Source organism: Equus caballus, chromosome 9, assembly GCF_041296265.1.
Source record: "Equus caballus isolate H_3958 breed thoroughbred chromosome 9, TB-T2T, whole genome shotgun sequence".
Lineage (NCBI taxonomy): Eukaryota > Metazoa > Chordata > Mammalia > Perissodactyla > Equidae > Equus > Equus caballus.
In genome coordinates, this window is record NC_091692.1 from 8,266,469 (window position 1) to 8,338,557 (window position 72,089).

At 36.6% G+C, this 72,089-nt stretch overlaps 1 long non-coding RNA gene across 1 annotated transcript; it reads right to left on the minus strand.

Moving 5' to 3' along the window:
- Positions 1 to 13,289: 13,289 nt before the first annotated feature.
- LOC111775078 (uncharacterized) lies at positions 13,290 to 37,379 on the minus strand. Its single transcript, XR_002810576.2, has 3 exons — positions 37,229 to 37,379; positions 34,886 to 34,961; positions 13,290 to 17,389 (listed from the first exon to the last, which is right to left on the minus strand). It is a non-coding gene; the product is annotated as an uncharacterized lncRNA (long non-coding RNA).
- Positions 37,380 to 72,089: the final 34,710 nt, after the last annotated feature.

Below are 72,089 nucleotides of genomic sequence, written 5' to 3' on the forward strand. Positions count from 1 at the left end.
GATTCTTAACCTATCTTTTCAAAATAATATAGGTTTCACTGTATATATATATACATATATATATGTATACAAATACACACACATACATATACATGTATGCATATGTGTACTATGGATATGTATACACATATTTGTGTGTATGTATATTTATATACAAACACACAAATATAGATATATCAAAGAACACAGGAACAACAGCTTACATCTTTTTCGCTCTTGTTCTGTGCCAGGCAACATTCCAGGAACTTTAGATACATTAACTTACTTAACCTCCCCCACACCCCTACTAATTAGGTGCTATGATTTTCATTCTTAGCTTAAAGCCAGGACAATTGAGGCTCACAGTAGTTTCACACCCAGCGTCTACAATAGTCGAGCTTTGTTTTAAACAGAAGCAGTCTAGCTCCAGCGTCCAATCGTCTAACCACTAGCTACACTACAGTTCCTATTTCCTACAATATTTCTAATTAATGATTGACCAGGAAGCATCTGAAAAGCTATAAGTGGATTCCTCAAATTCAATTTCTCCAACCTGTGTAATTCATATAGTTTTTCAATTGTGAGCTTTAATATTGACTATGACTGCTATGTTAGTGTTTATAAATGAAAACACTAACATAATAATAAAGCTTATTGTATCAGAACAGCTACTCCTCCCTACAGAAATTCTCGTCTTGCTGAGAACTGCAGATACATTTAAAGCAAGATTGGACTGCCTTAAGCGTCTGCTCTCGCAGATCAATATAAAGATCCATAAAAAGAGAATATCTTCGCCAATAACTAGAATGGTTGCTAAGCATTATTTTTTTTTAACCAAGGAGAAAGTTACCTCTGCTATTGCATCTGGCATTTTAATTTAGCTTCTTTCAATAACTATGTTTGAAAGCAAACATTTTTTCCTCCATTAGCTACATTTTACTCCAGCTTCCATAGCATGTTTTTAAGTACTCCTTCTGACTAATTCTACAAGCTCAAGTGATTTCAGCTTGCCTGTCACTGCTCATGGGAATCCTGCACTTTGGGGTCAATACAGGAGGAATTTCATCACATCCTCAAATGCATTGGCCTGTGGGTTCCACTGACAGCCAAGATTTATTACTTGGTGAATATAGTTCTCTTCCTTACGAGTAAGTACAATGGTCATATTTTCTGAACCCCCAAAATTGAGGATGCATCATTCAGCATATGTTCTGACAATAAGACAGAATATATAGTATTAGCCCCGTTGAGGAAATTTAGGGGACATTGTCAGCCTTTGTGTGAGGGCAGTGTGGGCAGTCGGAAATTCCAAAGGACAATTCATGATTTTCTTGTTTGCTTTCTATGACGGGAAAGAAGAATACAAGGGAATAAATGACTACTCTCCTTATAAGATTTGAGCTTTGTGTTGATCCCATTCTCTCTTCCCTCACCTCTGTCCCCTATCCTCCTTCTCTTTTTTCTTGTACTTAAGGACCACGTTTTATGAGGCAGAAACTTTCTTAAGCACTGATGGAATAGGGATGAATAATATACTACCTCTATATAACAGGAATTCATAGTGTATTTGGGGAACAAGATATGGAGTATGCCATTTAAATATGGTATTCCATGAGGAACATAAGAAAGGGAATACAAGGAGAAATATAGGTTAAATTGGCTTAAGTTGATGGAGAGGGAGAACTCATATAAGCTCCAGGGATAGATCAGCAGCTTCAGGCAAGGCTGGATCCAAGAACACTGGACGATGTCATCCAAACTTGGTGTTTCCTTTCATCTCTCGGTTATTTCTTTCCTCTTTACTGGCTTCGTCCTCAAATAGCTTCCTCTTTCTAGAGACAACTTCAGGTGTACATCTTACCTATTTAATAAGCCTACCAGAGATGGGGATTTTCTGACTCCTATTTCCAGAAAAAGTCCCAGGCTTTATGTCAATTGCCCTAATTGGGTTACGTGCCCAGTCATATCAATCAACACGGGGCGGGGGTGTAAAAAGTTCTGATTGGCCAAATCTGGTTCATGTGACAACTTCTGGAACCTGAGGAAGGGATCAGTCTCAATAGAACCACAGGCATTGTGGATGAGAACAAATGGTGACCCAAAGGAAAATCAGATGCTATTACTGGTAGAAGGTAGAATGGATTTTCACTGGGCAAAAATAAAAGCTGCCATCCTTGAGTCTTTACAGAAAGGAGAGTGTTTTAAGCTGAAGAGATCTACTAAAAGACAGTGGTGGAAGGATATACACAGAAGCAACCCAGCAAAGAAACACCAAGAAAGTATGTCTAGGGAATATTATGAAGTCTAACTACATAACATGGTCTTCTTTAAAGCCATATGGATTCTAGACTCTTCTAGACAGAATGTCCCTTATGTATAATGAACCATCAACAGTTTTGTTACAGTGATGATCTTAAGTTCAGGTAAGTTCCAGTTTTTAGTTACAACAATCCATGATGATCCTAGAAAAAGATACGAGGGAGGAAGAACTGGTTGCTTCCTTCCATAGGACAATGTGGTATTTGCATGCTTTTGGTCTTGAAGGAGAATTTCAAACCAAAAGCAACCCAAAGAGTACAAACGAAGGAAGGAGGATGATGCTAATGCCTTTCTTCATTTTATCATATTCTGAAATATGGAAGGCAAGGACAAATGTGATATAATGGAAAGAATTTAGGAGTTGGAAGCAGAAAACGTAGTTGGAATACTGCTTATGCTGTTAAGTAGATAGGTGTATGATGTCAGGAGATTTATTTACACTCTCTGGAACTCAGTTTTCTCATCTTTAAAATGTTAATTATTATGTTCTACTAAGATTATTTGAAAATTAAATAAAATATAGATAAAAGTTCTTTGCAAGCACTAAGGTAGTATTATTACGACCTCATCTATGTGAGCTTGCAGATTATATTTAATTACATATATTCCTTCTATTAACAGTGAACATGATATATAGTTTTGGCTGTTCATGATTTTCTCTAAAATTAGAATTGAATGTAATGGTATAGCTCATGTAAAATATTATCAAATATACGTATACTTGTGTTCACTTCTGTTCAGGACCTCCAATTGCATGCACAATATTTAGGATTCCATTAAAAAACACATTAATATGAGAAGATTCAACTTGAAAAAAATATAATGTACAAAACAGATAATAGGAGAAACCCACAGGAGATGTAGTACATAGAGTAACCTAATATAGAGTTAAAAATATGATTAATATGTTCAAGGAATTAATGACATGATGGAGAATTTTGTCAAAGAATTAGATTCTATAACCAAATAAGTAAATGGAAATTCTAGAATTAAAAAGAGCCCGAGTAATCGAAATTAACTGCTCAATGGATAAGTTTAATAGGAGATATGCACAGACAACGAGAGAATTAGTAACTGACGGAAAATTCAGGAAAGAACTTAAGAGACATGTACGATACATAAAAAGATCCACTTGGAGGTCCAAAAGGAGGAGAGGAAGAGAATCACAGAGTGTTAATATTTGAAGGGATAACGTCTGAGACTTTTTCCAAAACTACTGAAAGACTACTAAAAGAAATTAAGATTTAAGAAGCTATAAGGATAAACACAGCTAAAGTTATTAGAGTATAGGAAGTAGAGTTGCTAGATTTAGCAAATAAAAATATAGGATGCCCATTTAAATCTGAATTTCAGATAAGTAACAAATAATTTTTTAGTATAAATATATGCCATGCAATATTTGAGATATACTTCCATCAAAAAAGTGTTATTTATCTGAAATTCAAATTTAATTGGATATCTTGTATTCTATTTGGTGGCTGTAGTTGGAAACCAAAGGCAACCAAAACAAAAATCTTAAAAAAAGCCAAAAAGAAAAACGTGATCACTACAAAAAAGCAATAATAAACTGACAGATGATGTTTCCACAGAAGCTATGAAAACCAGAAACAAGGCAGTGCTATATTCAAAGTGCTCAAAGAAAAGAACAAACGAATTCCGCACTCAACAAAAATATCCATCCAAAACCGAAAATAAAAACATTTTCAGACAAAAAGAAAAACTAGGCAAAGCACTCACCAGTAGACTCGAACTAAATTAAATAATAAGGGGTGTTTTAAAGAAGATGATTGCATATGGAAGCTTGAAGTTGCAGAAGAAAGAAGTGCTATGGAAAAATTATTCTTTGTATAAAATTAATCAAAAGAGTGTATGTCTGACAGGAGTGGTGAGGATTGATCATTGGGAAGAGCCGTGATGGCAATTTCCGGGGTGATGGTAATGGTTTATATCTTGATAGAGGTTCGAGTTACAGGATAAATGCAATGACCAAAAAAAAATTGAATGATGCAGTCTAGATTTGTGCATTTTAGTGTATGTAAAGACAGAAAATACAAGCAAAAATTGAATTTTAGTAATTGATATACACGCTGAGGTGATTAGCAGTAAGATACTGATATCTCCAACTTACTTTGAAATGCATACAATATAGGTGGATTAATGAATTGATAGAGGTATGAATATATGCATAGGTTTATCATAAAGCAAATATACAAAAGAATTAACTTTAGAATCTAAATGGTGGGTATGTGGGTGTTCATGGTGCAATCATTCAATTTTTCTTTATTTTTGAAATTTTCATGGTAAAATATAAGAAAATATATATGAATTAAAATACGTAACAATAATAGCTCATAACTCAAAAGAGTAAATAGTTCTAGGCCCTTTGAATTATCCAGAGAATTTTTTTTTTTGAGGAAGATTAGCCCTAAGCTAACTGCCGCCAATTCTCCTCTTTTTGCCGAGGAAGGCTGGCCCTGAGCTAACATCCGTGCCCATCTTCCTCTACTTTATATGTGGGATGCCTACCACAGCATGGCATGCCAAACGGTGCCATGTGGGCACCCAGGATCTGAACCAGCGAACCCTGGGCCGCCTAAGCACAACGTGCGAACTTAACTGCTGCACCACCAGGCCAGCCCCTATCCAGAGAATTTTTAATGTACTAATTTTTATTATTAAGTAAAAGTTAAGGATGCATAATCTCTAAGTTATAATCTCTAAGTTAAATACTAAAAGAAGAGTGTATTAAAGGAATATATAACTAGCAAACTAATCAATTAAAAATTGATTAAAAATAATAGATTGGAAAAGTAGTAATAAAAATATTTAATTCAAGAGAAGGCAAGAATACAAACAGAAGTGAACGTAGGAAAAGTAAGACAATAGAAAGATAGATCTAAATCCATATGTAATAATAATTTTATTAAATATAAATGTATTAGGTACTATAGGCTAACCACAGCATCTAGAAACATAGTTTTTTCTTATAGACTTAAGACGCTATTGATGATACTATATATATACATTTGCATTTCCAGACTTTAAGGAAAACCTGTATTAATGAAATACAAAAATCATTAAACTAGTAAAAATGACTATATGCTGATTATAAGTGATGCATTTAACCATCAAGATAATGGAAAGTTTGAGCATAAAAGAGAGAAAAAAGATATACCTTCTAAAGACTAACCAAAAGAAAATTGGTGTAAGTATTATAATACTCGTCAAAATAGAGTTGAGGTAAAAAGATTGCTGGAGATAAAGAAGGATATCAATTATAAGGATCGACTCATCCTTATAAGAGAAACACAAGTTCTGAGTCTCTACGCACCAGTTATATAACCCCAAAGATTATGAAGCAAAAATTCACAGACTTGAAAGGACAAATATTTACATCCATATTCGTAGTAGGAAAGTTTACTGTTGCTCTTTCAGTAATAGACTAAATGGCTAACATTAGTAAAGATATGGAAGATTTGAATAATATGATTAATAAATTTAACTAATAAACTATATCCAATAATTGTATGAAACATATCCTTTGATACTGCACATGTATTTCACTAAAATTGACAATTAATTTTGTGCTTAGCCATTAAGCGTGCTTCAACAAATTTCAAAGGAATGATATCCTAACAAATATAAAAAGATAATTAGAAAATTCCCGTTTAATGGAAATTAAGCAATATATGTTTAATAACTCATCAAATAATTTAGAATTACATTGGAAATTAGAAATATTTTGAACTGAATGATACTATGAATATAATACATATCAAAGCTCCAGAGAAAGAACAAGTGCAACATTTAGAAGGAACTGTATAGTCTTTAATGTACATATTAGAAATCTGAAAATACATGATCTAAGCATCTGTCTTAAAGTTCAGACAAAAAAAGCTAAATCCAAAGAAAGAAAAAGATAACAGGAATTAATATAATAGAAAAAATGTATAATAGAATAACAGAATCTAAAGTTTTTTGATTTAAAGACTGACAAAGCTGATAACCCTTGATGAAACATATATTATTCATAATATTTAAAATAACTATAAGAGGTAAGTCTTTTGGAAGCTTTGGCCATTTAATGAACAGAACCTAATCCGAATGGATTTTTCCGACAATATCAGTAATAAGATACTCAGTTAAGTTTTAAGTCTTTGCTTTCAGTGTCAACCACACGGACATTTATTCAGGGAGCTTACGAGGCAGGACTGTATTCTCTCCCAGACTTAAGGCCAATCTACACCAGCACAGATGCGATCAGCATCAGTATAAGAGGCCAGTTTAAAACTTCCTTCAGAAAACAAGCTCCACATATTGTTAAACACTCGTTCAAGACTGGTTTGAGGTATCCCATTTCTGTGACACATAGTTCTGCCTAACAAGTATAATTAATCTTGTAAACTTTTAGACCAGATATTACTAAGTACAGTCTGTTTAAAATGATTCCTGATCCATCTAATTTTAAGAATTACATCTTGAATCCATCCCTTATCCCTCGATACACCTGTTAATAGCTGAATGGTTTGATGGAGACTTGTCTCATTTCAAGACTTATAATATGGAATAAACCAATTTCATTTCCAAGAAAGGATTTAACAATCACTTGGTGAATATGTGAGAAGGAATTATACAAAAACTCACTTCATCTTGCTTTGTTTTCTTCCTAATTCTTTTTCTAGTTTATATTCCCTTTCTTAATTAGTATAAAAGTTCTATGAAGACCAGGGTACGGTCTATCTTTTTGCACTGCTATGTCTCTAGCATCTTGAACAGTGCGTGGCACACAGTAGGTATGTAACAAATATTTCAAATTAGTGAATCTATGGTTTTTAGAGTCTATAAGTCAGAGATTTTGTGACTCAAGGAATATATTCCCTTAGAAAGTAAGTCTCACAATTAATAAAATGAAAACCGGTATGGTGGTGAAAAAGGTTTTTCAACAGAATTCTCATTGTATAATTTAATGGTTAAATATACACTGAAAATCTTTGCCCCTCTACTGTGCAAGCTATGCTTACAGAGTTCTTTGTAAAAGAATTGTTGAATATATTGAGAATAAATTGTTAAATTTAGGTTAATAATAATGCTACTGGCAACTGTTTTCTCCAAAGTTACCTTGATGTATATAATTGATCAAATAATTTAGAAGGGATTTTGTCACTACTTCTAAGACGGGAAAGCTTGGCATAGAGCTCTGTGATTTAGCGAATAAACTTATCTGGCCACAGACGATTTGCCCCTTCAAAATCCCTTTTGAGGGAACGAGTTATTGAAATAATTATTTGTGCTTAATTTTTTTGTTGTCATTAACAGATTTCCATGTGTGATATTGACTTGAAGCCTTTACTAGAGCTGTTTTCTTTTTTTTTTTTTCCACTAACTTCTGGCAAAAATTTAAAAAAAAGGAAGGCCTGTTTTTTATTTTCCCATTTCAAATCAAAAAGAGTGGTTCAACCATTTAATTGTTTACTGGGATATAAATAATGGAGCTACTTCTCCCAAAGGAACATGGATGCAATGCTATCAGGTTCTTGCAGCTCTGGAGATTAGTCATGAAATGAGAGAGACCCTCATTTCCGAGCTGACCTCCTTGCTTCCACGGTCAAACAGTTCTAAATGCAGGAGAATAAAAAACTGTAAAGGGGAAGTGTTACATCTTGGGAAAAGATGTCTGTCTCTAGGGCAACAGCAAATGCAAAACTAAATGGTCAAAAACATTGGCCTCTTAGTACCAATGTGGAATATCACTTAGACGTTTCTCAGGGGCCGGAACCAGATAAGACCATTGCTGGGGTAAATCAGTGTGACCTGGGCAAATATTTCTAGAAAACTAGCTCACCATGACGACTTCTTATCCAACTAAAGTTACCAGAAATGACACATTAACAAAACCATTAACAATCATGTTTCCTCAAATTATCAGCTGACTGAAACTTAACAAATACAATTTTTAATCAAATTATGTGTTCCCAATATCTAATGGGTAGGATAAGCATAAAACAAAGTCAAGAGGAGACAAAGGTACTAGAGGTACGTGATCTGAAAGGACAAAGCAATCATCAAAACGAGACTCAGATATGACACAGATATTGGATTTATCATCAGGGAATTTAAAATAAGTACAACAAATATATTGAGGGCACTAATGGAAAAAGTGGAGAATGTGCTAGAACAGATGGGTAATGCAAGCAGAGATATGAAAATGCTAATAAAGAATCAAATAGAAAATGCTAGAAATAAAAGCATGCTAACAGAAATGAAGAATGCCTTGGATGGGCTAGCTCCTCAGTAGACTTGACATGGCCAAGGAAAGAATCAGTGAGCTTGAAGATGGGGCAAGAAAAACTTCCCACCTGAAAGGCAAAGAGAAAAAAGAATGGAAAAATCAGAACAGGACGTTTAAGAATTTTGGGATAACATCAAAAGGTATAATGTATATGCAATTAAAATAACAGATGGAGATGACAGAAGGGAGCAGAAGAAATATTTAAATAATAATGACAGAACTTTCCAAAAGTAATGACAGACATTAGGCCACAGGTTGAGGAAGCTCGAAGAACACCTAGCAGGATAAGTAACAATAGCAAAAACAAAACTCCTGGGCTTGCCATATTCAAACTGCAACCAAAGATAAAGAGAAGATCTGGAAAAAAGCCAGAAAAAAAACCCCACCTTACCAAAAAGGAACAAAGATAAGAGCCATATCAGACTTCTCATCAAAAGAACATGCAGGTTAGGGGCCAGCCTGGTGGTGCAATGGTTAAGTTTGCACATTCTGCTTCAGCAGCCTGGGATTCGCTGGTTTGGATCCCGGGTGTGGACATACGTACCGCTTGGCAAGCCATGCTGTGGCAGGTGTCCCACATAGAAAGTAGAGGAAGATGGGCATGGATGTTAGCTCAGGGCCAGCCTTCCTCAGCAAAAAGAGGAGGCTTGGCAGCAGATGTTAGCTCAGGGTTAATCTTCCTCAAAAAAAAAACAAAAACAAAAACATTGCAAGCAGGAAGATAGTGGAGTGAAGTATTAAAAATATTGTAAAAACTCCACTACCCTAGAATTCTATGCCCAGTGAGATTATTTTTCAGAAGTGAAGGAGAAATAAGGACTTTCTCAGACAAACAAAAGTGAGAACATTTATCAGCAGCACACCAGCCCTGAAAGAAATGTTAAAAGAAGTTCTTCAGGCAGAAGGAAAATGATATACATCAGAACTTGGATCTCCATGAAGAATGAAAGAATATCAGAGAAGCAATAAATGAAGGTAAATAAAACATTTTATTTTAGTGATACTAATACTTAAAGCAATAACAGTAATAATGTATTGGGCGATTATAGCACTACATGGCTAAGCAAAATGAATGATAGAAATGTCACAATGGACATGCAGGAGGAACTGAGAATACCCTATTATAAAATACATATGTATATCTACACATGCAGTTCTCCAAACAGCCCTAAACAGGCACTATTACTATCCTCATTTAACTGATGAGGACGTCAAAGCACAGAGATTAAGTAACTTGCCCAAGGTCACACAGCTATGAAGAGCCAGAATCTGAAGCCAGGCATTCTGACATCAGATTTTACTCTTAACCATTGCATACCACACTACCTCTCAAGTTATTTAATCTTTCAGTTTCTTCATCTAAAAGGAGGAATAATAATAAAAATAATAATGTCTGCAGTGTAGTGTGGTTTTGAAAATTAAATGAGATAATTAAGTTACCAGCCGTAAGCTGAAATATTAGTCCCAGAGAAATGATTTTTACTTATGATTTTTTTTTCCCAGCTGATAGTGTAGCTTCATCTTCTATTTGCCTTGTAATCTGGACCCCAACCTTAACCATGGTTCTTATTAAATAAATATATACATTTTCTCTTGATGCTATTTCAGCCATTGGCGTGTGCTAAACTCATCAAACTAATGTACTTTACCATCTCTCGTAGGTTCTCTCTAGAGGTAACCTTAACGCTTTTGTCCTTGTGTGTCTTTCTTTCTTTGTCTTTATAATTTTCACGCATAACTTTTCACACTTAAAAATAATACTTCCATAGCAGTCCTGAAATGGAGGCTGAGTCATTAAAAAAAATCACATGTATAAAGTGGAAGTCTTCCCCAAAGGGATGTTTCCGAACTCTCTGTACTATAGGAAACATTTCAACTGGTCCAAGAGACATTCTAGGTCACGCCTAGCCTTACTAGGCAGTAGGGTATTTAGTAAATACTAAACTTACCAAATCTTTCTCCTTTGTGTGTGTGTGTATGTAACTCAAATTTATTCACATACAAATATTAAACAAAGTATACATTAAACAGAGTATTCCATTTTAGTCAATATAGTATAATGCCTTTCAGACATTAATTTTTAAAATTTATTAATTGTTCATTAGAATTTGCTTGTTCACTTGCATAAGGATTTTCTAAAATAAATATGTGGTTATAACCTCTTCTTTATCACTAATGACAACTGTGTTATTGATTTATGAAATCTATGTGGTCAAGTCCTTTTCTCTTTTCAACAATAACCATTCAACTTAATCTTTATAAAAGTCAAAATGTACTAGTCAGTTGAGAAAGTAGAGAATAAATCCATTTCTGTTGCTACCTGCTATTAAGTTTGAAATTAACACTTTCGCAAACAATAATTCCAGTTTCTGTTTCCTTTTGTGGTGCTTGAAGTGTGGAAATGAACAAAATAGACTATTTTGGTTATACTATTTGTTACACTAAGGTGGTGGTATATTAATAAATAGAAAGCATGGAACTAGAAAGTTTTGTAGGCATGTTAAATCTTTTATCTTAAGAAAATTTCATCTGATACCGAAGCTCAAGTGCCTCATTTCCATTGACAGCAATTTATGGCCCCATGGAGCCTTTCTTGTGCTCTAAGAAGTATTCATTCCAAGGTAAGTGAGGGGTCGCAGATGGTGACATAGGCCTGTGTGGGTGAAATTCTGTTTTGCCATTTATTTGATCAGCAGCCTTGGGCAAGTTATTTGATTCCTCTGAGGCTCCTTTCCCATATTTGAAAAAAAAACTTTCTTTTTTTAAAAAAATAAAAAATATTATTTTTAATTTTTTATTAGAATAAAGGAAAAGTAAGATAGTAGTAAATGTGCACATACCTCATAACAAAGCTAACAGTTTGTATACGACTCACTACCTTCAGCCACTGTTCTAAGTATTTGGAGTGGGGAAAATTATCTGCAAATATTTAAGTGACTTGTCCTAAGCGTTCATGGATAGTAAGCGGTAGAGGTGAGATGCAAACACAGGCAGTCTAGCTCCAGCATCCATGCGTTTAGCTCTACATCAGAGTATACCTCCTGCCACAGCAAGATGATGAGGAGGATGAGGATGGAGAATTTAGCAAGAATATCACCCCCCAAAAATAACAACAGCGAAAAATACATTCGTTCCTTTGAAAACTTTGGAGAAACATCTTATGAATGCCCAATCCTTTCACAACAAATGGCAACTGAAATTGCTATAGAGAAAAAACCAAACACTGGATCTCCAATACATGTACAACAGACAGTTACTTGTACTTGGAGAAAAATAAAACAATATTTTCTGCCTAAAGCATCACATTTTCTGGTGAGAAGGGAGAACAGAAAATAATCATGGAATTGGAGGATGTAAAAATAGCTGTAGTGTAATGGGCTGTAATCTCCCGAGTGGCTGGACACTTAACATTGGCCTAACAAGTTGTAATCAATATGAGTCTCTCAAGGGTAACAGACATTTTTCGTTTTTTAGTTTTGTTTTTAAAGTAATCACAGCTAAACTTTTAATATGTGGCTATTATGGATCTATAAGATCCAGAGGGAAGGAGGACACCACATTCTCAATATTGGTAAGCAAAGCTTCACCTGGAAAGATTCTTTACACGACAGATCCCCAAGTAATTTTGAAAATTTCCCAGGTTTGATACTTATTGTTCACAAAGCTAGTGAGTTCCACATGTGCACGCTAAGTGGAATCAGAGCCCAAAACAATGAGATAAGCTTACAGACGCCCATCTATTAAAAAAGATTTGTTAACAAAGAGATAATGAGCATCATTGCATTCATTCCGTCAACTCAACTACAGCTGGCTGCTCATTGGGATCACCGGGGAAGCTTCCGAAACTACTGATGCCTAGGTCTGCTTTTAATGATTCTGATCTACTTGGTCCAAGGTGCAGCCTAGACACTAGGAGTTTTAAAAGTTCCTGATGTGGGTCTAAATTGCAGCCGAGATTGAAAATCATGTTCTGGAGCAAGTTAGTCTCTCCGATATAAAGGATACACATGTGGAGCAAGAATGAAAAAGTCCCTGCGCTCCTAGGAAAATGCCATTCTTTAGCCATGGGACCCTGAAAACACGAGAACTAGTTTTAAATGTTAGTGTTCACGTTAGTGAACAACGAAAGCCTGAAAGTCAACCAGTCAATGACAGCCTCACGATCTGAAATTCAGCCATTCGGAGGTGGTGGACTCACTCCAGCGACCACGTTTTGAAGGCTGGTGGCAGCCCTTTCCTGCCTCTGTAACCACACAGCACATCGCCCAAACTGTGTATCATCAGCAATTTGCTTTGCTCAGTACGGCTCTCTCTTATCCAATAGAATGTACGACACCAAGAGTGAAGCCTAACGTAAACCATAGACTTTGGGTTATTATGATGTGTCAATGCAGGTTCACCAGTTTTTAACAAATGTATCACTCTAGTGCAGGATATTGATTGTTGTGAGGTTGTGTGTGTGTTGGGGTGAGGAATATATGGGAACTCTGTCCTTTCCGCTCAGTTTTGCTGTGTCCCTAAAACTGCTCTAAAAAGTAAAGTCTATTAAAATTGTATGAATTGTTTAAATTTTGCTACTAATTGCCAGTTATATGCTTTAACAATATCCTCTTCCAATTTTTAACTCATATTTTTACTTTATCTTTTGATAAATTCTTAATAAAATATAGTCAAGTTTACCAATCATTTTATTTATAGTCAGTTTTTGAGTGCACGTCATTTGCGAAATCTTTCCAGAACACAAGATCTGAAAACTATGTACCTATATTTCCTAGTAAAAATTTAAAATTTTGACTTTAAAATTTTAGATTGTAATTCAGCTGCTGTTCATTTTCATATATGTTGTGAAATGGGGATCCATTTTTATTTTATTTTTTCCAGTTGTATTAATTGTCCAGTTTCCCCTCCTTTCCCTCCAATCTGTTGTCCTCTTTGTCATATGACTTAGTTGTCCATATACATGGATCTTATTCTGAGTTCTCTAACCTGTGTACTGAGCAGTGTTCAATTGCTCTGCCAGCATTGTTTTGTCATAAACACTGTAGCTTCATAATAAGTCCTGAGATCTGGTGAGGACAGATCTCTTCTTTCAGTTGTGTCTTGCCTATTTTGGCTCTTTAATCCTCTATACAAATTTTGCTATAAGTTTGTCAAGTTCTTGGTCTCATTTCCCTCAGCTTATTTTATTCCCCGGATATTTCTTATTTGGACCTGTGAGCTCATAATTCCCACTGGATTAAAGTTACTATATCTAGTGAGGATTTTAGGAAAGCATTTTGTGTATGTCAGTCACGATAGATTCAGAGAAGGGAAGGGAAAGGACCATAACACCATCTTGAATCATACCTCATTACAGAGCTGCTTCGTGTGGTTTCTCAAGGCGCATATTACACAAGAGTGTCACATTAAAGGACACTATAAACATCATAGTTGTCTATATTATTTTTATTTTTTAAAATATCTTAAAACTAATTGATTCCCAAGATAAATTATTTGTATGTCTTACAAAAATTTTCCAGTAGAGGATGGTATAATGTCTTGTTCTAACAAGGGTGGTCTAAAATGTTCTATTTCAAATTATGAAAGATGGGCAAGTTTGACGTTAGAAAGACTTCACTGATTTGACCAAAAGTAAAATAAAGAGGACCTTCATAGAAGAAGACGGAATTCCAATTGGTGTACTGATTGACGTGTATCTTAAAAGAATGCCTTCGTGGTATAAGTGCACTTGTTGAACTACCTACAATTCCACACTTGCTTTATGTAAAGACTCTTTTGATGATGGAACACAACACAATGGCACTTGGACAGAAGAAAGCCTAAACTTTTTGTTGCTTATAGCTCCAAACAAGAAAAGGCTGCCAGTGGGTGGCACCCAGGGCCAGGGTGACAGCAAGCTGGGGCTGCAGGCAGCAGCTTCTTGTGGCAAGTGAGGTGGGCTCAGCTAGGTTTTGTAGCTTCGCTGTGGATTTGTTAATCTGAATAATTTCCTGGGTTCCCAGGGAATAGAGGCTGTCCCTAGTTGTGCGGTTCCTGACCCTGGGGTCACTAGAGTAGGTGCACCATGGCCTGGAGTGTGAGAGCCTAATCAGTGACATGGTTGGGGGTGTGGACTTCATCAAAAAGGGGACCTGATGGACCTCTAGCCAGGGCCCCAAATCTGGGTCAAGACAACATTTTAAGAAAACTATATTACAGTGCTACAGAGACTATCACATGCCCCTTTTTACTGTCTTGTTGATTTTCCAATTTAAATTAGTTTTTGATTTCCCAATTTAAGCCAATAAGTACTTTCACTATAACATGAATAACTATGTAACAAATAACTTTCATTTGCCAGTAATAATCCATAATTATTTTATAGTCTTCAATAAGAAATTTTCATATGATGACCCATAAATTGTTATAAACATTATTTATTTCTTGTTACACTTATTTCATGAGCACAACATTTAATTGTAGCTTTTTCTCCTTAAATATCAGAAAGAAAAAAAATGATTAGAATCAGAAAATAGAGCATAGAAAACTGTTAGGGTGTTGAATTAGTGAGTATTTGGAAAAAATAGATATAATGCCAGGAAAAGGAAAATACTTTAAGAGCTACAAACTTTAATAGAATATAATAAAGATAGGTCACTGATGGAAGAGGATGTGAGTTTACTTTTATTTCCTTGACAAATACTAACATTTCAATTAAAAAAACTAGCATAAGACAAAACAGAAGAATTTATTTAACTGAATTTACTTTCTGCTGTTCCAAGTATGTGGTTGTGTGATTTGAGTATTATGCAATGTTACAGTTTTTTTGAAATTTAACCACGTCAAGTACAAAATTCAAACTTCTGAAAATCATTACAGAAAAAAGAATTTCAGACCACTTTCATATGAATTATTCCAAATAGTCAAATTAATCACTAGATTCAGGTTATTTTATTCTACTACAAACTATTCTGTATTCTGTCTATATTGCAAACTTTGGGGGAATAGTAAAAATCCACCGAAGAATGAGAATTAGTACAAAAATTGGCAACATTCATCAGATATTCTTACTAAATAAAAGAAAATGAAATGTTTGTCAACAATAATGCTATGTATTCACATTTAAATTTAATTTGGAAAGCATGCAAATAGAAATGCTGAAGAATAGACTATAAGAACATAAAAAAATATCAACGTGCTGTTATTGAATGAATGTGATTCAGTTTTGGTATGGTGAAGGCTGACATTCTGATGATTGTTCATGAAATTGTATGAATAAGAAAATGAGAATTATTTTCATTTGGCAAAAATTATAGTAGAAAATTATAACATTTTCTTAATCATTTCTGCAGAAATCAAACATCAACATCAAAGGATGTCATGCATTGTTTAAAAAATAAAACTTTTTAGAGAGCACTAAAATTATAGTGGATGTAGTAACTGAAATCATTTTGGAAAAAAAGAAATGCTGTTACTTAATTTTTTAAAGATACAATTTTGAGATGAATCATGTAGAACAGACAACAGTTCTTGTTAGATTCGTTGGCTTTTGAATAAAGATATTTCTTTATTTGAACATATTTTGAATTTTCTCAAGTACATATCATTTGAGAAGCGCTATAGATTAGTACAGACACTTAAAAATAAGAACTTACACACAAATTATTTCAGGGGCCAAAGATGGAACAATGCTGCAAATATGCACAGAGTATCAATTTCCAATGAAAAGCTTCAAAAACCATATTAGGGCTTTTTATATTACTTTTCTACTCATTCTTCAAACTATAGTAAATAATGTAGCAAAAAAATCGATTTCTTAGTTTTTATATAACATCTAATAGCTATAAAGCTAATTTTTTAGCTTCAAAACCATTGTCAAATACATCATGGGAAAGCTGAGCTGGTCCCTAATACCACAAATTTCAGAAGCAACATGGAATCTCTCAGAAATTGTTGATTATTTTAATAACGATAGGCATTGTTGAAGCTAAACCAAAGGTACATATTTGAAAAACTATGTTTTTAAATGATTTGCATAATACTGATTTGGCATGATTCTTTATTAATATTAATGTTGAAAGCAAAATATTGCAGCAACTAAAGTTCAATTATATAGTGTCTTTAAAAGTTTAAAGAGATTAGAAAATTACTTGAAGGTTAAAATAAAACAGTGAATAAGAAAAATACGTTATTAATGCTAAAGGAATTGCAGTCTCTTGACATTGTCAATATCTTCATTTCAGAAAATTTTAGAAAAAGGAGGAAAATAACCACTTTTCTCTGAAATCTCATAGTTAGTCCACCTATGATCCAAACTAAATTTCTAAGTCTATTATTTTCTACATTTGATACAAAGATATCACTCTCAAAAATGTACAATATTGAATGTATAGCCTGACCTTTTAGCATTCTAGATGTTCATTACAATTCTTTAAATTGTATATGCCGTGTGCTACTGCATCCTAATAAAACTGACTGATAAAATTAGTAAGGAGTGGTAGTTGATAAGTCATCAACGGATGGGTAAATGAAACCTTAGCTTGTTTTCTAAAATCAAGTGAGTCTTTTAGAATACGATATTTTATTTCCAGAAAAAAAATTATTGCACACATTTCCAAATACTCCTATAGTTCTAAGGGTATATTTATTTTTGTCAATATGAGTTAACAGTTATTTTAACCATATTACCTTGGGTGAGGTATGGTGAAGACAAACACAGATCAAGAGAGGGAAACTGGAAAGAGTTGCACAGTTTTGATATTCTCACAGTCCCCAGGAGACAGCACAGTACACCAGGTAGGGCCACTCGGGAAGCACCAGGGTCTGTCAAGAGGCAGAGAGAGAGGGGAGCTGCGGGCAAGAGCCTTTACTGTGGTTTCTGTGCGAAGGAAAGGCCAAGGCAGGGTGAGCAGGTCTAAGATAAGCTAATTTGAATAATTTCCTTGGCTCTGGAGAATAGAGGCTGATGGTGTGGTACCTGGTCTGGTGATTAGAGACTAAAGTGACCCGGAATGTGAAAGCCTGACAAGGGAGGTGGTAAGAGAGTGGAGTTAATGAGCTGCTCAAGAAGAGGAACTATCTGGCCTCTAGCCAGGGCCACAGAACTGGGTCAGGACAGCATTACAAAAACAACAACAAAACTACAACAGTGCAGAATATAGCTTCTCACTATAATAATTCATAAAAAATCACTTCCGCAACATCAAAAGAAAGTCTGTTAAGTCCAATGACTATTTTTATCAAAAGCAAGATATTGGAGCCAGTAAGTATTTAAACTGCAATAAAAAATTTTATTCCCATGAAATAGAGATAGGTGACTATTTTATAACAAATTATATCCTGGTAACTTTGACTACCTAACCATTCTAATCAAATTTTGAATTTTGTACATTGTGTTTAATAATTTGGTTTGTATGATATATAGACAAAGATTTCATGTCAATAGTAAAAATGGTTACATTTTTATTAATATAAATAATGACCTACAGCCTCAAAAGATTTTAACTTGAGGAAGGGGTACCTTTTCCTATTTTGTACAAACAAAATAATGTGAGCTGTTGGAGGGATGCTGGTTTGATTTCACCCCCCGAAATATCTGTCCAGGTCCAGGTTTTTATTCCGTCTCCCTCCACCCTCAATTGGAAAGCTGCATTCCAGGATAGGAATTCAACCAGAGAAGAATTGAAACAGCTTTGCCTCATTTATTCTTCCATAGCCACCCTCGCGGTCCCCTCCCTGTTCAAGCTGTGGTGCTCTGTCCTCCACATCACTCCTACCCAGATGGTTCCAAGACAACTCTCCATCTCCCCAGCAGTATCTTACCGTCTTTGTTATTGTTAGGAAGTTAGTTAGTGTTCTTGTATTATCGTTATTTCCTGGCCATTTCTTTCAACAAACTATGTTACAACTATTAAACTTGTAGGAGGGTGCCAAGGGCCCATGCTGACGTGCCATCCTGGCATCACCCCTTCACTAAGATTTGAAGCAATATCACGTCATGGAACTTGAGATTTTAAAGCAATATCATTGTCTGCCCTGAACTCATCAATAAGTTGGGGATTTGTGAGCGGTGAGAGAAAGGTAGTTGTAGGAAACTCTATTCCTAATTTCATTGCTTACTTGCTCACATTGAAAGTTTTCTGGAGGAGAGAACCTCTATGTTAGTGCTTTTGTGTTACTCCCATCCCTTTTGTTGCTTGGAAGCTCTTTGTCGTAATGTGAAGATGTTAAACTTCGTAAGTGCTGCATAGGAGATGGGAGTCTGTATAATTGTCCAAATTTAACTGCTGTAAAGCAATGTAGAAAGAGAAATCTATAAGGGAATCAGGTCACATCTGTGGAAGATTTGGTATGAAAACCTACCATGCACAATTCATTGACGATGTGTGGGCACTGACAGGACTCTTCCATATGGTGCAGGAGATCTCTAAATGACATACCGCTTATCAACAGTTAGAAATTCAAGTCAGTTGTAGATAGAATTAAACAGATAAACATGTGTACCTATCTTTTTATGGATAGAAATACACAGAAATGCATATATAAACTTTTTGAAATCATTTTCTTTAAGAACTTAAAGAATGCCTGTATCATCTGCTTTATATTGCTGGCAGAAAAGAGAACACAAAGGTAATATTTTCAGGGAATTTGACAGCCTTTCCAGTGTCTAGGATTTTGAAATAATTCAGTAAAAGTAGGAGGAAATTCTCTTTAAAATCTAATATAATGTGTATTTATTAGGAGGATGCATGCTATTATTTGTTTTATCAGTAGCTGAGTGAGCTTTAGCAAGCTTGGTTAAGATAACATTAATGTGATCTTCAACTTCAAGCGCTCAGATAGATTTCCTAGATTAAGAATTCAATCAGATTTTATTGGATTTATGCTTTTACTCTGACTTGGTAGTTAGGGGAAAAGAAAATGTGACTTCAGTCTTCTTATTTCTTATGGTTGTACTTCAATCTTGATTTTGACTTAAAATATGAGCACATTTTCCCTACCTATTTGAAAAATAAAGATACACCAGGTTTTATATTTCTAGCTAAAAAACATACGTACTAGAAACACAAACTTCTGCTCCCTAAATCAGACAATCTTTAAATTTACACTAAACACAAAGGAGATCTCAAGTATTATGGGTCCAGCTATAAGCCACCTTTCCTAACGATAATAATAATAATATTTGAAAACAGCTTATGAGATACTTTTTGCTTTCTCTGTGCATTAGTCAAAATCATCTTTGTTTGCACGTCAAGAAAAATGATAAACAAAAGAAATGTAACAAGGCGTCTACAAGCAGGCAGCCTAACAAATGCAGCAGCCACAAGATACTCCTCATGTCCTGGGTTCCACTCCACCATCCTTAGATCTGGCTTTCATCCTCCTGCTTACAAAGATGGTGCCTGCACCTGCTATCCAGGCTCAAAGAAAAATAAAGGGAAAAAGATTGAAGAGCATCTCTCTTAAAAGGCTTTTCTGCAAGCCCAACCCAGCCACTGCTGCTCACTTTGCTTCATCCCAAACCAGATCACAGAGATGTTGCAAAATTCCTGGGAGTCTGGGGCTATGGGTTGTTTTCAATGAGCATGATCTTCTTTTAAATGGCTATGTTTGTACTCTAAACAAAATGAAAGTTATCATAGTGAATGCGAAGAATATAATGGATTTTGCATAAGCAAGTAAGCTACCTTGCAATTGGTTGCAAAAAAATTCAGAGGACAATACCTTAGGGAAGAGCTGATGAATCTGGGTGGCATGAAATGACTTTGATAAGAACTGTTGCTGAATGTATATCTGAGGCAGGTGGAACAATTGAGAAAATAGAGGCTGTAGCAGTAGCAAAAATAAGTAGGTATTTGGACAAATTCCCTGGTGTCCCTAAATAGGATGCACAGAATGAGAAAGGGAGCAGAGACTTAGCTAAGAACAAATTTCTCAGTAGGAAGAGCAATTTGGTTTAGACAAATTCCAAATTCAATGTCAAAACAGAAAGAAAAGGAATATCTCCAAGGTTGCAACCCCGAAATGGCCATGTCTCTATATGGTTAATGATATCCTGGCAAGAGGAATAACGGAAGTGAAACATATCTGTTCTTAATAATTTTCTAGAACTAGCCATTAATCTCTCCAATGGCTGTCATTTCTGTTTGTTTGGTTTCGGCTGTTTGCTTTCAGTCTTTAATTGTTTTTGTCATTGCCCATAAGGTTTTGTTTTTCAATATCCACTTTAAACTCTCTTCACTTTATTACTAAGTTCCAAGTTTTCACATCCATGCCCTGCCATGGACTTTGGCTCGGGCTGCCTAGAGCTTTCCCAGAAGGTTCCTCTCCTTTACGACAAATGATGTAAGCAAGAGTGAACCCAGGTCAAGAGCAGCCATTGAAATTTCTTCTTGGCAGGTGAGCAATATCACCTTTAAAAACATTGAAATAACCCTTTATTATCTCAGAAGTCTTACATGTGCATTGTAGGAATTTAGAAAATATATATAAATAACAAAAAAGAAGACACCATACTCCCATCAACCTGAGATGACTAGTAATAGCACTTTATTTGCCTGTTCACATTAATAAATTTTCCTCTTGTCTAAGACCCAGTCCGTATTCAGATTTCCCTGGATGTCCCCAAAATGTGTTTTCTGGCTATTCAAACCAGATGCAATCTTCTTGTTGGAAGTTTTATAATCTAGTACAGTGTTTTCTTTTTTTCTCATGAGACTAATTTTTTGAATACCTCTAGTCATGGAAAGCCCTAACTTCTGGATTTGTCTTTTTTCAGGACTGTCCAACAGAATTTTCTGCCCTGTCATGTCTGTGCTGAAGAATAAAGTAGACACTTACCACTTGTGGCTCTCAACACTTGTGGCTAGAGTGGCTTAGCAATTGGATTTGTCATTTAATTTATATTAAGTTTATAATTTAATTTAAATAGCCACCACCTGTGGATAGAGGCAACTGTCCAGCACAGGTTTAGTTGCTTCCTGGTGCTCACATTTACCTTATTCATCTATCCCCATATTTCCCACGAAATGGAGTATGTAGACTCAGGTCTAAAGATTTGATAGATTCAAGCTCAACATCTTCAGCTAGAACACTTCCTAGTGATGCTGTATATTACCTATTACACTATATCAGGAGACACTTTAATATCTGGTTGGCCCTTCATTAATGATATTAAAATTGATCCCAGGGCAAAGATGATGACAGCCTGACCCCTCCATTTCAGTTGCAATTTTTCCCTTGAGTCTAGAAAGTAATCCACGGAGTAGCTATAGTGGAACTAAACAAATGTCTGGGTCTTCGTCAAGTAAACCCCCTGATTTTTTAAATGCCAGTTGATAATTCTTGCATAAGTCCAATTCTTTAGGGGTTGCAGAACGATAGTCTTCTAGCTCCACCATTCCTTCTACATTATTAGATTGTTTTTCCTTTTTTTTTGTAAAGAAGAGTTTTTCCAATGAACTGGAATTATTTGGTTATCTTAGAGTTCCTACATGAATAGAAGGTGAATCCTTAATTTTTTCCTTTAGTTACCAATTTTTAAAGTATGGTGTTTTAATAGCCACCAAGTGCTAAAACATGAAGTCTTTATGGCTTTTCCATTTATGGGTATCATTTAAAAATTGTTTTTTAAAAAATTAATTTATAGAGTTTTCAATCCACTACAAACACTGTTTTTTTTAAATCAAATTATTGTGACTTGGGCCATGGATTTCATTCACGCTGGTTTCTGCTGCTATCTTTGAAAATGGGACTTAGGTTTTGTTGTACAGACTTCCTAGGGAGGTACTCACAGGTTTATAGAGACCTTGCTCTGTGAAGAGATGAGATCTGATATCATGTCCCCTTTAACATACCTCTTTTTGTGTAGATCCAGGATCACCCCCCTCCCCAATCAATATATCTCTTTTTCTGGGCATCTGCGGAAGGCACAGTGTTCAAGTGAAAGTCAGCCTGTCTTTAAACTGCAAGGTTCTAACACGCCTTAAATGGTGTGCTTATAGGAAGTCGGCACACGGTTAATTTTTAGAGCCAGAGCTTTTCCAATGCGCCAAATACATGACTTACAGCAAAGAACCCTGGATGGTCCATACAGCACACTCTTCTGTATCCATGAGCACTTCCTGTAGAGAGAATGTGGCATCCAGATTTGCAGGGCAAAGGAGACTAGAGAAATAAATCATAGATCTTGAGGTGTAATTAAGCTGCAATTTCTAACATAACTCTGGAGTTAGGGGAAGGTCTAAAAACGGAACGGTATGATTTCCTGGAAGATTGAACTGCCGGGAACTATAGGATGCACACACTTATTCTCCAGTATGTACACATGCATCCGGAAAGACTATGGTTTGTCATCTTCCGGTTTACGCTGAGCTTTTCTGCATTTCAGAACATGTTTAGCTTCTTGGAAATAGATTTTTCTCTTCCAGTCTGACAGTTTGGGGAGGTGGAGGCTCAGACGTTTTCTGGGACTTTACATGGTGTGGGGGTAGATATGGTAACTGGGTTTAGCAATGGGGAAACCCTACAGGCTTCGATCCTTTAGAACACACTATGTGATAATAATGGTTTCTCAAATTTCTGAGTCACTTCATAGTTAACAAAGTACATCCATATATACTAAATGACTGACTTTTCACAAACGTTCAGTGAATTAGATTTTATTGTATCCTGATTTTCAATGAGGAAATTGAGGTTTATAAGAATAACTTGCTCATATTTGTCCATCTAGCAAGTAGTTGAGTTGGGATTTAAAACCAAGTCCATATAACAAATTAATCATTAATTCATTTAATAACAGTTAATTAGACACTTACTATTTATCAAGGCTTCTAGTTGGCACTGGGGACACAGAGCTGCACATGATGGATACATATTGTCTTTTTTTTAATGAAGACTTTTTTTTAGAGCAGTTTTAGGTTCACAGCAGAATTGAGGGGAAGGCACAGATATTTCCCATATACTCCCTGCCCCTACACTTGCATAGCCTCCCCTATCATCAACACCCTCCACCAGCGTGGTACATTTGTTGCAACTGATAAATTTACATTGACGCATCATCATCACCCTAATTCTATGGTTTACATTAGGTTTCACTCTTAGTGGGTTTGGACAAATGTATAATGACATGTATTCATCCTTATGTTATCATACAGGGTATTTTTACTGCTCTAAAAGTCTTCTACAGTCTGCTATTTATCCTCTGCCAACCCCTGATGACCAGTGATCTTTTTATTGTCTCCGTTGTTTTGCGTTTTCCAGAATGTCGTAGGGTTGGAATGCTATAGCGTGCAGCGTTTTTAGCTTGGCTTCTTTCACTTAAAAATATGCACATCTTCTAATGCCTTGATAGCTCATTTCTTTTTTAGCACTGAATAATATACCATTGTCAGGATATCCCACACTTTATTCACCTACTGAAGGACCTCTTGGTTGCTCCCAAGTTTTGACATTTGTGAATAAATCTGCCATAAATATCCACGTGTAGGTTTTTGTGCAGATATAAGTTTTTAATTCATTCGGGTTAACACCAAGCAGCATGTTTTCTGGATCATGTGGTATGAGTACATTTAGTTTTGTATGAAACTTCCAAACTGTCTTCCAAAGTGGCTGTACCATTTTGCATTCCCAGCAGCAGTGAATGAGAGTTCCTGTTGCTCCACATCCTTTGCCAGCATTTGGTGTTGTTAGTGTTTTGGATTTTGGCCATTCTATTAGGTGTGTAGTAGTATCTCATGTCATTTTAATTTGTATTTCCCTGATTACGTATGACGTGGAGCATCTTTTCATACACTCAATGGCCATGTGTATATCTTCCTTGGTGAGGCTTCTGTTAAGGCCTTTGGCCTCTTTTTTAATAGAGTTTTTTCCCTTATTTTTGAGTTTCAGCTGTTCTTTGTGTATTTTTGACACCAATTTTTATAAGATATGCTTTTGCAAATATTTTCTCCTAGTCTGTGGCTTGTCCTCTCATTCTCTCGTCATTGCCTTTCTTAGAGCTGAAGTTTTTAATTTTAATAAAGTCCAGTTTATCAATTCTTCTTTTCATGGATTGTGCCTTTGGCATTGTATCTAAAAAGTTATCGCCATATCCAGGATTATCTAGCTTTTCTCCTATGTTATCTGCTAGGAGTTTTATTATTTTGCATTTTACATTTAGGTCTGTGATACATTTTTTTTTATTAATGTTATGATAGATTACAACTTTGCGAGATTTCAGTTGTACATTTTTGTAGTCATGTTGTGGGTACACCACTTCCCCCTTTGTGCCCTCCCCCCACCCCCCCTTTTCCCTGGTAACCACCAATCAGATCTCCTTGTCAATATATTAACTTCCACCTATGAGTGGAGTCATATAGAGTTCGTCTTTCTCTGACTGGCTTATTTCGCTTAACATAATACCCTCGAGGTCCATCCACGTTGCTGCGAATGGGCCAATTTTGTCTTTTTTTATGTCTGAGTAGTATTCCATTGTGTATATATACCATATCTTCTTTATCCAATCATCAGTTTCTGGGCATGTAGGTTGGTTCCACGTCTTGGCTATTGTAAATAATGCTGCGATGAACATAGGGGTGCAAGGGACTCTTGGGATTTCTGATTTCAGGTTCTTAGGATAGATACCCAGTAATGGGATGGCTGGGTCATAGGGTATTTCTATTTTTAACTTTTTGAGAAATCTCCATACTGTTTTCCATAGTGGCTGTACCAGTTTGCATTCCCACCAACAGTGTATGAGGGTTCCTTTTTCTCCACAACCTCTCCAACATTTGTCGCTCTTGGTTTTGGATGTTTTTGCCAATCTAACGGGTGTAAGGTGATATCTTAGCGTAGTTTTGATTTGCATTTCCATGATGATTAGCGATGATGAACATCTTTTCATGTGTCTATTGGCCATATTCATATCTTCTTTTGAGAAATGTCTGTTCATGTCCTCTGCCCATTTTTTGATCAGGTTGTTTTTTTTGTTGTTGTTAAGCCGTGTGAGTTCTTTGTATATTATGGAGATTAACCCTTTGTCGCATAGGTGGCTTGTAAATATTTTTTCCCAATTAGTGAGCTGTTTTTTTGTTTCTATCCTGTTTTCCCTTGCCTTAAAGAAGCTCTTTAGTCTGATGAAGTCCCATTTGTTTATTCTTTCTATTGTTTCCCTCAACTGAGGAGTTATAGTGTCCGAAAAGATTCTTTTGAAACTGATGTCAAAGAGTGTACTGCCTACATTCTCTTCCAGAAGACTTATTGTTTCAGGCCTAATCTTTAGGTCTTTGATCCATTTTGAGTTTATTTTGGTGTGTGGTGAAAAAGAATGGTCAATTTTCAATCTTTTGCACGTGGCTGTCCAGTTTTCCCAGCACCATTTGTTGAAGAGACTTTCTTTTCTCCATTGTAGGCCCTCTGCTCCTTTGTCGAAGATTAGCTGTCCATAGATGTGTGGTTTTATCTCTGGGCTTTCACTTCTGTTCCATTGATCTGTGGACCTGTTTTTGTACCAGTACCATGCTGTTTTGATCACTGTAGCTTTGTAGCATGTTTTGAAATCGGGGATTGTGATTCCACCGGCTTTGTTTTTCTTGCTCAGGATTGCTTTAGCAATTCGCGGTCTTTTGTTGCCCCATATGAATTTTAGGATTCTTTGTTCAATTTCTGTGAAGAATGTTCTTGGGATTCTGATTGGGATAGCATTGAATCTGTAGATTGCTTTAGGTAGTATGGACATTTTAACTATGTTTATTCTTCCAATCCATGTGCATGGAATGTCTTTCCATCTCTTTATGTCGTCGTCAATTTCTTTCAAGAAAGTCTTGTAGTTTTCATTGTATAGATCCTTCACTTCCTTGGTTAAGTTTATCCCAAGGTATTTTATTCTTTTCGTTGTGATTGTGAATGGGATTGAGTTCTTGAGTTCTTTTTCTGTTAGTTCATTGTTAGTGTATAGAAATGCTACTGATTTATGTATGTTGATTTTATACCCTGCTACTTTGCTGTAGTTGTTGATTATTTCCAATAGTTTTTCTATGGATTCTTTGGGGTTTTCTATATATAAGATCATGTCGTCTGCAAACAGCGAGAGTTTTACTTCTTCGTTACCTATTTGGATTCCTTTTATTTCTTTTTCCTGCCGAATTGCTCTGGCCAACACCTCCAGTACTATGTTGAATAGGAGTGGTGAAAGTGGGCACCCTTGTCTTGTTCCTGTCCTCAGAGGGATGGCTTTCAGTTTTTGTCCATTGAGTATGATGTTGGCTGTTGGTCTGTCATATATGGCCTTTATTATGTTGAGGTACTTTCCTTCTATACCCATTTTATTGAGGGTTTTTATCATAAATGGGTGTTGGATCTTGTCGAATGCTTTCTCTGCATCTATTGAGATGATCATGTGGTTTTTGTTTTTCATTTTGTTGATGTAGTGTATCACGTTGATTGACTTGCGGATGTTGAACCATCCCTGTGTCCCTGGTATAAATCTCACTTGATCATGGTGTATAATCTTTTTGATGTATTGCTGTATTCGGTTTGCCAGAATTTTGTTGAGGATTTTTGCATCTACGTTCATCAGTGATATTGGCCTGTAGTTCTCCTTCTTTGTGTTGTCCTTGTCAGGTGTGGGGATCAGAGTGATGTTGGCTTCATAGAATGTGTTAGGGAGTACTCAATCTTCCTCAATTTTCTGGAATAGTTTGAGAAGAATAGGTATTAAGTCTTCTTTGAATGTTTGGTAGAATTCTCCAGAGAAGCTGTCTGGTCCTGGACTCTTATTTTTGGGGAGGTTTTTGATTACCTTTTCTATTTCCTTACTTGTGATTGGCCTATTCAGATTCTCCATTTCTTCCTGATTCAGTTTGGGGAGATTGTAGGAGTCTAGGAATTTGTTCATTTCTTCCAAGTTGTTCAATTTTTTGGCATATAGTTTTTCATAGTATTCTCTTATGATCCCTTGTATTTCATTGGCATCTGTTGTGATTTCTCCTTTCTCATTCCTAATTTTATTTGCAATTTCTCTCTTCTTTTCTTGGTGAGTCTGGCTAAAGGTTTGTCAATTTTGTTAATTTTTTCAAAGAACCAACTCTTTGTTTCATTGATCCTTCCTATTGTCTTTTTTGTTTCAATATTGTTTATTTCTGCTCTTATTTTTATTATTTCCCTCCTTCTACTGACTCTGGGCTTTGTTTGCTCTTCTTTTTCTAGTTCTGTTAGGTGTTGTTTGAGGTTGCTTATGTGAGCTTTTTCTTGTTTAGTGAGGTGAGCCTGTATTGCGATGAATTTCCCTCTTAGGACTGCTTTTGCTGCATCCCAAATGATTTGGTATGTGGTGTTCTCATTTTCATTTGTCTCCAGATAATATTTGATTTCTTCTTTAATTTCTTCAATGATCCATTGTTTGTTCAGAAGCGTGTTGTTTAGTCTCCACATTTTTGCACCTTTCTCTGCTTTTTTCTTGTAGTTGATTTCTAGTTTCATAGCATTATGATCAGAAAAGATGCTTGATATTATTTCAACTCTCTTGTATTTATTGATGTTTGCTTTGTTTCCCAAAATATGGTCAATCCTTGAGAATGTTCCATGTGCACTTGAGAAGAATGTGTAACCTGCTGTTTTTGGATGAAGTGTTCTATATATATCTATTAAGTCCATCTGGTCTAATTTTTCATTTAATTCTATTATTTCCTTGTTGATTTTCTGTCTGGATGTTCTGTCCATTGGTGTTAATGGTGTGTTGAGGTCCCCTACTATTATTGTACTGTTGTTGATGTCTTCTTTTAGTTCTATTAAGAGTTGCTTTACAAATTTTGGTGCTCCTGTGTTGGGTGAGTATATATTTATAAGTGTTATGTCTTCTTGGTGGAGAGTCCCTTTTATCATTATATACTGTCCCTCTTTGTCTTTCTTTATCTGTTTTGCTTTGAAATCTACCTTGTCTGATATTAGTATAGCGACACCTGCTTTCTTTTGTTCATTATTAGCTTGGAGTGTTGTTCTCCATCCCTTCACTCTGAGTCTGTGTTTGTCTTTGGGGCTGAGGTGTGTTTCCTGGAGGCAGCATATTGTTGGGTCTCATTCTTTGATCCATCCTGCCACTCTGTGTCTTTTGATTGGGGAGTTCAATCCATTTACATTTAGAGTGATTATTGAGATGTGGGGGCCTACCACTACCATTTTACGTCTTGTTTCCCAGTTTTCTTCAATTTCCTTTGTTTCTCGTCCCATAGTTTAGTCTGTTCTGATGAAGAGCTGCTACTCTCTGTTGTTGTCCTTCTACTTATCTCCTCTGCTCTTGGTTTTGTAGCCCCTTTCCTTCTTTTGATTTTTCAGGAATGAGGGTTTTCCTGAGGATTTCCTGAAGAGGAGGTTTTGTGGCAATGAACTCCCTTAATTTTTGTTTATCTGGGAAATTTTTTATTTCTCCATCGTATTTGAAGGATATTTTCACTGGGTAGAGAATTCTCGGCTGTAGGTTTTTGTCCTTCAGATTTTTGAATATATCATTCCACTCTCTTCTAGCTGGTAAAGTTTCTGCTGAGAAATCTGCTGATAGCCTGATGGGGGTTCCTTTGTAGGTTAGTTTCTTTTGCCTGGCTGTCCTTAGTATTTTCTCCTTGTCGTTGACTTTTGCTAGCTTCACTACTATATGCCGTGGGGTTGGTCTTCTTGCATTGATAAAGTTTGGAGATCTATTGGCTTCTGTCACCTGAAGATCCATCTCTCTCACCAGATTTGGGAAGTTCTCAGCCATTATTTCTTTGAATAGGCTTTCTGCCCCTTTCTCCTTCTCTTCTCCCTCTGGTATACCTATAATCCTTATGTTGCATCTCCTAATTGTGTCTGATAATTCTCGGAGAGTTTCTTCATTTCTTTTTAGTCTTACTTCTCTCTCCTCCTCTGCCTGCAGCATTTCTATATTCCCATCTTCCAAATTGCTAATTCTTTCCTCCATATTATCAGCCCTACTGTTCAGTGCATCTAGATTTTTCTTAATCTCCTCTATTGTGTTCTTCATTTCCAGTATTTCTGTTTGGTTCTTCTTTATCGTATCAAACTCTTTTGTGACATAGCTCCTGAACTCATTGAGTTGTCTATCTGAATTCTCTCTTAACTCATTGAGTATTTTAATGATGGCTGTTTTGAAGTCATCATCATTTAGGTTATATATCTCATTTTCTTTGAGATTGTTGTCTGTGTATTTGTTATTTTCCTTCTGTTCTGGAGATTTAATATATTTTTTCATATTGCTTGATGTTGTAGATTTGTGCCTCCGCATAGAGATAGAGTTTAGTTGCTCCTTCCACTTGTTTCTGCTGGTATGGTGGGGGAGCAGCTGTTTATACTGCACCAACCAGGAACCCTATCCGCAGTTGCTAACTGGGCCTGGGCCCCTCCTCATAGTCACAGTGGTCCTTTGGATTCCCTCTTCTGCCATGGGGGCCATCACGGGGGGCTTCAGGCTGCTGGTGCCTACTGTTGCAGCCCACCTAGACGTGTTCCCTCCTTGGGGTCTGCAATGGTGTTCTGGGCTTTTCCAGCGGCCAGGGGTAGGATCACTTATATTTGCCGCTCCATCACTGTCGGCACCCACAAAATCTCACTTGTCCACTACAGGTCGCAGCAGAGCTATTGGCATCTTCTACAGCCTGTGGTTAGCTCACCTAGCTATGCTACTTTTGTCCCGGGGTCTTCCAGCCTTGTGGCTGCCGGATGGGTGCTCTCTACTACTGCTGTGCAGAGGCTTTCCCTGAGGCTGCTGTGAGCCTGTAGGGTTTACCCTAGGCTACAGAGCTGGGTCGCTGGAACTCCACCCAGCCCCAGTCCTGTTCCCCAGGAACTCGGGGAGCCCTTTGCCCTGTCTGGGGGATAGCCGGAGATCCTGATTTCAGTGGTAGCTGGTCAGCTGCTGCCCTGCCTGATTTTCTCCTCTCCGGGACCCTCCCGGTGTTGTGGATGCTGAGCGTGGCCCCTCCGCTAATAGCAGACAGAGAGTTTTGTCTGCTGCCCGGGAAGAACTCTGGAGCTTCCCCTCAGGGGCGCAGAGCTGGCCTCTGGAGCTTCACCCAGCCCCAGTCCTCTCCGAGATCTCCGGCAATCCCTAGCCCCATGGGGTGGGCAACAGCAGCTGGGGGTGACCTCACCCTCTGGGATTCTCTCTGGGACTTTCCCGGAGTTGCAAATGCTAGGCATGGCCCCTCCACTAATGGCAGACAGTGAGTTTTGTCTGCTGCCCAGGGGGAACTCTGGAGCTTCCCCTCAGGGGCGTGGAGCCGGCCTCTGGAGCTTCACCCAGCCCCAGTCCTCTCTGAGATCTCTGGCAATCCCTTTCCCCACCATGCAGGCAGTGGCAGCCGGGGGGCCGCCGTACCCTCTGTGATTCTCTCTGGGACCCTCCGGGCACCGTGAACACTTGGCGGGATCTCCCCACCAATGGTGGGGCGAGACTCTCCCGGTGGGCTCAGGTGTGTAATTCTAGGGTTTCCCTCTGCGTTTAGGAGTAATTGCGGGGGGTTTAGGTAGGGTTCTGGTCACCTGTTTCCACCGTCGCTCCTCTGCTGTGTGCTTGCTCCTGCCCTAGGTGTGTGTTGATCTTCTGGGGGCGTCCGTTGGAAGAAAGCCTCTTGCAGGTACTAGGCTGTTCGGTCAGGGTCGGAGAGTTTTCACCTATGTCCACATCCTCCCGGAGGGAAGTCCGTCCGCCTTCCGATGTATAGTCGCATGGGTCTCTCAGACGTCCTGAGATGCTATCTGGATATCCTTTGTTAAGCGATGAGTGTCCAAATAATTGTAGACTCGAAGGGGGAGAGACAAAGAGGACTACTCATGGCGCCATCTTGGATCCTCCTCCTGTGATACATTTTAAGCTAGTTTTTGTAAAGGGCATGAAGGTTGTATTTAGATTCATTTTTTTGCATGTGGATGTCCATATGTTCTAGCCATTTCAACCATTTGCTAAAAAAACTATCTTTACCCCATTGTATTGCCTTTGCTCCTTTGGAAAAGATCAGTTTGCTATGTTTACGTGAGTCGATTTCAGAGCTCCCTATTCCGTTCCATTGATCTATTTGTCTATTCTTTCACCAATAACATGCTATCTTGATTACCATTGCTTTAAAGTTAAGTCCTGAAGTCACATAGTGTCAGTCCCCAACTCTGTTGTCTTTCAATATTGTGCTGACTGTTCTGGGCATATTGTCTTTTCCTTCAGGGGAATTATAATCTACTTCTCAGTCCACCGTCTTAAGCACTGTTCTATAAGGCCACTTAAAAGCAATGTATATACCCCCTATTCATCTCATTATCTTCTCCTACCTCTCCACCACTACCCCTCACCCCAAAGTAATAAATGTTTACCCACTGGCTCATCAAGGAACCTGGGAAACATTCTTCACCCTTCTTAATCATTGACTTCATTATACCCAATCAATCACCAAGTCCTATAGACTGTATTTTCTAATATTTTTCAATTTCATACCTCAGTTTCTATTTCTGTTAATATATCCATAGATTAGAAACATTTCTTGACTGAACTATTAAAATTGTCTCTGAATGAGTGTCCATGTCTTTAATTTGTGATTCATGCTCCACACTACTGCCACAGTGCTTTTTCTAAAACGTATATCTGGTCTTTGAAGCTTTTGCTTTCAAAGGCTTTCATTACATTCAAGATTTAAAAAAAAAAAACACTTCCAAACTTGTTAGCAAGGCAAAGAAGGGCCTTCATTATCTGGCTTCTGCATAACTCTATTGTTTCTTGTCTGGGAGGAACCTGTCACCCAAACCATATCCCAACGCTCCAATACACTAAGATATTTATTTGCGGTTCTCAGATGTGTGATCCAGGGCAGCCTTTCTTGCTTCAACCCTCTTTCTCCACCCACCTAACTCTCTCCAGTGTATTTTAGGTAGTATGATCTGGTAATTTATTATCAAAACTAGGACAGTGTTGAGAGAGAGAGAAGAGTTATTAATAAATATGTTGGAGAAGAAGGGCGTATGCTGGGTTTGTATCAGGCAGTTAAGATGTATGTTTACTTTGGTCTAAAGGATTCTTTTTTATGTGCTCATAAAACCCTGAACTTATCTTTATAATAACATTTACTTCATTCCATAAAAATATTTCTCCATCTCTGTCTTAGTCTTTTCAGGCTGCTATCACAAAATGCCATAGACTGAGTGGCTTATAAACAACAGAAACTTATTTTTCACAGTTCTGGAGGCTGTGATCAAGGTGCTGGCAAAGGCGGCGTCTGGTGAGAGTCCATTTCCTGGATCACAGACAGCTGTCTTCTAGCTGTGTCCTCACGTGGCAGAAGCGTTCAGAGAGCTCGCTGGGGTCTCTTTCATAAGGGCACTAATCCCACTTATGGTGGTCTCTGCCTTCATGACTTAATCACCTCCCAAAGGCCCACCTCCAAGTACCTAATCACAGTGGGCGGTAGGTGTCAACAGATGAATTTGAGGGGCTACAACCATTCTGTCTATAGCAGTCTCCCTTCTTGGTTTCTTGATTTCAAAGACAAGTCTGCTTTGTTCATCCTGACTCCAGAAAGGTTTGTATAGTTTTTATACTTAGTATGTTCACTGTTTTTAAAATAAATGCTGTTAAATGAATACTTTGTGATAGGAACCTCACAGAACATTTGGAAGTAAATTGAGTTTTGCAGCTACTGTGGTGTACAAACAGCTCTTAATACTTAGAGTGAATAGAATCTTGTCCAAATTAGGAAAGGGAACTGATGGAAGCTATTTGTACATCTGAAATTGCTTCTAAGGTACTGCTGTTTATCACATGAAATTCATCAACTTCATTTCAGTGGTTTCAAATGTTGTGATTAAGATCTTCGGAGACTTTTTGGATTAATTCAAGAACATTTCTCTTGATGAGACACTTATTTACTTTTAGGAGGTGGCCCAGTAAGATTATATGTGGCTGGAATGTTTCAGGCTGATTTACTATAGAGATAGACTAAAGTATGCTTCAATCTAAAGAAGGAAAATATTGTACCTAACCAGAGCTAAAGATCTAGAATGTATCACCCTTGTAGCCTCTTAACGTATTCTGACAAATTCAATGCTGTTGTTAGGAAGCTGCTTCCAAATACGTCGTGGATCTGGATGTGAAACGAATTTGTCCCTTACACCTCAGCACTGATGTGCACCCTTACCAAATCATTATACAAATACAGGGCAATCGTCTATCACATTTAGATCCACTGGATCTGCAGCAGCCTTCACAATGGAAGGCAGAACAATTTCTTCCTACACACCTCAAAGGTACCGAGCTGTTGTTCTGCCCCCTCACTGATCATAGGCTTCCTAGGACTCACATTGAGTCCATCTCTCTTGGTTATCTCCTAACACATCAACTGCTCCATGGATTATGTTCAATAAACATTTGTTGAATGAAAAAAAGGATAACTAAATATGTATTAATAACAGGGGGAAAAAAGTAAGAATATTTATTTATTTATATTTTTTTTTTGCAATCAGGCTCCTTCTACTCTCTTTCCAATGGTCTTTTATTTGATTAAAGCAAAAATAACAATGATAAGAAAACTTTATCTGACAATGCAACACAGTATGTAATGATAAACTGGGCTAAATAGCATTTTGGGAGAAAATAGACCCAGGGACATTTCTTGATATGGGAAAATTAATATTTATGAATATCTTTCATGTAACCTTTATATTTTTCTTCTGCGGGTAACAGTAAAAACAGAGTGATCTACAACTAGGCAAGTTAGGGTTCTCAATGAAAAGAAAACAAATTTTTAATTCCTTCTGGGCAAAAGCAGAAGTGTTCTCTTTTCTTTTCAATAAAGAACATTATCATATTTCTTTTACTCAATCCCCAATCACAATATCACAGAGATAGAATGAACTTTGCAACATCTTAATAGCCGTGGCTTCCAGCAGAGCTATAACTGTATTATCTCAGAGAGATGAATATCTACTTAGCCCTAATTTTATCATACTCCAATGAGGGCAGTTCCACAAATTTGTGCCATAAACCAGTCTGCGTATAACAATTCTCATCCCTGGTGCCTTCCTTACGATTCCTGCTATAGTTTATGCGGATTTTATTTTAAGCAGAGATGGAAGCTGCTTCTACATAATGCCAAATCTATCAGTTAAAAGGGAAAAGCTCATTTACATCATGCGTTTGATATAAAATAAAAATAAAAGTCTTCTGGCAGAGTTCAACTAGGTGTTAGCTGTGGAGTGTGTGTATGTGTGTGTGTGTCTGAATTGACTGTAAATTCAATCCCAATACTCATCTAGCTTGTAAAGTTCAGTGGACATCATCATTCAAAAAGTGTTTCATTGAGTGCTTACTATGTACTGGATACTCTTCTAACCACGCAGACAAAAATTCTGCTCTCGTGGAACTTGCATTCTAGTAGGGAGAGACCTAGGAAATGAACGAATAAGTAAATGTATAGTATATAGAAAAGCGATAAGTATATAGAGAAAAAAATGTAACATGGCTTGGGAGTATGGAGATCCTCGAACGTTAGAGAGGTAGTGTTTATTTTCTAAGCTGTGTAGCATATTACCACCAACTTAGGGGCTGAAAACAACAAACATATATTGTCCTATAGTTTTGGTGAGTTGGGATTCCATGCTGGGATTAATTGAGTTATCTGTTTCAGAGTCTCACAGGGCTGCAATCCAGGTGTTCACCAAGGCTACATTCCTGTCTGGAGGCTCAAATGGGGAAGAATTGGCTTCCAAGCTCACTCACGTTGTTGGTAGATAATTTTATTGTGTGTTGTAAAGTTCATCACAGCTTGCCTCATCAAAGTCAATAATGGAAAGAGAGATTCTAGAATGAGTGAGCCAGCAAGACAGAGTCTTATATGATGTAATATAATAATGACAGTGATATCCTATCATTTTTTCCATAGTCTATTGTTTAGAAGCAAGTCATAGGCCTCTCCCACACTCAAGGGGAACAGATTATACAAGATTATGAACGACAGGAGGTGGGGATCAAGGGAACTATCTGAAAAGTCTGCTTGTCACAGAGGCATTGAGTTTTCAAATAGAATGGTTAGAGAAAGCCTCACTGAGAAGGTGACATCAGATCAAACACTTGAAGGAACTATGGGAGGCAGCCACGAGTCATTATGAAGGAATATCTTCCCAGATAAAGAGGAGAGCAAGTGCAAGCACCCTGAAGAGGTGTTTGGCAAATTTGAGAAATAGCGAGGAGGCAAGTGTGGCTGCAGCAGAGTAGTGAGAAAAAGAGAGTAGCAGAAAAAGATAAAGTCAGAAGATCAGATACCAGTAATGGGATGGGGAACGGGCGAGATGGGGACCATCACTGGGGAGGATTCCCTTGGACTTTGTAGGCCGTGTTAGGAATTTGACTTTTATTCACAGTGAGAAGGAAAGTAATAGCAGGATTTAGAGAAAAGGAGTAACTTGATCTAATACATTCAATCAGTGGCTAAGAACAAGCATAAAAGGGCACTTGTGGAAGTATGGAGACTAGTTAAGAGGCATTGCTGTAATCCCAGTAGAGACAGCAGTAAAGGTGGTAAAAATTGGTCAGAATCTGGGTAAAATCTGAAGGTAGAGCCAACTTTCTTCCTTAAATTTTTTCCCTCCATTATATAGACAAAGTAGCAATTTCAGAGTTTGGTATTAAACCTGCACTAGTCCTTCTAGTTCCTTCCTTGAGAACTTGGGAACGCATCTAAGACAAAGTCAATTTAACATCTATGGTGAACTAAACTACAATCTATAAAACTCTGTAGCTAGTGATTGCCATTGTCCACCACGTTGTCTAGAGTGAAGAAAAAAATAATTCAAAAAGAAGGATGAAGCAGGTGCATAGAAAAAGTTAGTGGAACAGTGACTGAGAATATTCAGTGATTATCAGCTATTTTCACTCGACACAGCCATGCAAATCAGCATCAACTTACCCAAAGGAGGTAAAAAAAATCTATTTTCAAACAAGTCAAACATCAAGGAAATTTAAAAAAAATCTTTTCATCTTTTACTATCAATGACACTTTGTTTCTGAAATATTGGTTAAATCTCAGAAAAGGTTGTAAAACTGTTGTGGGCCAGTAAACATTTGGCCAAATAAAAGATTTATAATGGTATTTTTATGGTTCTCTGATTTTTTTTTGGAGCCTTACCAGAAGTCTTCAAAATTGTGGTAACTTACAGAAGACATAAAATTTTTACAAAGATCTTTTGTAGGTATGTATATTATTATTTTCTTTTACAAATCACATGGTGACCTGTAAAGAGACTAAGCTTTATTTTCTTTCTGTTTTGAAATCTCGAGATGAGGCAATTAAGTGAAGTTCAAATGCCCAGTGATTTTCTTTCATCTGAATTGTTACCTGTCCTCTAACCCTCTGTAGCCTACAGTCTATTGTTTCCAAAGCCTGCTCTACTTTTAAGCAAAGGTGACGGTGGTAATTCATTAGGATGGTTTTATTTTAAGTACTTGTTCTCACTGTTAAGCTGTTTTCTTAGTAGCTAATTAGATGTCAGAGAAAGTATTAATAAAGGAAGAAATTCATTTCCCCAAGGCTGTTGACATATCAGTTGCTTCCTCCATTGGGTCCTGATGGTATGGATGTAAATGTGTAACTGGCTTAAAGAGCACAATGACTCTCGTCTTGTTATAGTGTGACCATATGTGGCCAATTATATTACCTCTGTTTATAATAAGGTGGTTGTTGCTTTACTAGTCCGCATTCTTCTTTGACCGTTAATTTTTATAGGCCTTTATCTTTGAATCATCCTCACATGGTATGTTACAGCAATGCTTTCTTGTCACCACATATTTTAAGCTTCTAAACAGAACACAGAATCGTGTTGTTCCCATGGAAACTTTCAAACATTGCAGAATGATTGCTCTGACTCTGAAACTCCTATTGTATGTGGGTTCATGCACTGCCACAGCATCCTCTAGGCTCCAACGCCCCTAACACGAAGATGCAGTGAACCCGGATGCATTAGAGTTAATTGTTTATTTTCATTTTTTATGTGTTCCTTGGTTTGGTTCCAGCTATTGTGGTAGAAAAGAGCTGGACTAGCCCATCACTATTAACCAAAACACAGATCCCTCATGAACATGAGTATCTGTTATGAAGAGGGGAGGAGCAGCTACTGAGGCAATTTCTGCAGTATTTACTCATTCGTTCATTCATTCATTTATCCAGCTATTATTTATTGAATAGCTATAATGGGAAGTGTACTATTTTAGGCCTCTAGGATTACGGTTGTGAACAAGACAAAATCCCTGACATCATGACAACTACATTCTAGTGAGACATGGAGGATGACAATAAAAAAGCATATATATATGTGTGTGTGTGTATATATATATATATATATATATAAACAAAGCAATGAGATTGAAAGTGACAGAGGCAACGGTGGGGATGGGTAGGGGTTGTTACTTTAATTAAGGTCATCAGGGAATGTGTCTCTGTAGTAGGGGCATTTGAGCAGAGAGAGACCTGATTGAAGTAAGTGAGTGAGTCAGGCAAATATCCCAGTAAAGTTCTTTCTAGGAAGAGGAAACTGCAAATGCAAATGTCCTGAAGCAGGAACAAGCTTGATATGCACACATTTGATGCAGAGCAAGAGTGCCAGCACCTTAGCGCCTGATAACCAAGCAAGGGAGTAAATGATGTGGAAGTAGAGATAAAGAGATGGATGGAGATTGGGGATAGAGATCGTGTAGTATCTCATAGGCCCCACTAAGGACGTTGAATTTTATTTTGCTTATAAAGGGCTTTAAGCCATAAAGTAATATGATCGAATTTACAATTTAAATAAGATTGATCTATTTGTGGTGAGAATAATTAACTGTATCAAGTCAAGAGTAGAGTCTGGGGTGCCAGTTAGGATGATACTGCAATCATTTACGTGAGAGGAGACAGCATAGAAGAGAGCTGAATTCAGGATATATCTGAAAGAGCCAACAGAACTTATCGATGCTTTGAGCACAGACTGTGAACAAAAGGAGTGGAAAAGTGACTAGTAAAGTACTGTCTTGAGTAAACAGGTCAATCTTGGTGCCATTTACTGAAATGCAGAAAACTGAAGAAAGAGTGGTTTTGGAGGACGAGGGGTGGGAACAAGAGTGCTGATTTGAACATGTCAAGTTAAAACTGTCCAATTAGACATTGAAAAGGAGATTTTGCTCAGGTAGTTTGATATCCAAGGCTGGAATTCAGAGAGGTTTGTGCAGGGATAGAAGCTGTGATTCTGGGAGATGCGCCTTTAAGGAAATGTTGTATGAATAATGGAACCTAGAAATGACGCTGTAGATGATTTCTAAGGATATAGCCCTCCTTATACACAAGTTGACTTTAGATGCTTTAGTTATTGATTGTCACAATAATGCTGCATTAAAAACAACCACAAAACCTCAGTGACACACAACATTGAATTTATTGCTCACATGTCTTTGGTCTGTTGGTGGTCAACTAGGCAGCTTTGCAGATCTTGACTAGATTCACTGACATATCTGGGGGTTGGCTAGCTGTCGCTTGAAGCAACCGTGGTGACTCAGCTCTGCTCTCCGTGTCTTTCGTCCTCCAGCAGACTTGCGGGAGCTGTTCTCACGGTGATAGTGAAGGCACAAGGGTAAGTGAGCCCAAAGAGCCAGGCTGTTATGAGTCTCAGCTTGTGTCAGATTGATGATTGAGTGTCAAGGAGAAGGGTATGTTGCCTTGTTCACAATGGGAAAGCACAGCAAAGGCATATGGGAAAGAGTCTGGATATAAGGGGAGGTGAAGAATTTGGATCATTTCTGCAATCTGTCACACAGGCTAACTAGGCATTCTCGTGAGTACATGTAGAAGGGAGCCTTCCATCACCTGAAAACGTTGCATGAACCGTCTGCTTCCATTTCAACAGTGCCCTCTTCACTTAGACTCAGTCAGTCTTATTCTGAAAGTCCAAAATGTACAATTTTGAAAACTATGTAGATCTCCATTCAAATTCTAGCCTGGTCTCTGACATCTCTCTGATTACTTCAACTGAAAAATGGCATTTATAATGTCTACTTTGTTAAATTTGTTCTAAGGATTAAAATAATATCTAAAGATCCTAATATATAGTAAGCACTTGATAAATGACAATGCTATGACTATTATTAGTAGAAGAGCTACGATTAATATTACAAAATGTAACAGCCAAGGTTGTTGTGGCCACAATATACAATTATGCAGTTGTGGCAAGATTGAATCTCCAGAATGATTAATTTTTAAAATAAAAATGCCTCTTACTGGGGCTGGCCCAGTGGTGTAATGGTTAAGTTCGTGTGCTCTGCTTCCATGGCCTGGGGTTCGCAGGTTCAGATCCCGGGCACAGACCTGACATCACTAGTCAAGCCATGCTGTGGCGGCATCCCACATAAAATAGGGGAAGATGGGCACAGATGTTAGCTCAGTGACAATCTTCCTCAGGCAAAAAGAGGAAGAGTGGCAGCAGATGTTTGCTCAGGGTCAATCTTCCTCACACACACACAAAACAAACAAACAAACAACACCTTTTACTTCTACATGTGAAGTTACTCTATGGTAGTCACTAAGGCTTGAGTATCCAGGTCTACATTTTCCTTTTCTTAAAAAAATTCATCTTTCATATTTATATCCTCAAGGATTTGTCACTACTTCAATACAAACAGAGATTATACTGTTAGAGACTGTCTTTTTTCTGTAGCATAAATAAAACTGGCTTAAAATTAAGTTTGTTTTGGGGGGGAAATAGTAAAGTCATGTTTCTTTTCTAACCTCCAGTATCCACACCAAAGTAGGACGGGGCCATTTAGGTTGGAGCAATGTCTAACAACATTGGCATCAAGTTTTAAGATGAAGGTGATGTGTTGTGTTATTTCCATGATCAGTGTGCTGACACAAAGTGGTCCAACAGATAAGGGGGTTCAGCATGTCAGTTAGCTTTGGTTACGCCTACTTGTCACTAAGAGTTCATGAGTTCACAAGACTTTTCCCCGTTTTTGCTTTTAGACCGTGAGCTCCAGGAAAGCGAGAGCTCTGTTGGCTTTTCTCACCCTTTTATCCTGAGTGCCTGTGTTTTTTATGGACCCAGGATCATTGGAAAGTGCCAAATCTGTATTTGTTAACATATCTGTTCAATAAATGTTTACATGAAAGGCTTTTTCCACATGCTTTGTCTAGTTTTTATAAGGACAGCTTGGATTAAAATAGTTGAGAAATACTCAATCTAAGACTAAAAACATTTAAAAAGAAATTTACTGCTTAATATTTTTAGAAATAATTTTACACACTCTGTCTTGTCAGTCCATAATATATTTACTTGTGCTTTAGAGTAAGTGCTTCAATTTTCCTGTTATCATTAGGATAAAGATCATGGCCCAGAGCACAGCCATGAAGCCCTGTGTGAGCTGGTTCCTGTCAACCTCTGCCTTTTCATCTTGTATCCTTCCCATCTCTCTCTGCACCCCAGCCACGCTGGCCTTCTTTCAGTTTCTTGGATGAACAATGGTCCCTACCAACACCATAGCCTTGCTTATCTGCCTGCAATGCTACTGGGATGTGCCTAGTCACCCTTCAGATCCTAACTGGAACATCCTGGACTAAATCAATTCTCCAGTTACATGCCTTCATAGTGTTCAGCATTTTAATTCCTATCAGTTACCACAGTTTAAATAATTATATATTTATTTTTGTTTGATTGCTCTCTTTATGTCTGTCTTCCCTACTGTACTGTAGGGAACACGTACATGTGGTAGAACATGGACTATATCTATTTAATTCCCCTCTGCATTTTCAAGGCTTAGCACAATGCCTGGTATAAAACAGGAACTCAATAAAATGCTCTTGTCTAGTACAATACCTTGCCATCAATGTGATTTCTTTAATTTGAAAAATAATCAGATGATTATAAAGCATTCTAGAAAGAATTTTGTAGAAAGAAATACATTAGAAATACATTTGATTATTTAGAATGCCTTCTTCCTATTTCTAGTACAATTTATTCAAGTGTCAAGATTGTTTTCTCTTTCTCAGATCTTTCCAAAATCATCGCTTTACCATTTAAAAAACAAACAAGAAATATTTGACTTGAAGGATCATTAAGACAGTTGATGTCGTATTTCTCTTCTCTTATCAACTTTCCAAATGAAAACTCCTGGATATCTGGACTCGATTCATATTTCTGGGACTATTAAGAACAGGAAAGTTGTTACAAAATCTAGCTGTCTGACATTCCAATTGTTGTTTTAGTAGAAAAATTCCTGAGTCTTAGAACCAGCTGAAAAGCTTTTCCTTATATCCTTAAAGATATCAGAAGTTCTTTATGTGAAAACAGGCAATTAAAGAACACCTGGATTTTAACACGTGTTGGCCTTGCTGAGACGGTAACCGATCACTTTTCCAAAATTGTCCTCTTTAATGATTTATCTAGACATCTGTTCTCTTAATGAACATTAAATTGATAGTCATATATTTTTTTGAGTCTTACCCAAAAATAGTTTTGTCAGTGATACTAAGATTAGTAATGCCATTGGCATCTAATATTTCCAGGCTACATCCTCCATTCACAGAATTTTATTTAGTCTCAATTCTTTTTCCTCTTATTCAGTGACCCTGCTTTTCAAAGATGCTAATTCTATCCTCACAATAATAAATATGTAGTTTTTCTGTGCAGTTGGCAGGTTTCTTCTTCAGTGTTTCTCCTCAAACAACTGGAGAGGTTCCTATATATTAGCCCAAAAGTGATAGCACATTTCTACTCAAGGTATGAGAAGAATGTATTAACTGCTCAAACACAAACCCACATATTAACGCAGAGGCTTCTGGACTAAAATAATGTCTAATACTCTGCCCTTGAAGGAGCCTATTCCATTTTCCTTAAAACTATCCATAAATCAGGAAAGAAAATAAAACAAAACACCAAAAATTAATTCCGAGACAACCTTTTGCCAGATTTGGAGGAATTTCCCTAATTATAATATAAAGCTGGTGGGGTTGATTTGATACATACAATCAGTGGCCGCTTTTGTTTTATGCCATCCACGGCCCAAAGAAGATAGAAATAAAGTGCCCCTCCCCCAAATTGATCACTGAATCCTTCAGTAACAACAAGAGCAGCAACAAAAATGCCTTGAGCTTCTATTATGTGCCAGATACTATAAGTACTGGAGACACAACAGTAAAGAAGATAGTCGTCATTCACATCCTCAATGAGATTGTGGTGTGTCAGGGAAAGCCTGTAGTTTTAAAGGAATATAAGATAAATGACACAGAAATTAAAACATGCCACAGAAACATATCATGGGAGTATCTAATCTACTGTAAATAGATTATAAACTAAAGTAACATCTAATTTGAGGTATAAAGAATAAGTAATTGCATGGGATAAGATGAGAGGTAAATTATTTAAACAGTGGCTGTTGACTTCATATTGAGATTTGCTTTTCCGATAGACTGGACCAGAAGTCCAGTAAATTGTTTTCTACATGTTACTAGAATTGCACATCTACATATCCCAGATGAGATGTATCAATTTAACCAGTGGGTTTAAAGGTCTGGAAAGAACCCTGAGCATGGTATTTTCAGATTCCTTTAAAACGTTCAGTGCGGCTGGGTTACGAAGGGTGAGGTAGAGCGCAGTAGAATTTGAAATTGAAGAAGCCAGCAGGAGCAGGATTAGAAAGGATCTTTAAACCTTGCTAAGGAGCTTGGACTTTATTGTAAGGCGATGGGAAGACGATTGGTGGTTGAAAGCAGGAAAGTGACACTGTCACATCGCCTTTTAGAATTACCAATGTCAGTGAGAAGGATAAATTTAAGAAGGGCAAAAGAAGGGTGAGAATAGGCAGAAAGAGGCAGTTATAAACAATGACCTAAGAATGAGATAATGGTGTTCTGGATGGTGAGGATGGAGAGATGTAAACAAATGATACTTATGTACTTACGAGATGAAATTGATTAACCTCAGCAATTGGTTGAATGTGGGCATGCGAAAGAGGGAGTAAAATATGGCTTACGTGTCTGAATGTTTGACACCATCCACAATAGAGTCAACAGGTGAGAAAGAAAGGGTTTTCAAGGAAAGACGAACTTAATAAGTTTGTGGTTCTTGTGTTTAATACAAGAGGACATGTGCGACAGGCAGTTGGATAAACCATGGACCTGAATATGTGAGAGTCATCAGCATAGGGAATAGCTGAGATCGTGAAAATTGCTGAGACTACTCTGTAAAAGTATATAGAGTGAGAGGGGCGAGAAGAAAATGTGAGGCACACTGACATTTATGCAATATGCCGAGAAATAGAGGCTTGCAAAGATGAGTGAGCAAAAGTGGCCAGTCTAGAAAAGAGAAATCAGCAGGGTAGAGTTTCAGAAATCCACACGTAAGAGACTATTTGAGAAGGAGGGAGTGTCCACAGTATAAAGTCTAACTGCTACCTTAAGGGATATATTGTCATCTGACCAGGTGGTCATTGTTTTTTGAAGTGGCCGAACGTTTCTATCCAAGAAAATAAAGGCAATGGTTCAAAAAGTGGAGATCAGAAGTACTGTAGATGGGAAATTATATGTTAAGAGGTGTAGAGTTCTAAAAAAAACAGTAAGTTTGAGTTTTCATAGAAATGTTTAAGGGAATGTTAGCAAATAACCAACCGGGCTATCCACCAGTGACTTCTACAAACATTTGCAGCACTCATGGAGGTGCTCTCATTTAAGTAAGGATCTATTAAAATGTTCTGTTTGTAGGGAACATCTATTCTAGTAGATTTTAAAGAAAATACCTTGCAGACATCTTTATTAAACCTTTTGGGTCAAAATTGTCCTTCCGTTTTATCTCGTACAGGAATATGAAGTCTCATTTATTGAGTAAATATCTGCTAAAGGGTTATGGCAGCTCCTTTTATCAGGATATTAACCTCTATAGAGTTAAACAATCTTCTAATGAGTTCATTCATTCAAATGACAAATATTTACTAAGCAACCATATGTACCAAGCACTGGGTGCTGTGAAACAAAACGGACAGGAATTCCTGTCTTTGAGGAGTTTACATTCTGATGTAGGGAAATAGACAATAAACAACAAATATAAATATGAGTAAATTATGTATTAGGTTAGAAGGTGGCAAATGCCACTGGGAAAATGGGAGTAGGGGGAGTTAAGATTGCCAAAGGCAAGATGTGGTCGAATGTCATTCATGTGCTAGGCATTTACTACATGCTATTGATTCAGACATTCCTTACCTTCAACAGTCTAGGGATGAAGATATACAAGCAAACAGATCACTGTCCTTTGCTGTGACATCCGCTCTGTGCAACAGAAGCACAAAACAGGAGCGCCTTATCCAAGCTAGAGACAAATTCTGATTAAGGAAGACTTTCTGTGAAAGTGGCACCTGACCTCAGAGTTAAGGATGAGCACAATTCATCCAGACAGAGAGAGGTATAAAATGCATTTTAGAATTCTAGAGAAAAACAATGTTGGCCCTGAATTCTAGCATCTCTCAATTCCATATTGGGTGTAGGTAACATAACCCTTACAAGGGAGGCTCCTTAATTTATGCAACAGAAGGTCAATTTTGGCTCTTGCAAACACATCAATCTTTCTTTAATCAGCAAATGAGACTATCTCCTCTCCAGGCCAGGAATTGATTGCAGTGAAGCAGTTGCCAAAGTGTCTCTGAAAACATCAATTTTTTGAGCCTAATGGATATGTCATATATCCATCCTTTTAAACTAGATCTTCAGAAAGTGAGGTATCTAGACCATGTTATCACAGGTCCCATCAGAGATGCCACCATTTTGATAATATGCTAATTTTAGAAAATTTATTTGAGCAAAATGTATTATCTCTTGCCAACCAGTTTCAGACATTGTCTCTTTCATTACTAGATACTTCTTAAACAGGAACCCAACCAAATGAGTTGTTTCATTATTTTACTGACAGAAAAATGGAATATCCAAATTTTTTACAATTTCTTCTGCTTTTAAACACTTCATACTTGCTCAATCTTCAATTCTGGTCAACTTTACTTTCCCTTCGTCTCCATCTCTGCTCTCACTGCCCTAGATCTGTCTTGATCATTTTCTTCTAGTTTACTGAAATAGTCTCTTCACTGGGTCCTCTGCCCCTAGTCTAGCTCATTCAACTTCATCTTTCTTGTTGCTACCACATGATATATTTAAAATCAAACTCAGACAGTATCATTATCCTGTTTAAAAGCTTTCAGTGGCTCTCACCACCTACAAGATAAAGTTCTAATTTGTTACGTGACTGAAGAGACAACAATCTGTCATTTTCTGTCTCCCCAGACTCATTTGTAGCTCTCAGCTGCCTCAAGCTTACCGTCTACTAAGTCCTCCCCTAGGGTCTGCAGCAATGTGCAGTGTGCAATTTAAATACATACACACGTGCACGAGTGCGTGTGCATGCACACACAGGCACTCCACAGAAGCATAATCTATGGGATTGGGCACAGGTCCTAGCCCACACTTGGCTTATTCACACCTCTGAGTTTTGGGCATTCTTTTCTTCCAGCCTATATAGCCTACAGAATGCTGCTCCTTACACCACTCTTCACATGACAACTCCTCATCCTTCAAGAATAAGAGTAGGCATTTTTTCCTGGAGAAAGCATTTCTTCTTTATCCTCTTTTCTCCATGCTGTTAGGTGCCCCTTTTCATGCGTGCTCAAAGCATTGTACTTAGTTCTATGTCATGATTTCTGCCATAGCATTACAATGATTAAAATTATCAGTCTTACCTACTAGACTATAAATTCTGCCACCGCGGGGATTCTGGGTTTGTTTGTTTTGTTTTCTTGTCTTTTAAAGAAGATAAAATGAAAAGAGGTGATTCTGTTCAAAGTGAGTAATTAGAAGGGACAAATTTTTGGATGGATTAATTGGATTTTTAAAAGATTGCAAAGTAAATGTTTCTAGTCACTAAGTTCTCATCTTTGCATATGTATATATCACTGTTATACACTATTATATATATATATTATATGGTTAAATGTATGTATATGTTATACACACTGTTATATACATGTATATATATATATATATATATATCTATATATATACTGTTACAAGCTTACTAACCATACACACACATGCATATGCACACACACACACACAGTTGCTGACATATGCTGAGTGTCTTTTACATACTAGCACTGTGCTACTGCATTATACTATTATCTCTCACTAGTCTCTCACCAATTCTGTTAGGGTGATTTGTTATTATCCTCCATTTCACAGATGGGATTACTGAAGCTTTGAGAGGTTGAGAGATTTTCCTATGACAAAACTTGACCCATTTTGTCTGACTGCAAAGTCACTGTAGAATACAAATGAATAGTCTCCCCATATACATATTGATTACACAACTGAAGAGACAAACCCTAACTAATTGCATCTGAAGGTAGTTTAGGCTAAAAGTTCCAATAAACTTCATAATTTTTAGAATGCAAAATTAACAGAAGTAATCATACAAGTGATTTTGCTCTTCATTTCACATTGCAGTGTTAAAATAGCACAGAAAAATATTAACTTTTGAGAAATAGCGAAAAAAAATCATTACTTTTTTCATTCTTATTCAAAATTTTGTTTTCCATATGAATGAGGCTTTCCTGAAAATGTTTAAATGTTAAAAAGAATACCACAACCACAGGGTAAAAACATGGGTAAATATGTATCAGAAGCTAAATTGTTGCAAAATCAAATTATTTTAATTTACTTAACTTTTTCAATTTTCAGTTATTGCAGACATTATTATGCTTTCACTCTAAGTAAACCAATTTAAATAAGAATACAATTTAATCAATAATTAGTGTCAAAAAATGTAGGCATCACTGGTAAAAAATGGTATGAAAACAATAATTACAATTAGATTTTTCTTTATATCTTTTTTAGAGATGTCTGATAGATAGTAGGTGTTCAATGAATTATTTGTTGGATTAAACCATATTTAGAACCATCTTTACATTATAAATCACAATCATATTGTACTGATTTGCTGTGATTATCTCTCTCCACCCCATTTGACTGGAGGCTCTTTGGAGTCATACGTCTTAATATATTTATCTTCATATCCCTAATATGAAGCCTAATGAATAGAAAGTATTTAACATGTGCTGATTAATATAGCAATTCTTAAACTTTTTGGTCTCATCTCAGCTCTCCATTACAGTCTTAAGAAGTACTGAGTACTGCAAAGAAGTTTTGTCATGTAGGTGGTAACTACAGATATGTATCCTATTACAAACCAAAATTAAGAAGACAAATTTTAAATGTCTTGATTAATAATTTTAAATACTAATTATAGACTCATTACAGGTTACAATCAATTGCATATTATTATGAAAAATAACTATATTTTCCAAGACAAAACAACTTACTGATAAAGGGTCATTTTCAGTTTTGCAAATCTCTGTAATACATGACTTAACAGATATAAAATAGACAGAATAATCTGGATTTGCATATCTGCTTCTGCATTTAGTCTGTTCTGATATGTTGTTTGAGATGGAAAATATGAAGAAAATCAAGCTCCACAAAGATGCACAGTTGGAAGAAGGAGAAATATTTTCACGGACTTATGAGAAACCTGTGACTATTTTTTTAGACTACATCAAAACTTAGCAAGTGGTAGTTTCTTAATGGTTTACTGCAATGTGAAATTTGAGTCCATGTCAGCAAACTTTTGTACTCTGGTACAGTAAAATCCATTGCTCCGATTGCATATTGAAAATATCTTTTATCCATGTGTGATTTTGCATTAATAATTTTGAAAACTTTTGTCCACTTAGTGATGGAGATCTTTCAAACGTTAATATATTTCATCATACAATATAAAACTATCACATTTGTTAATTTAACCTATGATCTCAAGAAAAAAGTCTTCAGGTATTGAAACGATGTCAAACTAATGGTGATAGACATAAATTTTTCAAAGGAAATCTTGAATTTTACAACAAATACTGTCAGCTAGTTTCCTTAAAGTGAAAGGCTCATTTTATTCATTGCTGCCAAATACCCAAGTCTATATAATCATGGTTTGGCTGTTACATATTCTTGGAATAAAAGTGGTGTTCCATGGTAAAAGCATCTGGTTGAGCTGGCAATTCCAGCAGACACAGGAATAGTACTTTTTATCTAGACAACCATCAAGCTTCATTATGCAAGAGCAGTGATTTTTCACATGCTCCCCATTTTGTCATAGAGAATATAAAAAAGGTGCACACACGGTAGAAATCTAATAAAATTATGAATTTACTGCTTCATCAAAGATATTCTTGAGTGAAACTGGCAATTTTTTTTATTGTGAGTCTTTGATGGTGGAGAATACAATAACCGCTAATACACTTTTGTGTCACTACCTTGATTTGAGCTAAGGCACCAGTAATTTTATCCACTATTGCTTTAGTAGCACATTGCAAACGTCCATACAGTTTGAAAGGCAAATAAAATTTTAGTAGTATAATGACAATGCTTTTTCTTTGTGGATCCCCCGAAAAGTTTTTAGGGAGCGTCAAGATTAATAAAATCATGAAAACAAGTTCTCTTTTATATAATTGCTGGAGGAACTCAAATCTAATTTCAATTTATGCCACTTTATGAATAAGTTGCTGACAAAGTTAACTTTTCTAATTTCGGAGCTAAAATCTATGATCTTCATAGATTTTCACATAAGCCAAGTGAAAATGCTGTTAATACCCTGTTATTCCAGTTAAGCTCAAATCTTTACGCAACCAGTAAGTTCTGTTTATTCTGCCTCAAAAATAAATCTGATACATCCATACGCTGTCACTCCAGCCCCTCTTCTAGTCACCTAGACCCAGCGACAGCCTCTATCTCCTGAACTATTATGTTTGCTTCTTAAATACTTTCTCTGTTCCCGCATTTTTTCACATAAAATGTATTCTCCATAGTAGGCAGAGTGATCTCTTAAAAATATAAATCCGATCGTGAAAATCCTCTAGTGGCTTTCCACTGCATGTGAATAAAATCCAAGTTTCTCACCGTATCCCGCATAATTTGACCCTTGCCTCGTTCTTTGACTCATCGTGTACCAATCTCGCCCTCACTATTTGTCAGCCAGCCTTACTGGTCTTTCTGTTCCTCAAATTGACTCGCTATAATCTACAAGGATGTTTAGCACACATGAGATGCTCAGTAACTGCTGGTTGAAATAATAAATGTTCTTGTGCACAATTTTGCAGACAAAGCTTTAAAGTAATATGACCTCATATTAGCAGAGTTTTGTGATCTGGAACCAAGAACAGTGCCAAATAGGCTTGAATGTTTTTGCAAAGTATTCTGTCCATGTGCCCATGATGTCCTTTATAGACAGTCCCACTGGCATTAAACTACCATCTTTGGGTTGTTTAGATACCTAAAATCTAAACCTCTTTGCTAATACACACCAATGAAAATCTGATGAAATCTTTAGATCCTCCCCTCTAAAATAAAGTACATATGAAAAACATTGGAAGTGCAATTGCAGGCAATTTACAGACACTTTATGGCCCGCTCATGGACACAGAAAGTCTGTGAACTTCAGGATGTCCTAAAGCTATTCAGTAATTGGAAGATAAATGTATGAGAGGTAAACTGTTGCTGAGTATCTTGGGATTTAAGAAGATTGCAAATATTTCAGCTGAGAACTAGAGAGAAATTCAAGATCAGACATTATGAAATGTTAAACTTTAGAGATTCTATTTGTATGGGAGATAGTGAATTCTTGGAACTGAAATTATCTAAATCCCAAAAGTAAATTATAATCCATCATTTGTTATTCTTGGGTTTTTTTCCATTCTTGACAGGAGAAATATGTAAAGGACTATAGGTTTTAAAATGATTTACAGCCAGGCACACAGCATGTTAATGGCAGAGCTACGACAAGGTCCTAGATCTTTTGGCACCCACACCTTTTGCCTTACCACTGCATGAGGCTCCATTTGTGTTAGCAAGTTTTGATGGAAAATGAAGTCAAACTGGAAAATGGAATTATTGGTACAATTGAAATTCATCTGCAGAGAACTTGACCTCAGATGAACCCAGTTTGCATAATTTCTCTAGACCTTTGCTTCAAATATGTCAGGAGTCACAAAATAATTAGATATATATGACATTTATACATATATATGAGATATCACATAGCGTCTAGAGAAATCTTACAAAGGTCTAGAAAAATTATGTGTCAAAATATACACTACTACAGTGTGTCTCAAATATACGTCATAAGATTATATGCGCATGTATATATTTATACACCCACACACAGCCCAGTTTACAAAGAAAAGTCATAAGAGCCTGACACTTTCCTTCGCTCTTTCACCCTTGATATTGCAAAATTATATAACTGTTTCTCATTGAAATACATAAAATTGAGGAACAGGTGAAAGAAAGATGCTTCTATCAACTACACATTATGAGGAGAAGAATTTCAGGCATTTTGCTGTTGGTTGTATACACACAGTAGCCAAGAACACCTATTATGAAGAAAGCATCTATTACATGTCTATATCATTAGAGGTTCTTTGCTTCGGAGCATGGTGTCCAAAGTACATTTTTCTTTGGCCCTTCACGTGATTGCATTTAAAAAAATAATTTAACTGGACTTGGGAATTGGGAAAATAATAAAAATAATCATTAGACAAGAAATGCTTATATTGACCTCTTGGTTGTTATTTTAAAGCATCTTTGAAAAATCAGCATTTGGTAAAGAAAGACATAGAGGAATAATATTTTCCTAACTAGGTAGCTTACAAAATGCCTTTATCTGATCTTTTCATTTGACCCTCACAACTATCTTATATAATAGGTGATAGTTATTTGATCCTAATTTAAAGGTGAATAAAAATTAGTATCATTCAGTGATTACATATCAGGAGAACATTATGAAAATGTACAATGACATTGCTAAGGTGGTGAGGCTAATAAACAAAATGTCAGGAAAAGAGAAATGTATAGACTCTAAATGTGCTATATAAGTATAGATCTTTTTTACACGTAAGAGGCATTAACTGAGATGTATTAAATGCCTAGGAATCTGCCACTTTGGATCCTGATTTTTCTCTTTCTTTGCATGTACCCACCCATGAGAATTTCGTTTTTCTAGATTAGGATGGGTATGTGAAAGAGGCAGACCAGATGGAAAAATAACTGAACATGAGGCTGTAAACATATTTCTCCCATTTCTTCCTTCAAATGACTACCTCTTATTTTCGAAGGAAAAAAATTTCCCCTTTTACTAGGGCTCCTGCTTTGACGAAGAAATAAAGCAAAATAAGATATTGCCAGCTTCTCAACTTCTGACCTTAAAATTAGACTACACAATTTCCAAGGAATTATTTTGGGAAATATCAATGCAATTAATTGTCTTTCGTGAAAGTCACATGGTTGAAATTTCAGCCAATACTTGAAATGTCATGCTTTAATTTGAGACTAATTTAAAAACAACAATAATAACAAATGATGGATTATAATTTACTTTTGGAATCTAGATAATTTTCATTCCAAGAATTCATTATCTCCCATATGAAAAAATTCTTTTTATCAAAAATAAATACTTCTTGGATGGCTTTAGAAATGTTTCCAATAAACCATATTGATATATTCTAGATTATGTAACTTAAATAAAACAAAAATTTCCCCTTACAGTACCAGTAAAAGCAGATTGCTAAATTTGTTTAAAATATACCAAACAAAGGTAACATTACGTAACCATTATACGGAATCCTCTATTTTTTGTGTATATTAGAAGTAAATTACTCAATAATTTCTAAGTGAGGTTTACAAAGTACCATTTGCTAAATGAATACTACATTCACATAAATTATGTTTATTGATAGAATACTCTTGGCTCTCAAAATCAAGCGGAGCTTGAGTTAGTTTGGACCTTTTTCTAAAGACAATGTGAAGTCACTTGGGACATTTAAACAGATGAGTGATATAATCTGAGTTCCACTTTGGAAGATCATTCAAATTGATGCTGATGTGTGGAGGATGGATTACTGGGGGAGAAGAGTGGCAGCCAAGAAAAACAGACGAGTGGCTCAGCCTCGATTTGGACAACTTAAAATTGACACTTGATCTAAATAATTGGGAGACAACAGTGAATGTCTGGGAATGTGGCAAACTGCTAAATTTAAAGACATGGCATTTAATCAGCTCCAGCCAGCTGTCTTACAGGAATATAGATCTTATCTCTAGTGTTGTCAGATTCTTTGAACTTAAAGATGTAAAATCTTTTGATCGTCAAATGTTGTCAACCAATTAAAAAATCACTTAGAGAGATGAACAGAACATGTCTCTAGGTTGGATTTAACCAGAAAAGTCACTAGTTTGCAATCTCAGGGTTGAATTATCATTCTTGAGAGTCTGTCTTTTTTCTTTAACTAAAGGAAGATAGAAACTAATTTTTTTGGAATTTTTTAGTGACAGAGCTTTGTTCTGCTCCTGGGGCGTACATTGTTATAGATTACTATTGTTCTCTGGATTCTGTATTGCTTGCTTCTCCATGCTATATGGAGTATTATATATAGAATCACCCTTCCACCTAATGCTGCGTGGATAATAGTCATAAACAGAGAACAGAATATTGATAACTTTCTGTTTTCATTATTTTCCATTCCTTCCTACCAGGTTTGGGGTTAGGTACTAGATTATGCAAACTAATAATTTTTATCAATAAATTATAAAGAATGGTTTGCAAATATGTTTTTGCTGGATTTTTATTCAAAGCTAAATAATTCTCAGTGCCCTGGCTATTGGAAGAGAAGACCAGAAAAATAAGTTCCCTAAGACAAGCTAAGAGTTAGGGAAATTGTGTTAGAACATTGAAGGAACACTGATTTTTATTTCTGTCTTGAATGTAAACCAAAGCCAATTATTTCAATCTTTTGAAAGATATGGCAACAGAGACTAACTTATGAATTATGTATGAATTGAGGTAAGCTGTGCCTTATTTATCTGTGTCTCTGAGTGCCTAACATACTACTAGATGGACACTTGAGCTGCTCACACATGTGTACTGACTAAATTATATTTCTGAAACAACTCGACTACTAGCTGATGTTGACTAAATTTCTTTCAATGGTAAATTTTTACTTTTGAGATAAATATTTCCCTTAATTTTTTTTTTTTTTACCACAACCTTATTTCCATCTATTTTCTCAGGCTAAACACCTGGAGTCATGCTTGATGCACATATTCTACCGCATACCCCACTTCCAGTTAGTAGGACAACCCTACCCACACTACTTCCCACATATTTACCTTGCATCTGCCTCTCATCATCCCCCGTCTCAGTTACACCCAATCCAAGCCATCCTATCTTGCCTAGGATACTGCAACTGATTACCGTTTGGTTTTCTTGTTTCCACTCTCCTCATAACCTTTTCTTTACAGAAGTCAGGCAATTTATTTAAAATAAAAAAACAGATCATGCCATTCCCTTACTCAAAACATGTGCAATGGTTTCATATCACAAATTGAACTAAACCAAAATTCCTTAACATTATCCCCGTGGCTCTATGCGATTGGGTCCTTTTCTAACTCTCTGATCTAGTTTTCTGCTATTACATCTCTTAGTCACAACGGTCCAGCAAATTAGCCACCTTGCTGTTTCCTAAACATATTGAGCTGGTTCCTGTCTCTGAACTAGGCATTTGCTATTCTTTTCCCAGACCACTGTTCCCCAGGACATTTTTGTGGCTCATCCCACTTCATTCCAATAGCTGCCCAGATAGTGCTTCTCCCAACAGGCCTCATGTGGCCTCCCCATCTGGCGATCTGCACTGGCTATCCAACTTTATTTGTTTAATTTCCTGAAACATGTTACAATCAGAAATGATAATTTTTGTGTTTTTACTTATTAATTGTCTTTCTCCCTAATTAGAAGGTAAGCACCTTGAATATATAAGGACTTTGTGTACCTTGATCCCCGAAGTGCCTGGTATGGAGGAGATTCTGATAAACATATGTTGAATGGAACTGATTTAATGGCAATTATCTTGGGTAAGATTTGTAACTAATAAAACTCAAAATTTTTTAGCAGTCAATAGTATTTATTAAGCATCTACCATACGTGGAAAGTTATATTGACAATTTTGAAAGATAAAAAAGAAATACAGGGGGCTGGCCCTGTGGCTGAGTGGTTAGGTTCGTGTGCTCCGCTGCAGGCGGCCCAGTGTTTCGCTGGTTCGTGTCCTGGGTGCGGACATGGCACTGCTCATCCAAACCACGCTGGGGCAGTGTCCCATGTGCCACAGCTAGAGGGACCCACAACGAGAAATATACAGCTATGTGCTGGGGGGCTTTGGGGAGAAAAATGAGACAAATAAAATCTTTTAAAAAAAAAAAAAGAAATACAGAACCCAGTATCAACCCTCATGTCCTTATAATTCTGTCACAATTTCTACATCAAACATACAAAACAGTCTTAAAAGTCAGCAAAAAATAGAATAGGCAAGGACAAACAGGCACAACTATTAATGAGACAAAAGAGAAAGAAAACAGTTTTATTCGAACTTCTTGGGCATTAGGGACAAATATTTTCTCATGTCTTGAAGAAGAATAATTCTCTGACAGCAATTTGGAAATCTTTTTTAAAAATACTTCCAATTAAGAGATAAATTCTTTTTGTTTGTTTTGCAGATGAGTAATATAAAATTATAAAATGTTCTTTTGTTTCCCCTCCTTAAAAATCAATCCAAACTCTGTTTTTTCTATTGTAAGTCACTGTGCTGTCAATATTCAGCTGCCACCCCATGAGGCATCTGGAGTTAGGAACAAGAAATTGAACATGGGTGATGACTTCTTGGTAGCTCCTCAGTTACCTATCAGAAATGCTTACTTTGGTCCAAAGCTATGTTTTCAGTATAAGTCTTCTGCTTTCTGTCCCTAATGCTAGACAGTTTTAAGTCATTAGTTTTAAAAGATCATTTATATTATATTTCATTCAAACATATTTTCCTAACTCCCACTCTTGTTCTCTGCACATTGTCCACATGTTTTCAAGACAAGTGGGTTAGAAATAGTCATATGCCGTCAAAAAGCCCTAAAAAATCTTTCCAAAGTGTATTTTCTATTCAAGACTGATGTTTATCAAGAATTTTAACTCTTGGGGCCACCTGGTGGCGCAGTGGTTAAGTGCGCATGTTCCACTGGCATACCGGGTTCGCCAGTTCAAATCTCCGGTGTGGACATGGCACCGCTTGTCAGGCCATGCTGTGGTAGGCGTCCCACACATAAAGTGGAGGAAGATGGGCACTGATGTTAGCTCAGGGCCAGGCTTAATCAGCAAAAAGGGGAGGATTGGTGGCAGTTAGCTCAGGGCTAATCTTCCTCAAAAACAAACAAACAGAAAAATAATTTTAACTCTTAATAAAAACAACTGTAACTTAATACTTCTTTATGAATATTTTTCTCCAGCATAGAACTATGACTTCAGTAGAAAGGCCAAAGAGAGAAATATTATCAGATAGATTCTTTTAAGAAAAAATTTATTTTTCAAATTGCTGAGAAATTAATTCAGCTAAAAGTTAGAAGAGGTGGTGGAGGTTGAAGAGGAAGAGAAGGAGAGAACACTAATGCTTCAAATTACATTTTATTTTTATGTGGACATATCAGATTACAGTTTAAAAAAAAAACCCTAAGATTTTCATCATACAGTGGGGAGGACCCTATACTAAACACGTATTTGGGACATAATACATTTTAGTGAAGAAATGACCCTTCCTGCAGTTCATGATGGAACCTGGTTAGACTGCTGAATATGATCAAAAGATTTATTGATACAAAAATGTTCTTAGAAGATTTTATACGGACTTTTCTATTGCATTGCCAATATACAGGGATGTGGCATTGATTTTGCTTGGTCTTTCACTGTAAACTGCAGGAGTGCAGAGTGGCACAGCAGGTCCATAATTTCCACCAAAATCCTAAGGATGACAACCCGAGCTGTTATCCTATGTCAGCTAAGAATGAATAGGCTTGGGTTTACCTCATTCACCGAGTTCCAAAATCAATGATCATCACCCAAATCACAGTCTCAAACTCTTTATTGGCTTGTCCTGTCCCTTCCCAAAACTGTCTTTTATTTATCTGGAAATGAAGATCTACCATTAGGAAATTTCTGGGAAAATCTCAGTCCCTAGAGAGGAAACAAGAGTTTCTTTTGCTTTCTATTGCCATTTCTAGACAATTTCTCCTTGCAGTTCTGAAAGATGACGATTCTTTGCAGCACAAGTTATCAGGTTATATCACTTGCTCTCTTTCCTTTTTGTTACCATCTATCAATCTTCAGATCATTCTCCCTTTATTAAGTGAAGATTTTAGAAACTGAATTACTACTCTCTTCCCCCATTATTCCGGCATCAATTTTTGTGACTTCAGTTTCTGTGTGGAAGTTTCATCCAACACCTTGGCCTTTCATATTCTTGACTTCCACACCTGCCAGCTTTATCCGCGCTACTTCAGTCACCTGCCTTCATGGTGAGTACCCTATACTTACCCCCTATGATACCTCAGCGCCTCAAATACCTTCTTTAAAATGTGCTAATCTCTGAGTATACCATCTAATATACTTCCGCCTCATTTTCTCAAATACTTCAGTACCAAAAATGCTTTTTTTTCCTCATTGAGATGTCTATTGACTCTATAACTCTTTCACTATTATTTCATAATGCATCTCATGCCTTCTTTTCCCTCCTTACCTGCCGTGGTCCAAAACCATTACCGCAAAATAGCATATGTTTACTTCCTCCTTGCTTCCTTCATTGTGAAAGCATGTGAAAAAAGAACCCAAATATGTTTAAACTCAGTTATTTACTTACTACCTACCTGGACTGCAGCGGTTAAGTATCATTGAAGAACATTTTACATTGGTTCTTACAATTACAACTTAAATTCCTGATCCCCAAATTCTATGAGGCACAACACAGTTATGGATTTTTCTAATTCTCCACAATGAGTACTTTGCACTTCCTTACTCTGAAACCCTTTCCTATACTGTCAGTTAATCCCCTAGCCTAATATTTAGCTATTTTAGAAACAGGATAGTTAAATATGGTTAGAAAATAGCAATTGAAAATTTCTCCTCTTTCCATCAGCAAATTTGCCAACCAATCTAAATCTGAATCCATACCTTTTCGCCTTCCTTTCTATTAAAGTGGAAGAAGAACTTGCTTGTATTAAAGCTTATCCTTTCCTTTTTCACTACATTCAATATTCAATGCCTTTTTAATCACTCTGGCATCTCTGCAATTACTAATCCATCCTCAATTCTAAATTCATTTTTCTCTCTTGACTTATTCACGTGTGCATAAAAGCATGATTTAATCTCTCACATCTCAAAAACAACGACGACGACTATACTCTGACTTCCAGCTGTAACTTGATTTCTCTGAATCCTTCCATAGTAAAATACTCTAAAGTGTTGCCTAGGGTCACTGTTTCCACTTACTCATCATTTTTTTAATCCAAGTGGGCTCTCATACGTAACTCCTTTGTTAAAATCATGCCTGACCTTCTTCTTGCTGAAAACAATGGGCAATTTGTCATTCTTAGTAACATTTAGCACAGTCGAACACTCCGCCTTCATGAAACACTGTCTTTTCCTTTTTTTATAGTCGTTTTATTAAGATATATTCCATATACCATGCGATTCACGTATTTAAAGTACACAGTTCAATAGTTTTCAGTATTTCCACAGAGTTGCACAAACATCAGCACAATCAATTTTAGAACAGTTTCATAATCCCAAGAAGAAATGTCATTCTCAACCACTCCCCATTCTCCACCTCCCTTCCCCGCCTACCACCCCCCATGCCATCAGTAAGGCAGCCACTCACTAATCTTTCTGTCTCTATAGATTTGCCTATTCTGGATATTTCATGTAAACGAAATCGTGCAATGTGTGGTCTTTTGTGACTGGCTTCTTTGACTTAGCTCAGTGTTTTCAAGGTTCATCCATGTTATAGGATGTATCAGTATTTCATTCCTTTTTATTGATGAATAATATTCCATTATACAGATGTAACTCACATTATTCCATTTATCAGTTCATGGACATCTGGGTTGTTTCTGGTTCGGGGCTATTTTAAGTAATACTGCTATGAACATTCATGTACAAGTTTTGAATGGACATATGTTTTCATTTCTCTTGGATATATAGGAGTGGAATTGCTTAGTTACATGATAACTCTACGTTTGACATTGTGAGAATCTGCCAGATTCTTTTCCAAAGTGGCTGCATCATTTTACATTCTCACAAGCAATTTATGAGGGTTCGATTTTCTCCACGTCCTCATCAACACTTGTTATTTCTCTCTGTTTGCTTATAGCCATCCTAGTGGTTGTGAAGTGGTATTTCACCGTGGTTTTCATATGCATGTTTTTTCCTTCTTCTTCTCCCCAAAGCCCCCCAGTACACAGTTGTATATTCTAGTTGTGAGTGCCTCTGGTTGTGCTATGTGGGACACCACCTCAGCATGGCCTGGTAAGTGGTGCCATGTGGCACTGAGGATCTGAACCAGCAAAACCCTGGGCCACCAAAACAGAGCTCACAAACTTAACCACTCGGCCATGAGTGGCGATGAACTCCTTCAGCTTTTGTTTATCTGGAAAACCTTTTATTTCTCCATCGTATCTGAAGGATAGTTTCACTGGATAGATTATTCTTGGTTGAAACTTTTTGTCTTTCAATAATTTGAATATATCATTCCACTCTCCTAGCCTGTAAGGTATCTGCTGAGAAATTAGCTGAAAGCTTGGTAGGGGTTCCTTTGTAGGTTATTTTCTTCTGCCTTGCTGCCCTTAATATTTTTTCCTTGTTGTTGACTTTTGCCAATTTTACTGTTATATGCCTTGGAGAAGGTCTTTTAGAATTGTTGTAATTAGGAGCTCTATTGACTTCGTGCATTTGTAAGTCTAGTTTCTTCCCCAGGTTTTAGACATTCTCTGCTATTGTTTCTTTGAACAAGCTCTCTGCTCCTTTCTCCTTCCCCTTTCCCTCTGGAATACCTATAATCCTCATGTTGCTTTTCCTAATTGAGTTGCATATTTCTCAAATAATTCCTTCATTTTTAAAAAATCTTAGTTCTTTCTCCTCCTCTGCTTGGAGCAATTCTATATTTCTATCCTCTAAATCACTAATTGTTTCCTCCATAAAATCAGCTCTGTTTTTTAAGGATTCTAGGTTGTTTTTTATTTCTTTAATTGTGTCCTTCATATCCAGAATTTCTGCTTGTTTTTTCTTTTTTATAGGTTCAATCTCTTTGGTAAGGTAGTCCTTCTTCTCATTAATTTTATTCCTGAGCTCATTGAACTGTCTTTCTGAGTTTTCTAGTAATTTGTTTTTCTTTATGACGGCTTTTTTGAATTCTCTGTCATGTACATTGTAATCTTCTGTGACTTCAGGGTTGGTTTCTGGAGAATTGTTATTCTTCTGTTTTGAATTGTTGCTATAGTATCTCATGGTGTTTGATAAGCAAATATTTTAATGGGGCATTTGTGGTAGTATCAAGTCAGAGATTCCAGTTGCTACCACTGTGGAGAAGCAGGAGCTGTGTTTCTGATCCCACCCTGTCTGCTGGAAGTTGTGGGGTATTATGGGTGCTTGCACTAGCCAGGAGAGCATTCACCTGGGCATCCAATTCTGCTGCTGCCTCTTCTTAAGGTCACGCCAGCTGCAATGCTTGGTGGATGGGGCTTCCTCACAGGGTCTGACCCTGGGCCACTCTCAACAGCAGCACTATGGGCTCATCTACCAGATGGGAAAGCAATAATGTAGGGGCTCAGGGTTACACCACCTGGTCCCTCAGTTACTCTGAGATATGCTCCCACATTTGTGGCCCATAGCAGTACTATAGGTACTCATGCCAGCTGAGAGAGCAGTCTCATGCATGCACAGGGTTGCCAGGGGGCTGGAGAGTGCTCATCTATCTCCATTATCTCCCCGGGGTAGTCCATCCACCTTCAGACATATAGTTGCATGGGTCTCTCAGGGGTCCTGTTGTGCTATGTGGGTATCCTCCATTGATCAATGAATGTCCATTTAGTTATAGTTCGAAGGGGGAGAGATAAAGGGAACAGCTCACTCCTCCATGTTGCTGACTAGACTTCTTTATATTGGCACCCTCCAAATCCAATTATTTCCACCCTCCCTGACATTCCTCATTTCATTAAATTGTGCTATCATCCAATTAGCCATCTAGGATCCAAAACTAGAAGCCATCCATAATTTGCCTCTTTTCCTTACCACTCATGACTTATCTGTCAACTTCATATTCAAAATACCATCTAGATATGTCCATTTCTTTGCTAGCAGCCTATTCCACTTCACAACACACTAAAGCAGGAGGTACATAACTTAAATCCTTATTTCTACTCGTGCCACACCTACACTTTATTCTCTACACAGAAGCAACTACAAGCTTCTTAAAACTTAGATCCCATTACATTCAAGTAGGAAGTGATCTTGTATTGTCCTTAGTGTTTATTGGATTCTTCAACAAGGAAATGGGGAATGTATAATGTATGTGGAAACTGACCTTGATTAATGCAGGAGTCTGAAGACACCAAAATCTTGAATCTACTTTGGTAACATTGGAGGAAGTGGAAACGTTAATTTATTTATAATTTATTTGTAACATTAATTTATATATAATATAATATTGTGTATATTGGGGCACAGATTGGAGAGGGTATGACTGTTTTTCAGTCTGTATCAGCATACAGCTCTATTCCTTGGGATAGTCAAAGTACAAATGACACATCTTAAAATAAGTTACTAACTATGCTCCTCTGTGGTATTAATTAAATAAATTATTAGATCAAGTGCTAAAGTAAGAAGTTATAGAATTGAGAAAAGAGAAGAATAAAATCAATGACTCCGTTTGTCCATTCGGATAAGTCACTAGGCACTGGGCTGCAATTCACTCACCTGGGAGACCAGACAGCAGGATCAGGTAGTCTCTGGAGCCATCTTCAGCTCTAAAACTATTAGTTGTCTCCGGTGATGTGTAATTAATCTAAGAAGCAAGTTATATAAGACCTTTACTGGAAGTATTTGACTTCTACTGCCAGGAAATCTTGGCACTTGAGATGCAACTATTTTTTGGTACTTAGGAAAGCTGCCAGAGAGTGAATAAACATTAAGTAGGGAAACTTTCTGTTTATTACCAGAGTAAATACTTATACTAAAAGCAGAAGTGACTTTTATCCTTCATACCAAGTAATTAACTAATAACTTACTTTGTTTCATAGAAATTGATAATCTTATAGACAAATGACCTATTCAATTTCAGAATAGTTTTTTGTAGCAGTTCAAGATAAATGTTCCCACCACCCCAAATCTGTGCTAATTAAGTGCAGCTTCAGATACAAGGAGCAGAGGTGACAGTAGATACTCAGTTCTCATAATAACTCACTGGCTTTCACCACCAGTTTTTCAAGGTTAATCTAACTTCAGTGGAGGGAGAAAAACAGAAAGAGCAATGTACTAAAAAAGCTATAGAAAAATAAGAAAAGCAAATTGAAGAAAATCTGTTGACATGAGGATAATAGTCCTCCAATTATTTACCTCTTAAAGAAAATAGATATATGTTTACAATTTTGAGCATAACGTGAAAATAATTGGTAATTGTAAAGCACAAATCCTAATAATTTTGGTGGCAGTTGTTCTATGTCAGTGTTGTTAGTTACTCTCCTTCATACGGGCCAACATGTTGCAGGTCTTAGCATGTTCAGGTCTGTGGGCATCAAAGAAGAAAATAATGGATTTCTGGGTACAGAATTATATGGGGTCCTCATAGGCAAAGTAAGGCAAAGAACTGTTTTATAGCCTTTTGACTACTGCTTACCAAACGAAAGTGCTTCCCACAATCTGCAGTTGTTTAGAGTTGCAAATTGTCATGCCATACTGAGCTTTGCAGATTTCTGGAAGGCAACGGAATAAATATTGCTGTGTGATAATTTCATGCTGAAAGAATAATTTTCCTTTCTCCCCTTATTTGCTTTCTATAAGTTTATTGAGATACAATTAAAGCATAATATGCTACCCATATTTAAAGTGCACAATTTGATGTTTTGACATATGTATAAGTTTTTGGAACTATCATCATAATCAAGATAACAAACACTTCAAACAACTTCAAAAGTTCCATAGTCTACATTTGTAATCCATTCTTTTCTTCATCCCCATCCTCAAGCAGCAGTTAATCTGCTTTCTGTCTCTATAGATTAGTTTCCTCTTCTGGAATTGTATATAAATGGCGTCTTACATTACATATCCTTCTTTTTGCCTGGCTTCTTTCACTTATTAAAATGGTTTTAAGATTTCTGCATGTTGTTGTGTATATTGGTAGTTTCTTGTTTCCTTTTCATTGCTGAGTGGTAGTCCACTGTCTGAATATACCACAATTTGTTTCTCTATTCACCTGTTGATGGATATTTGGTTTGTTTCTAGATTGGGGCTATTATAAATAAAGCTGCTGTGGACATTTACATACGAGTCTTTGTTGATACATATACATTCATTTCTCTTAGGTAAATACCAGGAGTGGGACGGCAGCATGGTAAACATATGTTTAACTTTATAGGAGACATTATCCAGAGTGGTTGTACCATTTTGCATTCCTGTTAGTAATCTATGAGTGACAGTTATCCTGCATCTTTAATAACATTAGGTATTGTCGGATTTTATTAGTGTTATTTTAATAATTCTAATAGTTGTGTAGTCATATCTCATTGTAGTTTTAATTTGCATATCCCGATGACTTATTATGTTAAGCATCTTTTCATATACTTATTAGCCATTTACAGTTTTTTTGTAAAATGTCTATTCAAATCTTCTCATTTTTTATTGGATTGTCTTTTTATTAGAGTGGTCAGAATTCTTTATATTTCTGGATAAAAGTCTTTTGTCTGATGTATGTTTTACAGATACTTTCTTTCAGTTTGTGGTGTTTTTCCTAGATCAAAAGTATTTTAATTTGGTCAAGACCAATTCTTTAGTTTTTTCTTTCATATTGTATTTTTGTAGGTGAGAAATATTGGCCATCTGAAAATTGCAAATATTTACTTGTATTTTCCTCTAGCATTACAGTTCTGTATTTTACCTTTAGATATGTGACCCACTTTGACTCAATATTTATATATTGTGTGAGGTAAGGACTTATGTTCATTTTTTTCTTATACAGATATGCTATGGATATAGCACTGTATATTGAAAAGATTTTTCTTTTTTCCTTTGAATTGTCTTAGCACCTTTGCTGAAAATCAATTAAATATACGTATGTGGGTCTACTTCTAGACTATCTATTCTGATCCGTTGGTTTATATCTCTATCTTTTCACTAGTACCACACTCTCTTGATTACTATAGCTTTATAATAAATTCAATGTTGTTCTTGCTTTAAAAAAATTTCTTGGGTTATTTTAGTTCATTTGCATTTCCATATGCATATTAAAATCAGCTTATTAAATTGGTACAAAATGGAATTTCATTTAATCTGTAGTTCAGTTTGGGGGGAATTATAATCTTAACAATATTGAGTTTTCCAGTCCATTAACATGGGATCTCTGTTCATTTATTTGAGTCTTCTTTAATTTCAATCAGCATTTGTAGTTTCACTGTAGAAGTCTAGAACGTCTTTGTTACATTCATTCACAGGTATTTTACATTTTTGATGCTATGATAAATTGATATCTTGAAATGTCATTTGTCAATTTTTACTGCTATTATGTGCAGATCAAACTGACTTTTCATACTAAAACTATATCTTACAACCTTGCTAAACTAATTAATTGGTTCTAATAGTAGTTTTATAGATTACGTGGGTATTCTAATTAAACAATCATATCATTTGTAAATACGAAAGTTTTACTTTTATTTGATATGTCTGCCTTTTATTTTTCTTTTTGGTCTAACTACAATGGCTTGGACCTCTACTACAATGTTGAATAGAAGTGGTAAAAGTGGACATTTTTGATTTGTTCATGATTTCAGGGAGAAAACCTTCAGTATTTCACTATTATATATGATATTAGAAGATTTGAGATAGTAAATTCAATTTTTTGATAGACATAGGGCTATTCAGATGTTCTATTTCTTCTTGCATGAAATTTTAAGATGTCTGTCCATTTCGTGTAAATTGCTCAAATTTTTTTCATAAAGTTGTTCGTGTTTTTGTTTACCCTTTTGATGTTTTTAAGATCTTTGGTGATAAGACCATTCTTACACTTGGTATCGCGGATTTTTTTTCCTCTTACATTTTTCCTTGTTTTTTCCTCTCTTTTTCCATTCATCTATTCAAAAACTGGCTTTTAGTATTATTAATTTCATCTATTCTCTATCATCTATCTTATTACATGTCTATATTCTATATCACAATTCAGTTCTGATCATTATTTTCTACTCTCTATTTACTTTGATTTATATTGCTCTTCTTTCTCTAGTACCTTAAGAGTGAACATTAGTTAATTTTACAGCTTTCTTTTCTAATATAAGCATTTAAAAAACTACATGTTTCCCTGTTAGCAGTGACTTAATTGTATCCAACAGATTTTTGCTGTGTTCTATTTTTAGTGTCATTAGCTGAAAATATTCAAATTTACTCTGTGATATGATCTTTAATTCATTAATTATTTAGAAGAGTGTTTTAAATTTTCCAGATAATTTAGGTTTTCCTAGGTAATTTTATTCTTATGGGTTTCTATTTAACTCCATTGTAGTTGAATTGTGTGCTCTGTATGATTTTGATCTCTCTGAATTTGTGAAGACTTGTTTATTGGTATAGCACATTTTCTATCTTGGTGAATTTCCACATGTGCTTGAAAAGGATGTGCATTCTACAATGGTTGGATTTATTGAAAGCTTGTTATGTGCCAGTCGTTTTGCTGATTTATTGTCTCCATTTCTTTATTTAAGACCTACCCCACACAATTTGATATTTAAAGAGGTTTGATAGGCAAATCACCTCTCACTATGGACATATTATTTTGTGCTAAATACATTTTAATTTTCTGCCTCTTTCCCCTATCACCCACCACATACTTGGACACTTTATGCTGTTGAGTGATTAATCCACACATTTAATCAATATGTACATAACAAAAAGCATTTTACTCTGCTTTGGTAGTAATGTCTCAATTTCAGTTTCCTCACTTACAAACAGGAATTCATTATATCTACCATGAGACGTTAAATGCCAAGTGCCTGCCACCATAACTGACACTTAATAAACACCCAATCCCTGATTCATTTTCTTTTCTTCTTAAAAAATTGGTCACAAACTCAACATTAAGAATGACCCTTTATGCTAACTCTATTGTGCAGTGAGGAGCGTGTTACTCAGAGACGGTTATGAATAGTAATCAATTGCATCAGGCCTCCAGAAGACGTAGTACGGAGCTTGTTATCAACTATTGTGTAGTAGCAACATTTTTCAAAGAGCATGTGCGAACTCTGATTCTATTCAGGTGATCCTCTAGGAAACTTTTCAGAAAAATAATCACCAAAACAGCTGCTTGTTAATCAGGTCCTGAATTTTAATGTTTTGGGTTAGATCGTCTTAAAATGCTTCCTACTTAGAAGATGAAAATACATCACATTTGATTTCCTTCCCGGTTTAGATTGTAATAGTACTAAATAAGAAATATATTTTTATGTGTAAACTATTTGGAAGGACAGAAGGAGACTGTTTCTCTTTTGGCCTTAGGCAAAGCCTGCCTTTATTCTAATCAGAAAGTATAATTTTACATGTAAAATTACACATGTAAGATGCTTCTGATGGCTAGTTATGACTTTCTGGCTATGCATCTGTGTGAAGAATAGGCACACTGTTATTTCTTTTTTCTTTCAATTTAATGGAAAATATTTAATTTAAATGGAAAATATTACCATGTATGTTATCCTCTTCATGACCTGGATATGCAGAAAGATACTTTCTTTAGGAAAACATGTGGAAGACAATGGCAATTTCACTTAGTAATTCAGTTAATCAGTTTTCGTACATTGCGGATTTTCTAACTGTAAGACAATGACTGAGATGAAGAGAAAGAGCGGCCGGTGTAGTAAGGCATGAACATTTCCTGGCAGAAAATCTGCCGTGGACAAATTGTCCAAAAATAATGTTTCCAAATGTGTGCCCAGGGCATAAGATATATACCTTTGTCTTCAAGTGCCTTGCTACTCGTTGGAGCATCTGCTTTATTTCCTCGTATATATTGACAGAAATGAGAACTGGCAAGCTTTTTCGGAGAGGATGAAATTGTGGTAGACCTTTATTGGGTTTGTTACTTGGCATTGGTGCACACAGGCCCCACGTTACATTTTGGTTCCAGGTAATGACCCCTCCCCCATTATCAACCCAAGTGTTTCAGATGAATTTAACTCTGTTTGAGAAACTGGCACAGGCTCTGACTGGTCTTATAAATTAGAGGGTTGCAAGCTCCTGGGTGCATAGCTGGTTCAAGAATGAGTATGTGGTAGACGGTAGTTAGGCTTTGGGTGGTGAAGATGATATAGTCTACACGGAAATCAAAATATAATGATGCACACCTGAAATTTATATAATGTTATAAACCAATGCTACCTCGATAGTAAACAAATAGAACGAACATGTGGCCCAAATAGATCCAAAGAGATAAAATGAGACTTTTACTGAAATTTTTTATGAACAGAATCTCATCTTTTCCTACTGGATACAAAATCTAAGAGAATGTAGATACTAAAGCCACCGCTGTCATTTGCTATAACACATAGCCCCATATTGCTGATGACAAAATATATGTAGAAACATTGTCTGAGTTCCAAATTCGACTTTGCATGGCCCACCGCTTGACTTTTCTGACACGTGAGCTAATCTACACATAACCTTGTTACTTAAGCCCACTTGGGCTAAAATCTCTATTACTTTCAATCTTATTACTTCAAAGAAGGGGCAGTGTCGGAAGTCACACTTCCCCACACTGCTCTGTCCCAAACAGAAGCTTTCTAGGATCTGCTTCTGCCCACAACAGGACAATTCTTGGGCACAATAGTCATACAAGATTATAGAGGCTCCTTTCCACAGTCAATGTAATTCAGTGTGGAAGTAAACTAATTGAGTCAGAGGGACAACACTGGATTTCTCTAGTGGTCTTGGCATTTTAAGTGCAGTAAAGACCCAACCATAGGACCCAATAATAAAAGAAAATCATGTTTCCTCATTCTGCTCTAGTCCTCTTGTCTCCATTCCTTTCCTCCTGAATATGTAACTTCACACACACACAAACACTCTTCCAAGGGCAAATAATAATTCTCTGAGATAGCATAGTCTTTGTCTATATGAAGAAAAATACACATTTTTCTAAAAGCATCATCATGCACAAAGAGTTCCTTTGCCAAAATGGAAGGCTTTTTTTATGAGCAGGCAAAGCAATTTAGCCTTTCCTTGTCTCCAAATTTCCTTTCTAGACTACTTATGTGCCCATTAAATAAGCCCCAAGGACCCATTAAAATGTTTTTCCAAACAAAATTTTCTTGAAAAATGAATTCTTCTGTCCCACATGAATGAGGAAACAGTTGTGACTTTTTTCTCTTTCAGCAACTCTTTTTTGATTAGAATATAAACTGGGACAGTCATTTTGGAAGGATATCTGTCCGTGTTTTGTGAAATAACTATGTGTATGATCTGGGACTCAGCAATCGTACTTCTGGGTTAACATCCCAGAGAAACTCTGGCTCAGGACTCTAAGCGAGCATGTTTAGAGCTGTGCATCTGGGTGTTTCCTGGGAGAGGAAAGTGTGGAAGGCAGCCTAGGTGTCCATTAACAAGGCAATGACTGAATAAACTGTAGTGGAGTCAGGCATTATGGGATACGATGCAGTAATTATAGAGTATGGATATGTCTCGGAAACATGGTGCTTGCCAAAAAAAGGAGAAACAGAACAAAATCTACAGTCCATTTCTATCAATTAAAAAGCACAATCACAGAAAATATACCACATATTTTAAAAAGGTTAACACATATTTGAGGATACAGATGTAACATTCAAAGTGAGTGATTAATAGAAGGGGAGACAAATGGTATCTGGGTTTGGGAAAAAATTAAAAACAGGCGGTCATCCACTATCAGGTAAGAAGTATGATTAAATCAACTCTCTGCTACAGAAATTATAGCAACAACATAAAAATCACCCCCACTGACCTTTTGGACTATTGATTTCAAATGTAGTTTGTCTTAGAGAGGTTTATAAAAATATACTGTATTCCGGTAAAATACTTATGTAATAAGAATATGAGCTGCCTATATTTGAGAGTTCCCTCAGTTGTGGTTAAATGAGGAGATGAACGAAATGCAGAACAGGCAGTACTAATAGTTTTTCTGACATGTGCTTTTAGAAATCACTTACTGGGGTGAGTTACTTTGGGGACATAAAGACTTGCATATACCATTGCAGTTTAATATTTCACTAGGAACTACACATCTATTTATATGTAGAGATATCAATTGTACATGCACACACATAACTTCAGTTTCATACCCAACAAAAGGGAAAATGCTATAATGCTAACTTGTAACTTTTCACTTTATAATATATTATATAAATTTTTCACATTTAATTAACTGTTCTTCACAAGGTATTTGTAATGGCCTAGTATTCTATGGCATGACTATAACTAAAATTATTTACCCAATTTCTTCCTGTTGGATACTTAGACTTTTATAATATTTACTGTTGTAACCAATGCTTTGTATAGCATCACAGAAGACACAGAGTATTTTTTCTCAGGATATATTCCTAGAAGTAGGTTTGCTGAGCCAAAGGGCACATACACGTTGGCGATTTTAGGGGCAGGCCGTGAGTTAATAACAGAACCTGAAGCTGCCATACGAAAGCCTTAAACATTTCCAAGAATCTGTAAGCTTAAATTATTTTATATTTAATGGCAAGGCTAATGACACTTTTGTCCTGAGAATATTCACAGAAGTATGTTTCTAAGGATATAATAAAAATTATTCTAGAACAGTTTTAAACTAAAGATGAAAAGGAAGGACACCACAGTCAGAGACGCGGGTATGAATCCTGGCTCTGACACTGACCAGCTGCGTAAACTTGAACGATCTCTTAACTCATTTGTGTCTCAGTTGGCTCATCTACTAAGTGGAGACAGCAACAGTACCTGCCTCAGCGCTTGCTCTGATGTTTACGCATGTGTGCATGCGCGTTCGTGTCTGTGTGTATGCACACATGCTTACATTGATGCTTGGCACATAGTTATGGCCTAAAAGTGGCAGCTGTGATTGTGATGGTGGTGGTCGTTATTATTATTACGATAATAACTTTGACCCTTTCTAGTTCTCTATCGCATTGTCTGTTATCTACACAGCCACTCTGGAGGAGAAATAATTGGAAGAATGTCATGTCATCTCTAAGACACAAACACAAAACACATACACATGCACACACACCATGGAAAATTTAATTACTTCGATCCATCCTACACAACTGGACTCTGTTCTAATAGCATCCATTGCATTTCTCGAAACTTCCCTTTTGACAAACAGCTAAAGCCAAAGAGTAATGATCTGACAGCAGGTTGTAAGCTCTGTTGCTTTTCTGTAGCTTCTGAATCTGGCCCCCCCGTCTATCAGCTGATGAAAACTAACTGTAATTGCAAAGACAAAATTTAGTGCCTGGAGCTGTTTTGAATTTTAGTTATTTTAACAAACTCTGCCTTTTAATTCAGCTTCACGCCTCAGAGGCTCTAGCTTCCAATTTTCTAGTTAAAGATTCCAGCTCCAGAGATTTTTTTTTTTAACAATTTAGGATGCTTATTGTTCATTGTCTTTCTTTCTTTTTTTTTTTTTTCTTATCTCAATTCTTTCAAGTCTCCTTAAATAGGTACCAAATACTAAAGGTCTTTTCATTAAAATGAATAATTTGGTTTTACGAGGAATGAGAAACGGGATCATTTAGTTTACATGCTGCATGCCTACCATATTCGATATAGACATCCAGAGGGATTCATGGACGTCTCCTGAGGGCTGCTGACTTCAGACCGTGCACAATATAAGGTAGATTTTACATAGAATAAGACTTGTAGGTGGTATTTAAAAGTTAAAGAGCAGGGAAAGAAATGGCCTATGCTATTCCAATTTGAGAAAATCAACTATATGCCTTTTCCTACTGATTTTGAGACCAGCTGATAAAGAAACAGAGAATATGGACAGATGGAGATCAAAATGACAGCTTTAGTACTGATCCATCAACCTAAAGAGTGTAGCTTTAGGACTGCAGGCAAATGAAGCTCTGAATAGTCCATGCCTGTCGTACACCCCTGGTCCCAAGTACTGCCATCCTCAGAAAGTCCCAAAGGAATAGGGATGCAGCCTGCCTTTCATAGAAAACAGCTAAGGCTCTACCAGTAGATTCAACACCAGGACAGCAAGAGGGAGGGAAAAAGGAGAAGTGATGGGGGAAAAGAAGGAAAGTAAGTAAAGGTGGTGGGTGCATGCTTTGCATGAAAATCTAATTGAGATTTTGCACACACATCACCTTCCTGACAGACTTCCTTAAACCACTGATACTCGGCCCAGTGAGCTGGGTGCAGAGCGAAGGGAATTTATTTGCTGGCTCCTTCCTCACTCCTGCTTTTCACCGGGCAAAGTTTTCCCCAAGAGGCATTAATTCCCTCACACTTCCGTGTTGCAGTGTCTAGCCTTGGGGGCAGCTTCAGAATCTTTCTCAGACCTGCCCCTGGGGTTTTCTCCAGAACGTCCGAGTTCTGGCCTCCCCCTGCTTTAGCTGGGCAGTCTCTTAGGAAGCACTACTTTTAAAACAACCTGAACCTAACAGTCTGTCTGGGTTCTTCACCTTTGGCTGGCTGTCAGAGACCAGAGATCACTTCCCAGATGCAACCCTGGCACCACAGTTTGCTTTGTTTTCTCTGTGTGCATCAGGCACCAGTCGCTTAAATACAAGGAATACACACCAGTCTTTCATGGGCTTCTATGGAAGCCCCACTCACTAGACTGAGGGTAAGAGGCAGTATTCCCTACCACACACCTGCAGGACTGAAGATTAACGCTACTCCCTCGCTAAACGAATTCACCTTAACGGGAGGGAGGTGATGTGGCGTTGTAGTTTTGACTTGCATTTCCCTGATGATTTGTGATGTTGAGCACCTTTTCATATATCTCTTGGTGATTTGTATGTCTTCAGGAAAAGATTTCCATGCAGGTCCTTTGCCCATTTTTTTATCAGGTTGTTTGGGGTTTTGTTGTTGCTGTTTGTTTGCTCTTAAGTTGTATGAGTTCCTTACGTGTTTTGGATAGTAACCCCTTATTAGATATCTGGCTTGTAAATATCTTCTCCCAATCCATAGATTGCATTTTTATTTTGTTGATTGTTTCCTTTACTGTGCAGAAACTTTTCAGTTTGAAATAATGCCAGTTGTTTATTTTTGCTTCTGTTGCCTGAGCTCTTGGTTTCATATCCAAAATACTGTTGCAAAGACCCACGTCAAGGAGCTTTATCTGTATGTTTTC